Raw genomic sequence first — 72,089 nt, 5'->3', positions numbered from 1 at the left:
TCTGGGTTTGGTGTCTGCAAATAGGATGAATTCCTAGGTGGGGCTGTCTCTGGGTGGCCTTTTCTTTAGTCTCTGCTTCACCCTGTCCCTGTATTTCTTTTGACAGGAACAATTCTGTATTAATATTTTTGAGATGGGTGGGTGGCTCCAACCCTCAACTGGGGGCTGTGCTTATCTACTGGATATGGTCTCTATAGTTTCTATCTCTTCTTTGTTGGATATTTCAACTAATGTCATCCGTGTTGGGTCCTGGGATCCTCTTGGGTCCATGGCATCTGGGACATTCTAGTGGTTACCCCAGTGCTCCCTTCCCACAGCTACACACCTGAGTTCAAATTCCAGACCCTCTGTACTTCTCCCCATCTCCTTATGTATCTGATCCTTCCCCCTTTTCCCTCCCCCTCCTCTTTACCTCCCAGATTCCTCTCTCTATCTATCTACTGAGATTATTTTCTTCCCCCTTCTGAGTAAGAATGAAGCATCCAAATTTTGGTCTTCTTTCTTGGGTTTCATATTGTCTTTGAGTTGCATCATGGGTATTTAAAGCTCAATTTTTTTGGCTAATATCCATTTATCAGTGAGTACATACTATATGTGTTCTTTTGTGTCTGGGTTACCTCACTCAGGATATTTTCTAGTTCTATCCAGTTGCCAGTGAATTTCAAGAAGTTATTGTTTTTAATAGCTGAGTAGTACTCCATTCTGCAAATGTGCCACCTTTTTGTATCCATTCCTCTGTTGAGGGACACCTGGGAGGTTTCCAGCTTCTGGCTATTATAAATAAGGCTGCTATGAACATACTGGAGCATGTGTCCTTACTATATGTTAGAGCATCTTTTGGGTATATGTCCAGGAGTGGTATAGCTGGGTCCTCAGGTATAACTATTTTCAATTTTCTGAGGAACTACTAGACTGATTTCCAGAGTGGTTGTACCATGCTGCAGTCCCACCACCTATAGAGGAGCGTCCCTTGTTCTCTACATCCTTGCCAACACCTGCTGTCATTTGAGTTTTTGATCTTAGCTACCCTGACTGGTGGGAGGGGAAATCTCAGGGTCCTTTTGATTTGCATTTCCCTGATGACTAAGAATGTTGAACATTTCTTTAAGTGCTTCTCAGCCATTTGAGATTCTTCAGTTGAGAATTCTTTGTTTAGCTCTGTACTCCATTTTAAAATAAAATTATTTGGTTATGTGGAGTCTAACTTTTTGAGTTCTTTGTATATTGTGGCTTTTAACCTTCTGGTGGCTGTAGGGTTGGCAAAGATTGTTTCTCAATCTGTAGGTTGCTGTTTTGTCCTATTAACAGTTCTCTTTGCCTTACAGAACCTTTTAAATTTTATAAGTTCCCATTTGTCAATTGTTAATCTTAAAGCATGAGACACTGGTGTTCTGTTCAGGAAAATTTCCCATGCCAATGTGTTTCCAAGTTCTTTCCCACTTTCACTTTTATTAGATTTGCCATATCTGGTTTTATGTAGAACTCCTTGATCCACAGGGACTTGAGCTTTGTGTAAGGAGATAAGAATGGATCAATTTGAATTCTTCTACCAGTTGAAACAGCACCATATGTTGAAAATGCTGTCTTTTTTTCCACTGGATTATTTTTGGCTTTTTTGTCAAAGATTAGGTGACCATAGGTGAGTAGGTTCATTTTTCAGTTTTCAATTCTATTCCATTGATCTATCTGCTTGTCTCTGTACCAATACCATGCAGTTTTTTTTATCACTATTTTTCATTTATTTATTTTTTTACACTCCAGATTTTATTCCCCTCCTGGTCCACTCTCCGACTGTTCCACATCCCATATCACCTCCTTGCTCCCCTGTCTTTGTGAGGATGTCCCCACCACCCAGTCTCCACACCACCTCTAAATTCCCAGGGATCTCTAGTCTCTTGAGGGTTAGGTGTATCTTCTCTGACTAAACCCAGACCTGGCAGTCCTCTGCTGTATATGTGTTGGGGGCCTCATATCAGCTGGTGTATGCTGCCTGTTTGATGGTCCAGGGTTTGAGAGATCTCTGGGGTCCAGGTCAATTGAGACTGCTGGTCCTCCTACTGGGTAGGCCTCCTCCTCAGCTTCTTCCAGCGTTCCCCTAATTCAACCACAGGGGTCAACAGCTTCTGTCTATTGGTTGGGTGCAAATATCTGCATCTGACTCTTTCAGCAGCTTGTTGGATCTTTTGGAGGGCAGTCATGATAGGTCCCTTTTTGTGAGTGCTTCATAGCCTCAGTAATAGTGTCAGGCCTTGGGACCTCCCCTTTTGCTGGATCCCACTTTGAGCCTGTTGGGTATTGGGTGGGGAAAAAGGACTGAAGCCCTGAGGGCCAGAAAGAATGGAAAAGTCGACTCTGGGAGGTAGGAGGTTGGGGGGAACCCTCCAGAATGCACCAGAGACCTGGGAGGTAAGAGACTCTCAGGACTCAAAGGGAGGGAACTTAGATGAAATGTCCTACATTGGGAAGAGGGAATTTGTAGAGCCCACCTCCAGCAGAAAGATAGGGCATCAGGTGAGGGATAGGGTTGCCATCCCACAGTCAAAACTGTAACCCATAATTGTTTTTGTCTGAAGAACTGTAGGGATGGAAATGGAGAAGAGACTGAGGAAAAGAAGGTTTTTATCACTATTGCTCTGTAGTACAGCTTGAGGTCACGGATGGTGATTCCCCCAGAAGTTCTTTCATTTTTGAGAATGTTTTTGCTATCCTGTGTTTTTTGTTATTCCAGTTGAATTTGAGAATTACTCTATCTCTGTTAAGAATTGAGTTGGGATTTTGATGGGGATTACATTGAATCTGTAGATTGCTTCTGGTAAGATGGCAATTTTTACTATGTTAATCCTGCCAACCCATGAACATGAGAGATTTTTCATCTTCTGATTTCTTCTTTGACTTCTTTCTTCAGACACTTGAAGATCTTGTCAAACAGATTTTTCACTTGCTTGGTTAGGGTCACATCAAGATATTTTATATTATTTGTGACTATTGTGAAGGGCGTCATTTCCCTAATTTCTTTCTCAGCCCCTTTATCCTTTGAGTAGGAGAAAGCTACTGATTTGAGATAATTTTATATCCAGCCACTTTGCCAAAGTTGTTTATCAGATGAAGGCGTTCTCTTGTGGATTTTTTTTTGGGGGGGAGTTGCTTGTGTATACTATCATATCATCTGCAAATAGTGATATCTTGACTTTCCTCTGTGGAGCGGTGGGCTGTGAAAGGTATCCTGGTTCCCAGTTAAGCTGAGGCTAGAAACCCTGGCGACCCTGCAGGGATGGTAGGCATTTTGCGTGTTCCTGGGCACCAAGGCTCCTGTCACGTAGATACAGCCCACAACAGCCTCCCCCCCCACCCCGCAAAGAGGTTTGTGGCCATTAGTCACATAGGAGCAGCACCCCAAGCCCTCCCACATCTAGATAAGGTATCCCCAAGCTCTCAGACCAAGCCATAGGAAATACATACTCTCAGACCCTGACCCACCCCAAAACTGTATATAAGAATCCTATCCAGAAGGAATAAAGGTGTGTGAGAATTACTCTGTCGTCTGAGAGCTTCTGTCATAAGAGCTGTAACATTGCTGCTTGGGAAAGAGATCTGTTCTCCCCAAAACAATGCCAGAAGCTCCTATACACCCCTCGCTGGCTAGTCAGCCTCCCACTTGCTTATCCTGGTCACTCAGCACAGAGTGACCCGGTGCAGCTTTTTGGAGCAACTGAAGTGACAGTGGTGCAGACAGAGGTGGAGGCAGCTGCAACAGCTGAGGCAGCAGAGACAATTCCTCTGCCCTGCTCGAGTTCTCTCCCCTTCACCTGAACCCTCGCAGCTGGCTGGGCCAGAGATCTCAGTGGAAAGTCTCCAGCACACAGGCCCACATTCCTCCTTTCCAATTTGTATCCCTTTTATCTCCTTTTGTTGACTAGTTGCTCTGGCTTGAACTTCGAGTACTATATTGAGTAGATAGGGGGAGAGTGGGCAGCCTCATCTTGTTCCTGATTTTAGATTGCTTCAAGTTTCTCTCCATTTAGTTTGATGTTGGCTATTGGTTTGCTGTATACTGCTTTTATTATGTTTAGGTATGGCCCTTGAATCCTTGAACTCTCTAATACTTTTAGCATGAAGGGATGTTGTATGTTGTAAACCCCTTTTCACCATCTAATAACATCATCATGTGGGTTTCTTTTTGAGTTTGTTTATATAGTGGATCTTATGGGTTGCAGGGATGGATTTGAGTATATTGAACCATCCCTGCATCCTTGGGATGGACCTTCTTGATCATGATGAATGATCATTTTGACGTGTTCTTAGATTTGGTTTGTGAAAACTTGATTGAGTATTTTTGCATCAATATGCATGAGGGAAAAATAGTCTGAAGTTCTCTTTCTTTATTGAGTCTTGGTGTGGTTTACATATCAATGTAACTGCAGCTTCATAAAATGTATCGGGTAGTGTTCCTTCTGTTTCTATTTTGTGCAATAGTTTGAGATGTATTGGCATTAGGTCTTCTTTGAACATTTGATAGAATTGCACACTAAATCTACCTGGCCTTGGGCTTTTGTTGTTGTTGTTGTTGTTAAAAGAGTTTTAATGACTACTTCAATTTCCTTAGAGGCTATGGGACTGTTTAGATAATTTATCTGATCCTGATTTAACTTTGGTACCTGGTATCTGTCAAGAAAATTGTCCATTTCATTAAGATTTTCCAGTTTTGTTGAGTATAGGCTTTTGTAGTAAGATCTGATAATTTTTTGAATTTCTTCAGTTGTTATGTCTCCATTTTCTTTTTTTATCACAAATTTTATTTAATTTTATTTTTACTTTCCATGTAAATGTTCAATTTTATCAGAAATTTTTCTATATACATTTTTAATTTTTTCATATTTTTTATACTTGTCTTCAATTTTATCAGTAATTTTTCTATAAATGTCTTCAATATTTTCATAAATTTTTCTATATTTGTCTTCATTTTCATCAGTAATTTTTTCATAAATGTCTTTAATTTTATCAGAAATTATTCCATGTTACTTTTCAACTTTACCAGAAATTTTTCTACATACATTTTCAATTTTTTTATAATTTTTTTTCTGTATTTGTCATTTTTTATCAGTTTTTCCATGTCTTCAAATTTATCAGAGATTTTTCTATATTTGTCATCATTTTATCAGTAATTTTCCCATACATGGCTTCACACTTATCAGAAATTTTTTCCACATACATCTATAATTTTATCAGAAATTTTTCTGAAATTATCTTCAATTGTTTAAGTAATTTCTCCATGTCAATTTTCAATTTTATCAGAAATTGTTTTACATTTTCAATTTATTCATAATTTTTTTCTGAATTTGTCTTCTATCAGTAATTTTTCCATATATGTGTTCAAATTCATCAGTAATTTTTCCATGCAAACGTTAAATTTATCAGAAATTTTTCTACATACATTTTCAATAGTTTTCATAAATTGTATCCATAACTGTCTTCAAAGTTATCAGTAATTTTTGATGTATTTCTTCAAATTTTTCAATAATTCTTTTTAAACAAATTTTTTCTGTGATAAATTATAATTTTATCAGAAAATTTTTTACAGACATTTCCGTTTTTTCATAACGTTTTTATGTTTGTCTCCATTTATATTAATAATTTTTCCAGCAATGTCTTCCATTTTCATACTTTCTATATTTGTACTCAATTACATCAGTAATTTTTTGATGTATGTCTCCAATTTTATCAGAATTTTTTTTCCAGGTAAATCTTCAATTTTATAAGAAAATTTTCTACAGACATTTTCGATTTTTTCATGAATTTTACTTTATTTCTCTTCATATCAGTTATTTTTCCATAAATGTTTTCAATATTTTCATACGTTTTTCTGGTTTTATTAATATCAGTAATTTTTCCATTAATGTTTTTAAATTTGTTGGAAATTTTTTCTATATCTGTCTTCATTTGTATCAGTATTTTTCAATATACGTCTTTAAATGTATCAGAAATTTTTGAGATGTAAATGTTCAATTTTATCAAAAAATTTTCTACAGACATTTTCAATATATTCATGAATTTTTTCTATATTTGTCTTTATTACTTACTATCACTAATTTTTCCACAAATGTCTTCAATTTTTTCATTTTTTTCTATATTTGTCTTCATTTTATCAGTAATTTTTCCTTGTCTTCAAATTTATCAGAATTTTTTTTGATGTAAATATTCAATTTTATCAGAAAGTTTTCACAATAGTCTTCAAATTTTTGAGAAAAATTTTCCATGTCAATCTTCAGTTTTATCAGAAATCATTCTACAGACATTTACAGTTTTTTCATAAATTATTTCTACATTTGTCTTTACTCAGTATTTTTTCCATAAATATCTTCAGATATTTTATCATTTTTTTCTGTCTTTATTTTTGTTGGTAATTTTTTAATGTATGTCTTCAACTTTATCAGAAAATTTTCTAAAATCATATTTTTAAAAGATATTGTTAATTTTCAATATTATCAAAAAATTTTCTACATTTTCAATTTTTCATGAAGTTTTTCTGATTGCCTTCATTTATATTAATTTTTCCAGCAATGTCTTCAATTTTTATATTTTCTATATTTGTTTTCAATTTTTTAACACTTTTCTATATTTCTCTATATTTTTCTATATTATTTCTATATTTTTATATATTTTTCTATACTTTCTATATTTGTTTTCAATTTTATCAGTAATTTTTTTGATGTATGTCCTTAATTTTATCAGAATTTTTTTCTTGGCCAAATCTTCAATTTTATCAGAAATATTCCTACATTTTCAATTTTTTCACAAATTTTTTCTATATTTGTTTTCATTTTCATCAGTTATTTTTCCATAAGTGTTTTCAATTTTTTCACTGATTTTTTTCTACATTTGTCTTTATTTTATCAATAACTTTTTGATATATTTTTATCAGTAAATTTTCCATGTCTTCAAATTTATCAGAAATTTTTTAATGTAAATATTCGATTTTTTCAGAATTTGTTCTATAACACTCTTCAAAGTTTTAAGAATTTTTTCCATGTCAATCTTCATTTTTTCAGAAATTATTCTATAGACATTTTAAGTGTTTTCATATATTATTTCTATATCTGTCTTCAGTTTTATCAGTAAATTTCCATGTCTTCAGTTTTTCATTAATTTTTCTATATGTCTTCATTTTTATCAGTAATTTTTTGATGTAATCAAATGTATCAGAATTTTTTCAAGTAAACCTTTAATTCTATCAGAAAATTTTCTACATTTTCAATTTTTTCATAAATTTTCTATAGTCTTCATTTTAATTAGTAAATTGTAAATGTCTTCAAACTTATCAGAACTTTTTTCTGTTTTCATTTTTATCAGTAATTTTTCTATATATATCTTCAAATTTATCAGAAATTTTTTGTAAATGTTCAATTCTATCAGAAATTTTTCTCCATTTAAAATTTTTCATTAATTTTTTTCTACGTCATTTTTATCAGTAATTATTTCATTAATTTTTCTATATCTTCATTTTATCAGTAATTTTTTGATGTATTTCTATTAGTAATTTTTCCATGTCTTCAAATTTATCAGAATTTTTTTTGATGTAAATGTTTATCAGAAATTGTTCTATAGACATTTTCAATGTTTTCATAAATTATTTCTATATTTGTCTTCTCTTTTATCAGCAATATTCCTTGAATGACTTCAGTTTTTCATTATTTTTTTTCTAGCATCAGTAATTTTTTGATGTATGTCTTCAATTTTATAAGAATTTTTTTTCAGGTAAATTGTTAATTTTATCAGAAATTTTTCTACAGACATTTTCAATTTTTTCATACTTTTTTTCTATATTTGTCTTCATTTTATCAGTAATTTTTATGTATTTGTATCAATAATTTTTTCATGTCTTTAAATTTATCAGTTTTCTCCATGTAAACATTCAAGTTTATCAGAAATATTTCTACAATCATCTTTTAATTTTTTCTACATAAATCTTATGTTTATCAGAAATCTTTCTATATATATTTTCAAATTTTTCATAAATTGTATCTATATTTTTCTTCAATTTTATCAGTATTTTTTGATGTCTTCAGTTTTATCAGAAAATTTTCTAAAATCATCTTTACCAAAATGTTTTCCGTTTTAATTTTCAATTTTATCAGAAAATTTTCTACATTTTCTATTTTTTCACTCATTTGTGTTTGTCTTAATTTATGTTAATTTTTCCAGGATTGTCTTCAATTTTTATAAATGTGTTCTATATATGTCTTCAATTTTGCAAAAGATTTTTAGGTAAATCTTCAATTTTATCAGAAAATTTCCTACAGACATTTTCAATTTTTTCATAATGTTTTTCTTCATTTGTCATTGATTTGCATCAGTTATTTTTCTGTATATGTCTTCAATAGTTTCATACATTTTTCTTCTATATTTGTCTTCATTTACTATCGGTAACTTTTTCATGAACGTTTTCTAATTTATCAGAAATTTTCTGTTTTTGTCTTCATTTTTATCAGTAATTTTTCCATACATGTCTTCAAATTTATCAGAAAAATTTTCAAGGTAAATATTCAATTTTATCAGAAAATTTTCTACAATAGTCTTAATATTTTTAAAAAATTTTTGCATGCAAATCTTCAATTTTATCAGAAAATTTTCTGCAGACATTTTCAATTTTTTCATAATTTTTTGTATATATGTCTTCAGTTTTTCACTTTTTCTATATTTGTCTTCAGTTTTATCAGTAATTTTTTGATGTATGTCTTCAATTTTATTAGAAAAGTTCCCAAAATCATGTTTAATTTTTTAAGAAATTTATTCTGTGTCACTCTTTAATCAGAAATTTTTATACAGACATTTTCAGTTATTTATAAAATTTTTTATATTTGTGTATTTTTATCAGTATTTTTCCATAAATATCTTCAATAATTGCATAAATTTTATTTATATTTGTCTTCATATTGTTTTTTATCAATGTCTTTTATTTTTATTCATTTGTTCTAGATTTGTCTTCATTTTTCTCAGTAATTATTCCATAAATGTCTTCCATTTTTTCATTAAATTTTCTATACATGTCTTCATTTTTCTCAGTAACTTTTTGATGTATGTATTCAATTTTATCATAATTTTTTGTCAGGTAGATCTTCAATTTTATCAGAAAACTTCCTCAGACATTTTTAATTTTTCATAAAGTTTTTATGTATTTGTCTACATTTTTATCAGTAATCTTTCCATAATGTCTTCAATATTTTCATACATTTTTTCTATATTTGTCTTCAATTTTTTCACAAGTTATTTCTATATTTGTTTTCTCTTTTATCAGTAATTTTCCAAGAATGTCTTCAGTTTTTTCATTAATTTTTCAATATTTGTCTTCATTTTTATCAGTATTTTTTGATATATGTCTTCAATTTTTCAGAAAATTTTCTAAAATCATCATATTTTAATGAATTTTTTTCTGTGTTTTCATTTTTTTTTTGTTTTGTTGTTTTTTTGTTTGTTTTGTTTTTTGAGACAGGGTTTCTCTGTGTAGCCCTGGCTGTCCTGGAACTCACTCTGTAGACCAGGCTGGCCTCGAACTCAGAAATCTGCCTGCCTCTGTCTTCCAAGTGCTGGGATTAAAGGTGTGCGCCACCACTGGCCGGCTCTGTGTTTTCAATTTTATCAGATAATTTTCTGCATTTTCACTTTTCCATGAATTTTTTGTCTTCATTTAGATTAATAATTTTTCCAGCAATGTCTTCAATTTTTATATTTTCTATATTTATCTTCAATTTTATCAGTAATTCTTCCATGTATATGTTTATCAGAAATTTTTCTACATTTTCAATTTTTTAATAATTTTTTTCTATATTTATCTTTATCAGTAAATTTTCCAGTCTTCAATATTTTCATTTTTTCTATATTTGCCTTCATTTTATCAGTAATATTTTATGTATTTTTATCACCAATTTTGCCACGTCTTCAATTTTATCAGATCATTTTTTATGTAAATATTCAATTTTATCTGTAATTTTTTTTACAATAATCTTTAAATTTAAGAATTTTTTTCATGTCAATCTTCAATTTTATAAAATTTTCTACAGACATACTCTATTTTTTCATAATTTCTGTATTTGTCTTCAGTTTTACCAGTAATGTTTCCATAAATGTCTTCCATTTCTTCATTAATTTTTCTGTGTTTGTCTTCATTTTTATCAATAATTATTTGATGTATGTCTTCAATTTTATCAGAAAATTTTCTAAGATCATGTTCAATTTTTTAAGGTTTTCTGTGTCAATATTTAATCAGAAATTGTTGTACATACATTTTTAATTGTTTCATTCTTTTTAAATATTTGTGTATATTCTTTTCATTATTTTTTTCATAAATATGTACAATATTTTCATAATTTTATCTATATTTCTCTTAATTTTTATGTGTAATTTTTTATAAATGTCTTCAATTTTTATTAATTTGTTCTATATTTATCTTTATTTTCTCAATAATTCTTCCATGAATGTATTGTTTTTCTAATTAATTTTTTTATATCTGTCTTCATTTTTTACAGTAATTTTTTAATGTATTTATGCAACTTTATCAGAATTTTTTTCAGGTAAATCTTCATTTATTTCAGAAAATTTTCTACAGACATTTTTGAATTTTCTTATGAATTTTTTTATATTTGTCTATATCTTTATCAGTCTTTTTGCCAATAAATGTCTTCAATATTTTCATAACTTTTATATTTCTCTTCATTTTTATCTGTAATTTTTCATTAATGTCATTTTTAAAATTTGTTCTATATTTGTCAATTTTAACTGTAATTCTTTCATGTCTCCAAATCATCAGAAATGTTTTTCATGTCATTCTTCAATTTTGTTAGAAATGTTTCTACAGACATTTTGAATTTTTCACAATTTTATATTTGTCTTCAATTTTATCAGTAAGTTTTTGATAGATGTCTTCAATTTTATCAAATTTTTCTAAAAATATCTTCAATTTACTTTTTTAAAATTTTCTCCATGTAAACCTATAATTTTATCAAAATTATTTTACAGACATTTTCAATTTCTTAAATTTTTTTCTATATTTGTCTATATCCTTTATCTGTATTTTTCCATGTCTTCAAGATTTTCATAATTTTTTTCTAAACTTGTCTTCATTTTTATCTGTAATTTTTCCATAATTGTCTTCAATATTTTCATAATTTTTTTATATTTGTCCTCATTTATATCAGCAAATTTTCATGCCTTAAATTTTATCAGAAATTATTCCATGTCACTTTTCAATTTTATCAGAAATTTTTCTTCAGAAAGTTTCAATTTTTTCATAACTTTTTTCTATATTTGACATCATTTTCTATAAACAATTTCTCCAAATTTATCAGGACCTTTTTCTATATTGGCCTTCATTATTATCAATAATTTTTCGATATATGGCTTCACATTTATAGGAAATCTTTCCACCTAAATATTAAATTTATCAGAACTTTGTCTACATAAGTTTTCTATTTTTTTCATAAACTGTATCTATATTTGTCTTTAATCTTATCAGTAATTTTTTGATGTATGTCTTCAATTTGATCATAAAATTTTCAAGACATTTTCAATTTTTCATGAAATTTTTCTATGTTCATCCTCATTTACATTAAATTTTTTCTAGCATGTTTTCATTTTTTATAAATATTTTCTGTATGTCTTCATTTGTTAGTAATTTTTCCATGAATATCTTCAAATTTATCGAATTTTTTCTACATCCTTATTATTATCAGTAACTTTCCATGTTTTTAAATTTATCAGAAATTTTTTGATGTAAAATTTCAATTTTATCAGAAACATTTTCCCAAATATTTTCAAAATTTTCTATATTTGACTTCATTTTTATCAGTAATTTTTATATAAATAACTTCAATTTTTCATGATTTTTTCTATATTTCTCTTCATTTTATCAGTAATTTTTGATGCATTTTTATCAGTAACTTCTTTCCATGTCTTCAAAATATTCAGAATTTTTTTTGATGTAAATATTCAATTTTATTAGAAATTGTTATACATCCAGTTTTTAAATAAATTATTTCTATATTTTTCTTCAGTTTTATCAGTAATGTTTCCATAATTGTCTTTCATTTGTTCATTAATTTTTCTATGCTTGTCTTCATTTTTATCAAAATTTTTTGATGTCTTTAAATATACAATACATTTTCTAAAATCTTTAGGGATTTTTTTTTCCAAGTTAATTTTCAATTTTGTCAGAAAATTTTCTAGACATTTTCAACTTTTTTCATGAGATTTTTCTGTTTGTCTTCATTTATATGGGTATTTTTTCAGCAATGTCTTACATTTTTTTTTTCAAAGATTTATTTATTTATTATATATGAATACACTGTAGCTGTCTTCAGACACACCAGAAGAGGGCATCCGATCTCATTACAGATGGTTGTGAGCCACCATGTGGTTGCTGGGATTTGAACTCAGGACCTCTGGAAGTGCAGTCAGTGCTCTTAACCACTGAGCCATCTCTCCAGCCCAATGTCTTACATTTTAAAAAACATTTTGTATCTTTGTCTTCAATTTTTTCAGTGAAATTTTGATGTCTTAAACGTTATCAGAATTTTTTTTCAGGTAAATCATCAATTCTATCAAAAATTTTTCTACAGACATTTTCAATTATTTCATAATTTTTTCTGTATTTGTCTTTATTTTTATCAGCAATTTTTCCATATATGTCTTCAAATTTATCAGAAATTTTTGATGTAATTATTCAATCATATCAGAAATTTTTCTACAATAGTCTTCAAAGTTTTAAGAAACTTTTTCCATGTCAATCTTCAATTTTATCAGAAATCGTTCTAATGACAGTTTCAATTTTGTCGTAAATTATTTCTATATTTGTCTTCAGTTTCATCAGAAATTTTTCTGTATTTTCAATTTTTTTCATACATTTTTCCACATTTGTCTTCATTTTAATCACTGATTTTGGCATATATATCTTCTAATAGATCAGAAGTTTTTTTGATGTAAATGTTTAATTTTATCTGAAAACTTTCCACAATAGTCTTCAAATTTTTAAGAAATTTTTTTCTATGTCAATCTTAAATTTGATCAGAAACTGTTCTAGACATTTTCAATGTTTTCATATTTCTATATTGATCTTCAGTTTTATCAGTAATTTTTCCATAAATGTCTTCAGTTTTTTTATTAATATTTTTTACATTTGTCTTCATTTTTACCAGTAATTTTTTGATGCATTTTTATCTGTAATTTTTCTATGTATGTCATATTTACCAGAAATTTTTTCAATGTGAATATTCAAAATCAGAAATTTTTCTGCAATAGTCTTCAAAATTTAAAAAATTTTTTTTCTATCTTAATCTTTATCAGAAATTGTTCTACATTTTCATAAATTGTCTTCAGTTTTCTCAGTATTTTTTCCGTGTCTTCTTTTTTTTCATTAATTTTTCTATATTTGTCTTTATTTTTATCAGTAATCTTTTAATGTATGTCTTCAATTTTATCAGGAAATTTTCTAAAATCATGTTCATTTTTTTAAGAAATTTTTTTCCGTGCCACACTCTGATTTAATCAGAAAGTTTTGTACAGACATTTTCAATTTTTTCCTAAAAATTTTAACATTTGTGTATACTTTTAATCAGTACTTTTCTGTAAATATCTTCAATATTTTCATAAATTAACATTTGTCAATTTTAATTTTTATTAAAATTCAATTTTTATTAATTTGTTCTGTATTAATCTTCATTTTTCTCAGTAATTTTTCCATAAATGTCTTCCATTTTTTATTAATTTTTCTATATTTGTCTTCATTTTTATCAGTAATTTTTTGATATATGTCTTCAATTTTTCAAAAAATTTTCTAGAATCACCCTCTTTTAACAAAATTTTTTCCATGTTAATTTTCAATTTTATCGTAAAATTTTCTACAGAAATTTTCAGTTTTTCATGAATTTTTACTGTTTGTATTCATTTATTTTAATAATTTTTCTAGCAATGTCAATTTTTATAAATATTTTGTCTTCAATTTTATCAGTAACTTTTTGATGTATGTCTTCAATTTTTTCAGAATTTTTTGTCTTCACTTTTATCAGTTATTTTTCCATAAATGTCTTCAATATTTTCATACATTTTTCTATATTTGTTTTCATTTATTATCAGTAATTTTTCCATGAATACCTACAGATTTATCAGAAAAATTTTTGATGTAAATATTCAATTTTATCAGAAAATTTTCTATAATAATCTTCAAATTTTTAGGAAATTTTTTCCATGTCAATCTTCAATTTTATCAGAAATCATTCTACAGACATTTTGAATGTTTTCCAAAATTATTTCTATATTTGTCTTCAGCGTTATCAGTAATTTTTCCATAAACATCAGTTTTTTTCATTAATTTTTCTATATTTGTCCTCATTTTCATCAGTAATATTTTGATGTATATCTTCAATTTTATCATATTATTTTCTAAAATCATCTTCAATTTATTTTTTTAATTTTCTCAGTGCCAATCTTTAATTTTACCAAAAATATTTTACATTTTTCAATTTTTTCAAACTGAAGTTTTACATTTGTCTATATTTTTATCAATTTTTTTCACAAATGTCTCAATATTTTCATAAATTTTATTTATATTTGTCTTCAATTTTTATGTGTAATGTTTTTCATAAATGTTTTCAAATTTTATAAATTTGTTCTATATTTGTCTTCAATTTTATCAGTAATTATTTGATGAATGTCTTCAATTTTATCACAAATTTTTCTAAAATCATCAATTTATTTTTTAATTTTCTCAATGTCAACCTTTATCAAAAATATTTTACATTTTCAATTTCTTCATAAATTTTTTCTATATTTTTATCAGTATTTTTCCATAATTTTCTTCAATATTTTCATAATTTTTTCTATATTATCTTCATTTTTATAAGTGATGTTTTTCATGAATGTCTTCAATTTTATCAGAAATTATTCCATGTCACTTTTCAATTTTATCAGAAATTTTTCTACAGACATTTCCAATTTTTTAAATAAATTTTTTGTATTTGTCTATATTTTTATCAGTATTTTTCCATAAATTTCTTCAATACTTTCATAAATTTTATTTATATTTGTCTTCATGTTTTATCAGTAATGTTTTCAGAAATGTCTTCAATTTTTATTAATTCACTTATAAATACGTGACAGCTGTAAAGGTTCACCCATGGTACACTGGCTAGGACAGAAACAACTGCAGTGAGCCAAACCCAAGAGCAGATTAGGACACATCCTGACAGAACAAGTAATTTGAGGAAGTTTATCAGCCACTTGGTGTAGAGAACATTAGTATAGCAAGTTCAGGTTTCCTACATCTGGTCACCTCTCCTGAAGAAAGACAGACAGCTCTTCCTGATTGCATATCAGAGTGCTCTCAGGGGCCTCAAAGACGGTCTCAGTAGACTCCACGTGTGCTCAAGGGTTTGCATTTAAGAAGTTCTAAGCACTAATCTTTTTTGTTCAAAATTTTCCTTCTAAACCCTTCAATTGCTGGCTGTTCCCTCCTCACCCACTGGTTCAATGTTCATGAGGCAAGTTTTGCTGAGGAAATTCCATTCCTTAAGAGACTGTCGTGGACAGACCTTTTAGGTGTTAGTTCCTGCAGATAATTTCCACAAATACCCCAAAACACACCTTTATATATATTTTTTCTTTTTAAAAATATTGATTTTTTTTTTTTTTAGGTGGCTACTGTCCATTTATATGACAGTGGCTGTTGAGCTACATGAAGGGTTTTGGTTCATGGAGGTTGCTGTGCGGAACGTGTAGCAGACATCATCCAGCTCTGGGATCAGTGTGGAGAAAATCCAGTTGCCAGGCTGCAGCCCACCACAGGAGTCATATCCCATATCTACAAGGAAGGCATATGGAGAAGGAACACTTACCATGGGGTCTAATATCAATAGTCAGTACTGAGAGCTTTGTCTTTTTTGGCTAGAAAACTTCCTTAGGACTCATATGCAAATAAAGCAATGTAAGCAATGTAGTTTACTAACTACATTAAAAACAAAACACCCCCCAAACAACACCAACAAAAGATTTCTAGGTAGCATTTTGAATCCTGAAAACAATGTTTTACTGTAATGTATAAGAATATAAACTATTTGTTTCACAACTCAACTAAGTATAAACATTTACTTTCAACTTCTGATTGTGATCTAGGGAATTAATTTAAAAATGTGATTATTCCTTACAAATAGGACAGGATGCAAAGGAACATTTATATTATCCAAGAAGAAAGGAAAGGCTATAGAAAAAGAGTAACAAAGACTCAAGACAGATGGGAGGAGAAACTCTCAGGCCAGCTCAAAATCCACAGGTTCCAAGAGACACCCTGCCCTCACTATCATGGGGTCCACAGTGAGTCCCCATCGGGGTTAGAAAATCACAAATATCTGCATTGTCATTCAGGGCTTTGAACAGGCAATTAATAGATTATAAAAAGCAAAGGCAAATGACAATGGTATTAGAAATGCCTTGAAGCCCATTCATAGTATGAGGCTAGCTTTATCTCAGCTCAGATGCTAACAGGCCAGCTTACCTTTACAACACGATCTGTCCCACAGGTCACCATCAGTCCCCTCGCAATGTCCATGGACATATGGGAAATGTTATGTTTTCCTTCATGAAAAGTTGCTAGAGAAGTCCGGCTAACAAAGAGAAAGACAGTTGAAATGTACTGACTGTACCCAGGCCAAAAAGAGGCAATCCTTTAGCAATAGGTGGCTTACACACAATAATGGTGTTAACATTATCTTTTAAAAATATAGCAATTGTTTTCTAATTAAAGGGGTACAGAAAGCAAGATAATAAGAAGGCTGTACAAAAGGTTTCAATGGTAGAAGCTTTGGTCCCAAAGCCAAGACTTCAAAAAGATTAAGACACTCAGCATAAAAAATAACGTATTATTTCCACTGGAAAGACTGGTGCGCAAACATAAAAACATGAACCTGTAGCATGAAGAAAGAACAGCACAGGAAGAGATTGTGAGCACTGATGTAGAAAATGATGCCAACGAACGTCAGCCACTGTCAGAGCCATGGTGCAGCCCTCCCTTCCTTAGTGCACCACCCATCGGGGGTGGGGACGCAGGTCTCTGCCACTGCAGCCATGGCTCAGGAGAAAGGAAAAATAACAGTGATTTTCTCCTACAGGATCTGCCCACATCAGGAAATGTCTGATGAAGTGATATGAGACCATCTGAAGAAAGAGCACAGGTCTTTCCAGTCTTCCCCATAACTAAGTTGGCATGAGTGGACAAAAGTCAGCCAGCTCAGTTGCTGCTGTCCACTTACACAGGGCTATGTCTCTGCGGAGCCCTGTGCGATGGGCCTGTCAGCTGCAGGACTACTCCTAGCGACCCTCACGGGTACTCAGAAAAAAAATCTGTCCCAGACAGTCAAGCACAAAGTGGCATAAAGCTAGGACAGAAATTTCTCTTAAAATGGTTCATGTGGATTGATGAGGTGGCTCAGTGAGGTAAGGTACTTTCCCACCAGTCTGATCCTTAAGAACCATAGGGTAAAAGGAGAGATTCCTCAAGTTGTCTTTGAACCTCCACACATGCCCAACCCATCCATGAATAAATGTAATTAAAAACAAACAAACGAACATTTCAAGAGACATTCCAAAGAGATAAGCATATGGGCAGAAACCTCTCTAGAACCTTCTCGGGCTGCCTGTATTTAGATGCCCATCAGACAGAGAGGGCAGGATGCAGTAAGACAAAGACCGGCAGGCACTCACTCCTCGTCTTTGATGGAGTCGTAACAGGAATCACAAACTCGAACCTGGAACTCAAAGCCCATGACGGGGTAACTGGACCGCTTGCTGCTGCACTTCCCACAGACGGCCTTCCCACACTTCCTGCAGTGATGCTTTCAGGGTGGAGGAGGGAGACAGGAGTTAGCTTTATGTTCATGTAAAAGCAGGGAGAATGTGCTTGATAAACCCCCAAATCCACTGCATCATCACTGACGCTTGTGACACATGATTTTCCCAATAGGCAAGGGTCTTCAAATAAAAATTCTTCCTTGTTTGCTAGACAACAGCTGTGTCTGTTGGTCCACACTGTCAGGCTCACAAAGAGCAGCAGTGTTCAAACCAAACCCAGGCCCTTTTAGGAAACTAACGGCTGAAGATTCTGGCAAGAAAAACCTATTCCTCCTTCAAAGAAAAAATTTAAAGTGAGTTTTCAATAGTCTTGATGGAGGAATAATGTTCTTTTGACTCTTTAAGCTCTGATTCAGGAAATAAGCTCCAAAACTTTCCAGGACACTCCAATTATTACTACTGAGTGTAACAGCCTTTAACCACTCTGTCTGTCTGTCTGTCTGTCTGTCTATCTATCTATCTATCTATCTATCTATCTATCTATCTATCTATCTGTTTCTTTCTCTCTCCTATTACTAATGCATAAGAGAAAATTCATTCTTTGGTGTGTTCTTTGGAAGGTCTACTTCACCAGCTATAATGTGCTGGTCACTGCTGCACAAGCATCACACAGACTCGGCTACTTCAGAGCATTTCAGGGTAATAAGAAATAAAAGAAGCCCACCACTGGCTGCCAGGCTGGACGGGGCCTTACTGGGGAGCAGTTCTTTGAGTGAAAGCAAAGAAAACTTAGTAACACACACGAATGCTAGGCTAATCCCTCACCAACGGTGAACAATCACCACACTCTCATACAGCGCCCCCAATTCATGCTCAGCCCGATGCATTTCACAGCAGGACTTAGGCATCGAATGAGTAGCCAGTGCTATCAGCGACTCAAACAGGCTACTGGGGGCAAGTTTCTCAGTTAAAAAAAAAGTAAGCTATTTGAGAAAGTCTTAATGAAAATGGTCCAGGTGTACTATACAGGCCCAACTCGAAAGGAGCTAATAGTCACAGGGGCAGAAAGCACCCTGGGAGGGCCGTCACTTGTTAGTAAAGGTTTAGGGCATATCACTACATTTCCTCATTTATTCTAATTTTAGTCTTGGCTACTATGAAACACTGACTTTACTAGGTACTAGTCTTAAATGCAAGCAAGTTCTGTAGTTTAACAACAGATTCTGTGGCTTCTCCAGGCACCCTGAGTTTTCCAATGCAGGACAAGCAGTGGAACAGTGAGGGAAGAGGCCTCCCGGGCCCCAGGACAGGCCACGCTCACAGTCAGTCACATGGCAGTGATATATAAAAAAAAGAGTAACCACATTTGTAAGAACAAAGTATGATTTTCTAAAAATTCAAGTTAATGATAAAAATGATGAGATACAAAATTCTTCCAGAAGGAGTTAACACTGGCTACTCACCTGCCTCAACCCCAACGTCTTCGTGTCCCACATCTGCTTTATATTCCAGAAGAAGGGCTGCTCACACTTCTGACAGGAATCACTTTCTAACCATTGAGGAGCCTGGGGGCAGCAGGGAGGCAAAGCCAACATCCATGTGTTAACACTTGCATTTCGGACAATAGTATAGAGTTCTACAACGTTCTGCAGTTGTTTCTTTTAAATTCCACAATGTATTTTAGCTGAGGTTCCCATGATCAATGTTTAGATTTTCTCTTGTTGTTTTGATATGGCTGGCGGCTTTTAGGAAACAGTCTCACTATATAGTCTGGCTGGCCTGAAATCTGTAGCAACCCTCCTGCCTCAGCCTCTCAAGAGCTACAATTACAGGTGTGCACTACCATCCCCAACTCATGCTTGTTTTTTGACTGTGACAATTTAAGCAGTGCTTATAGGGTCATACAATTTGTAACCTACACATAACAGAATAGTTAGAATCTTTAATATATATTACATATTTCTTTGTTTATGCTAAAGTTACCTGAAATCTATATCCACTTGGATCAACACCCATTTCTTGTTTTTGTTTTTAAATATTTATTTATTTTATGTATATGAGTATATTGTAGCTGTCTTCAGACACACCAGAAAAGGGCATCAGATCCCATTACAGATGGTTGTGAGCCACCATGTGGTTGCTGGGAATTGAACTCAGGACCTCTGGAAGAACAGTTAGTGCTCTTAACCACTGAGCCATCTCTCCACACACACACTTTCTTTTCTTGTTTAGCCTGAACTACCTCCTGGAAATGTTTGTAGGATCACTGTAAGACAGAGCAGCAAAACAAACTTCTCATTGCTGTTTGGTCATTGCATCAGACAGATTCACAGCTTCCTCCCGATTCTGCGCAGGCCTCGGGAGCAGGTCCACTCCCCCACCACTGAGCAGTGAGCTTTGCCATTCCCTTTCCTCACACTGACCAACGAGCATGCTGTCTATGTTCATAAACTGCCACCTGCCACACGGCTCTTCTCAATGCATTTTTGTTGAAACAAGACACTTATTAGGAATGTAGAAAGCGAGAGATAGAAAGTATACTTGCTTCTAAGACAGGTGTTTAGCACTTGGTGGTACAGGGATATAATAAAAATGGTAGCAATGACTATTTTCTATGAGTGAATCCAAAGGTCATGGGATAAAAAAATCATTTTCTTGATCCTACAGGGAATCAGTGTTCAACCTCCTTAGTGAAGGGCTGAGTATGGTAAGAGCTTTGATGGGAGACTTTCTCCTGTTCACAGGCTCCAGAAACCTGCTTCATTTCACAGACAGACACCCTGCTGAATTCTCATTATCCTTAGCGCTAACTGTGAACTTGGCTATTAATGATAAAAGTATATCTCTCTCCCTCCCTCGCTCTCTTTTCAAGACAGGGTTTCTCTGTGTAGCCCTGGTTGTCCTGTAACTCATTCTCTAGACCAGGCTAGCCTCAATCTTAAACAGTGGAATGCAGGCACAAGGGAGGTGTGCCCAGTTCGGACATTTCCCTCAAAATGCCATCCTTTAGGAGGGCTCAGCATTTGAAGAACTCTGCTTAGTTACCTGACATTCCTTTCACATGTTAGTCAAACAACCTGTCAACGGATTCCCAGACATCTGAGAATGCTTCCAAGTGACTCAATTTGAATTCTCCATTTCTTTCTCACAGTCAGAGTGGTTTCAATAGCTCAGCCTCAGGGTCAGATCCAAACGTGTCAACCCTAGCTTCCCACTTCATAGCTCTGTCCCGTTTCCTCATCTGGTATAGTCCTTGTAAGGCTGTATGACTAAGAGGATATGAATGTGTAAGTGTTTGCAACAGTGTCTGATGTACAAAGGAGCCATAAGTCCCAGCAATACACAGCACTTCATGTGCTTAAACACACTGAATCTATGCAGCAAGCCTGGGGATCTAGAACACCACTGCTGCCATTGTGCAGACAATGGAACCATGGCTTACAGCCTGGAGCAACTGTCCACAGTCAGACAGAAGTTGAAGACCACAGGAAATCTAGGAGGCTAGTCTATCTTTCCTGACAGGCCACCATGCTCCCCACAGCCTGTGAAAAAGGGCTCTATTCCATTTATGACACAGGGTCTCAAAACTTGGGACTGGGAAGTGATAGCTGAGCTCTGGCCTCAGAGAGCCATGGTTAAGAAGACAGCATATTATGTTGTTGAACTAAAGGGCAGAAGACCACAAGAGAAGGAAAAAAATACGCTTTTAATATATTGAGATATCAAACAATAATCAGTGCATAAATAAGCATGTATTTTGGAAAAATTTTGAAATAAAAAAGTCATCATTTTATTTTGTTCATACTCAGAAGTGGTATTAAGCCCTAAGTTAGTACGAGCCATTTGGCTCCGAGAGTGCTTTCTATGGAGAACAGGGGTTGTTTGCACTGAGAAGAGCAAAGCCGAGCAGAGGACAAAGCTCAGCTGCTGACTGCTTGCCCAGGATGGAGGAAGCCCTGGGTTGGTTTGATCCCTAGCACTGCAGAAGTCGGGTGTGGTGGTGCATGCCTATATACCATTCCATCGCTCAGGCAGTGAAGCCAAGGAAGACCAGGAGGCCAAGGCAACGCTCAGGCCACATACAGAGTCGCAGGCTGGTGTGGGTTACATTTCTGTCTTCAGAAAGAGGTACAATGAGGGGATGGTGGACCAGGGCCTAGCCGCCCACACTAGGCAGATGCTCTACCACTCCGCAGCATTCTCAGCCCAGAGAAGAGGGGATTATCTAAGCACTGACTTCTATCTCTTTCCTACATCCTGTTCCTTCTGTCTAATATGAACAGAGAAAAAACATTAATAATCCCACTTCATTACTGCCACTGACTGCTAACTCATCTGCACTGTATGATAGAAAGTACAGCATTCTACATTCTGAAGTCTGCTTGCTTAAACATTCTCCGTAACTATAATTATTTGTTCACTCATACGTCTTACTTCCCAAAAGGACCAGCCCTAATTATACTCTGTCAGGGAAGCAAATATGGTCTATTGTGGGAGGGGGCTCATTAGTCATGGGGGCCTAGAAACAGCCCAGAGACACTCCAGGTGAGCAGTGTGGAGCTGGAGAACTGTGCTTTATCCCCTGGCTGCTGGCTAAGGAAGACCTGGACACTGGACGGATCCCTGACAGGGCCAGACCTCACAGGTGGCAGGCTGCTCACCTTTGCATGACATTTCCCTAGCTAAGAAAAATCAGTATCTACTAAAAATAATGCCTCTTTTATTATAATTTGCTCCCTGCTTCCTTAGATGACTAACAGGAAGTCATTTCTGCCACACAGGAAGCACCTTGATAGACAGGACTATATTTTTCTTTTCCTACATGCACAATTATAGTTCACCGTTACATAATCTGAAGGAAGGGTACTGTTCCCACTTTCTGACTGCACTTTCTGAAAGACTGTACAAAGGGATAAAAAAGGTGGGGTGAAAGCAGAGTAGTTAAACCCCTGAGAGAATCCCGACAGCTGTGCCCGGCTATGCAGGAAGTGCATCCTCCCTGATGAGAATGATAGACCCAGGACCCAGGACCCGGGACCCAGGAAGCAGGAAACAGATTGGCACACCAGCTATTCCTGGTGCGTATAGCTAGAGGCTGAGAAACATAGAACACAGTCCTAGCAGACCTCTTGCAAGGAAAGCCCTATCATGCAGCAATACAGAGCTGGGACTAAGGATGTGGTGCAACACACCACTCCAAGCCCTACCAAAAGATTTTTAGAACACATAAAACCAGAAGTTAATCAGCAGCCATGTATCTAGAGTTTCCTGTTTGGCTTGCCACACAAAGCTGCCAGGAAACCTGGCAGTTAGAATACCTCTTAATTAGGCAGCACATTTTATCAGTTATGGAGCTGGCTGTCTATTTTCTTTACGGGATGGCAAGTTTCTTGTGGTAAGAAGCCAAACTGTTTCCTATAGACTGAACCCCCTGATTAGTACTTATGGGACATAATAAATACTAAAGTTTCTTCAGTGAGAATCGTAGATATTATGAAGCAACACAAAGCAGGGGCTTACAGGGTGGACTCGGGATTAACGCAACACCCACTGTGATGGCACAAATGGTGCACTAAACCACACAACTACTATAGGACAGTACAGGGAATATGTTTGACATCTTATAACACATACTATAACAATGCAGAATCAAAAAAGATAGAAAAGAAAAAGAAAACAAAACTCATTCACCAGAAGCGTGTAGGAGCCTTGTTATACAAGCATGAAGAGCCGAGTTCAGATCCACAGCTTTCTCATAACAGCCAGACATAGTCACACACCTAGAACTCCAGTGAGGGGTGATCACGAGAGAGGCAGGATTGCTTGGACTTGCTGTCCAGCCAGCCTAGCCAAAACCTGTGAATTCTAGGTTCAGTGAGAGACCATCCTTTTTTCTTTTTTTTTCTTTCTTTCTTTCTTTTTTTTTTTTTTTGTTTTGTTTTGTTTTGTTTTTCGAGACAGGGTTTCTCTGTGTAGCCCGGGCTGTCCTGGAACTCACGCTGTAGATCAGGCTGGCCTTGAACTCAGAAATCCACCTGCCTCTGCCTCCCAAGTGCTGGGGATTAAAGGCATGCGCCACCACCGCCAGGCTGAGAGACCATTCTTAAGGGATAGAGCAGAGAGGATATATCAGGGCTCTTGATGTCATCCTTTGGCCTCTACACATGCATCTGTATGGGCACATGTGTGCATGTGCGTGTGCATGTGCATGCACATTTAACACCAAACCATTTAGCATGTGCTTTCCTCTAAGCTGTCATACAGTATGGCCACCCTGTAAGTGCCCAGTAATGTTTCTGAAGTGGATCTGTCTTTAGATCCACTTCTGCTTCCACCATTACAAGCCATAGATGTCACTGAGCAAAGACAGACCTCACAGGTGCCAGCAGAGATGAGCAGGAGATCCTGCCTGGAAACCGTCTGATAACAGCTATAAAAAGCCTATGGATGTACACATCCCTCTACCAGATTTATTTTCAGAAATTTGCATGGCATGCATAATTGAAGAGCCTCATGATGGCAGGTCAAGCGGAGTCACTGCGGTGCCACTCAAGTGAGCAGACGATTAGACTCTACAGAAATGGAAGCACCTTACACATCCTCTCAAGCAATGATTTCATGTTATAGGAAAGGAAATAGATAGCCAGAGACTAAAACACTTATCTAGACTTATCCACACTAGTTAGTGGCTCGAAGAAATTTAAAACTCAGATTGCCTTTAAAGAAAAATGTATCAGTTTGAACTCAGTAGAAGACAGCACAATGTAAAATAGAAACAGAGAACAGAGGTGCATTTTCCCCATGATGACAACTGCCTGGCTATGTATGCCCTGTGACATCCTTCTCAGGTCTTCCAAGCTGCAAAGCTCTGGAGCTACATGAACACTTCGGAAGGCCTCCAGGAATTCAAATCCATGGATGAGCTAGAATGCTACTGGTTACAAAGAGTCCTCCAAGCTGATATTCAACCTAAATGCTTCCCATCTGCTTAGACTGTTTATCAATGCCAGAAACTCTCACCTAGGACAGAATATTGTACAGTAGAGATGGCTGGAGAGATGGTTGAGTCAGCAAAGTGCTTCCTATGAGCTCATATCTCAGGCGCTCACCCAAACAGTCAGACATGGTGCTATACGCCTGTGATCCCAGTACTGGAGAGCTGGAGACAGGTAAATCCATGGAGTTCTTGGCCAACCAATCTAGTCAAATCAGTGAGCACCAGACTTGGTGTCTCACATACCAAGATGGAGAGAAGAAGACACCCAGTTTTGACCTCTGCCCTGCACATGCACATGAAACCTGCATCCATGCATATATACACGAACACAACACACACACATCGTATTTACATATATATGTACACACATGCACACATACAAGTAAAAGAACTTAATTTGAAAAAGGTTTAAAAGACAGGCTAAACTTTGTTAGGCAATAATCCGTAGGCAGAGCAGTGGGAAAGCCGGGGTCTGTTCACACCTCAGCCACCTTCCTGCCTGCAAGGTGAAAATCTGAAAAGCCAGAGTGAAAAGGAGAGCTGAAAAGCTCTCCTCTGACCTGCCCACCCTCCTGCCCACCTACTAAGATCTTGCTTCTTACCTCTTCTCTGCTAACATCCATGTTCCACACTGCGATGCCACCGTCCACCGAGCAGGAGACGAGTTGCCTTGTAAGCTGCAGGTAGCACAGTGACTGCACCCTGTCACTGCAAATGACACAAGCCACATGTCAACAGAGAAAAACCAGAAGCTTGTCCCTGGAGCTCAGCTCTTTGCCTTCCTTCTATTACTGGCTGTGGCTCTATCACTATTTATTTGGTGAGGTAACGAGGACTGTATCATGAACCTCACCCAGCATTCATTAATACATTATCCATGTAATTACCATGAGTAGAGACAAATAAATAATGCCACTCCTTTTGGATCTGGCACTTAAACAAGTTGGAATGGGTGAAAAAACTGCAGATATGTTTGTCCGTCACCACAATCTATTTACTTATTCAAAACCAAAACGGAATGTCACGCCTACTGAAACTCAGCTCATATGAAGAAGTTGTGAGATCATGAGGACTATGAACAGCCATCTGCACACACAGCCACAGGAGACACACGTGCACAAACGGGTAGGAGAACTCTGCCCTCTTCCTGAAGGCTCTCAGACCCAGGTGCCAGGCAAGTAATCTCCTGACCTATTAACTTTGGCATCTAGTTTTTTCCTGGCTAAATTTCAACTTGATTCTAATTACAGTAAACAGCTATGGTCTGACCAGCAACAAGGAAGAAAGAAAAATGGGGTGAGGGGGTAAAGGAGGTGCTGCTTTTCAAAGGCTAGAAGATACACCCTAAGTATTACAATGTCAGAGCTTAAGTGGCTATGGCTGCCGATATACACATTACTTTTTGATGCAATACATCTTAGGTTTTAATAAAATGCTCATGTCTCCAGTGCCTCTTTTTTTTCCTTCCTTTTTTTTAAAGATTTATTTATTTACTTTTTATGTATATGAGTATAGTGTAGCTGTCTTCAGACATATCAGAAGAGGGCATCAGATCTCATTACAGATGGTTGTGAGCCACCATCTGGTTGCTAGGAATTGAACTCTGGACCTTTGGAAGAGCAGTCAGTGCTCTTAACCGCTGAGCCATCTCTCCAGCCCCTCATATCTCCAGTGAAGGAGCAGCCCAGTACTTTAGTACACACAACCTGCCATGATCAAAGTTTTCAAGTCCAGTCTCAAATCCATGTAGCTACTCACTGGGAGAGAAGAGTGGTGACCTCTTTGGACTAAGAAGGAAGAACACCTTACATGCCATTTTCTTTTTACTAAGGATTGGCAGAAGCAGTTAAAGTGAATTCAGTCCGATCAGGCTGCTGCTATCTTGCACGACAGGACAGAGTACCAGTGCCCTCCCCTTGTGCCTCTGATTTCCCTTCCAAATGGTGACATACTGGTGGCCCTGGAGGAGGAGTGTCCGGCCTTTCCGTCCCCCGATGTCCCACATGATGACACTGTTATCGGATGCTCCTGAGAAGAGTAACCGTTGGATAGGGTCCCACCAAAGGCAGGCGATACTACCTAGGGATGTAAAGAGGGGTCAAACAGAACTCAGCATCAGGACACACAGGCTTGACTGTGGGAAACCCAACCATCAGCTGAGCCTTTGAGTAAAACATCTATCTTGGCATACAAAGGGTCATTCAAACCACAATCGCATGAGTCATGGAGAAAACACTGTAAATCCATTATCCAAACTTGGAAGTTGAAGATTTCTGAGCCACACAGCTCTGAATACAAAGGCCTTTTAAGTTTTTCCTTGTTCTGTACCAATAATTTATAAAGTAGCTAGATAAAAAACATCAATTCACAAAACTTCTGAAGAGGAAAAAAAATCCCAATATGTCATGAATAAACACGCACAGTTTGTGGTGCACATTTTATGCAAGATACAAATCTAGGTCACTCCTGACCCACGAGACTTTATAGACATTTACCCTAAGATGTTTTGAAAATTATTGCCTCAAGAAAAAAAGTAAGTTTACCAAGTAAATATGCCAAAGAAGTTTAAAAAGAAAGAGAAAGAAGGAAAGAAAGAAAAAAGAAAAGAAAGAAAGAAAGAAAGAAAGAAAGAAAGAAAGAAAGAAAGAGAAAGAGAGAAGGAAGGAAGGAAAGAAGGAAAGGAAGGAAGGAAGGAAGGAAGGAAGGAAGGAAGGAAGGAAGGAAGGAAGGAAGGAAGGAGGAAAGAAAGACTCAGTCTTTATACTCCACACACTGCTAACTTATCAAATTGGATTCCCTTGGGAAAATTTTTTTGTTTCTAGAGATTTCTCTTGCAGAGGTGTCTTCAGTTGTTACTACTGATCTAGGCACTAGCTGCTAACAAACAGTAATAGTGAGCCAGTGATGTGCCAATAATCCTCCTGGAGGTATTCAGAAGTGAAGAGGTCACATGCACAAGCAAGTAAGAAAAGCCAGCTTCTCACGTAAACTTTCTCAAAACAGAATAAAAGTGAAGGACAAAGCAAAAAGTAGTTGGCAAAATAAGCTTAGTGGCCCTATTTTTTTTTTCCCCATGAATTGTGTTGAATCCTATGGCCCTCATGTGTCAGTCAGCAGCCTAAATCATAGATAAACACACTGATGATGCTGAAAACCACCAAGTAGTTTTAGCACCCATTCTGCTGTCAGAAGCTCAGAGACCCTGAAGGACCAGAGGTCATGAGAGACTCTGCCATGCTTGGGAGGGGCTGCGATGGGAGCCTTGCTTCTCTGCAACAGAGTTTCTAAGTTTTTTTCAAAGCATCGCTCATTTTCCTTTCTCCTTTCCCCCAGAGTCCTGATCGTGGTGGACAGTCTAGGTCATCTAAAGAGTTTAGCGAAAGTGTGTGATACACCCAGCGTGCTGCAGTGTGTGATACACCCAGCGTGCTGCAGTGTGTGATACACCCAGTGTGCTGCAGTGTGTGATACACCCAGCGTGCTGCATTGGAAAGCCGAAGTACATGGTACTAGCTAAGTACAAGTACCATCCTAAACAGATCCACATCAATCCTTTCAACAAGTCTTCAGTCTAAACTACAGGACCCCAAAGTTCCAATCTGTGACTCAACAGAAATGGGATCCAGCAATCTCTATAAAAACCATGCTACATTTCAGCTCAGTGGTCAATGAGCTAACTCATCATTCACATGTACCTAAAAGGTTTAGCCAACTCAGCCAATGGGAATTCTACGCTCTTCTATAGAAACCCACCACCATACAATGAGCGAATCTACTCCTGACCGAGAGTACAGTGACCAAGTGTAAGGCTGACAAGCCCATGTAGTTTCTCTAATGGCACCACTCTAGAAACTACCAAAATCAGAACAGCAATAACGAGAATTGTTCCAAAGGTCTGTTTAAAAAAAATGGTCTGGGGATGGAGGCATAGGTTAGTGGTAGAGTTCTCACTTGGCATGAACCAGGCCCTGGGATCAAAAACTGTGCCCACCCTTCCAAACCTTCCAAAAAAGTTCTTATGGAAACAATAATTTTAAAGGTTATTGGGTATGGTAGCTCACAACTGTAACCCCAGCACTTAGGAGACTGGTGGAGGAGGATTATTATGAACTGAGGCTAGCCTGAGCTGCACATTAAGTTTTGGGTCAGCCTGCGCTAGCATCAGATCTGCCTTAAAAAAATCAATCAATCAAATACAAAGCATCCATATGAACAATTTAGACAGGATTTCTGATGTATGAAACTGACCTGACCCTAAGTTTTTTTTTCAATTCCAGGACACCGAACTCAAACTGAAATATGGCAGCTCACAAGGAGTGGACCACTCCCAAACCCACAGAGCTGATGACTGAATTTGGATGCCTGACCTAGGTGACAAACTCGTGAGTGGAGCCTACCTTCATGTCCCTTGAGGGTCGTGATAATCGAACAGGTGTTCTGCTCCAGCTTCAGCAGGGTGATCTGTCCCGAGTAATCACCGACAAAGGCATGCTGAGTATCCAGATCATACCTGAGGAGAAGCAGTCAAGGAAAGGTAACAGGACCCATTTCAATACACTCGCATACACCAAGCAAAGCCAGCCATTGACCGCAAACCTGGGATCACAATGTGACAGGCAATGAGCAAATGACAGTTAGGTGATAGGTATACACTGAAAGAAAAAGTAAGCAAGCACCAGATTCATAAGGAAAGCTAGCATCCATCCAACGGTTACATCGAGGACAGTATCATAGGAACCAGCCATAAAAATCATGAGAGCCGGTAGAGACGGCACACAGGCAATTACAGTCAAGTTCTAAGAAACCATTAAAACACACACACAATGGAACCGGATGTTGTTTTATGAAATATCCATAAAAATGATGTCATACTGACAGCAAGTACAGGACATGGACTTATCTTTCTTTTTGCCTAGATAACCCAACTTTAAATGACGACGACAGCTTACTTTACTTTCCGGGTGAGGAGTTCCGTAGTGCGGACTCAGCTATGTTGTGACAGCCATCTCGAAGCATATTAAGTACCAGTAGCAATTCATTCCTCTCTCACTCTGTAACCATGGACACTTGTAGGACACTAGTGCTGGATAGAAAACAACAGAGTGACAGCTATACAGCCGAGGTCGGGAGAACTACAAGCCAGCTGTGGCTGTGATCTTGTGCTGTGTTCTGCAAAGCCATTATGAGAGAGAGGTCTTATATGAGACAGAAAGACTCACTTAGAATATAACAGATGAGCACCTCTCCCTCGAGCCCAAACTGTATGGTGCTACTTTATATTTTTATCTTAACTATCTCATGTTGTGTATTCATTTGTAACAAAAATTAAGAAAGAAATTCTACAATTGTTTGTGGGAGAGGTGTGCCATGGCACTATCCATGATGCATGTGCAGAGGTCGGAGGACTATATTCGCAAGTTAGTTCTCTTCCATGTTGGACCCAGTGACCAAACTTGGGTTGTCAGACTTGGTGGTAAACACCTGCTCCGCTGAGCCATCTTCTTGGCTCATAACAAATGTTTTAAATGAAAATTTCTGATGGCGGAGCAGGGGGGAGGGGAGGGAAGGAGTTTCACTCTTCTATTCAACTATAAGAGAGAACTACACAGGGAGCTGTCTGCTGTCTGCTGCTCATCACCCTCATCCTGTCAGTGTATCTCCTGTCAGCATCGGTGCACACAGCAATCACAGGTCACCTGGAGCAGAGGTGCACTATGGGTAAAGCTGGAACGTTAAAGCAGGGATTATCATCATCTGGGAAATTCGAGGCACCTGTGAGAGTACGGTAAGAATTAAAGCCCCCTTTCAGATAAAAAAAAAAAAAAAGGCATAGAAGGCAGTTTTGTATGCTGCTCCTGGCCGCCCACTTGTAAAGCAGAGAGTGAGGCACAGTCTTCCATTTTGTAATAAAGGAATGAAGGGCAGGGCCTGCATTAGCCAGGTCCTACAACTTTGTATGTAAAAAAAAAAATTGACAGCACCCACAGAAAACACATTTATGTCATTATTTTTCACAGACAAGCTCTATAACCAAAGAAAAGGAGACCTGGAGGTTCTTGGATTTTAGGATAAATCCACAGGGGTCACTCTGTCTTCAGAACAGCTAACAATTCAATTCCAAATTAAGCAGCAGCAAGGAGGTGAGGTGGGGAGGCGAGGAGGGGTCAGGCACTCTGAAGGATACTGTAAACAAGAAGCCCACGATGAAAAGAAGTGCCGGCCAAGCATGTTCCCGCTGCGTGTGCACATCCAGCTCACACACTTGTCGTGGCCAGTGCTGATCACCCACTCGGCAGCCAGGCTGAAGATGATAGCAGACACTCGGTTCTGATGGGCTGCAGGGAGACAAAGGGAGGGTCAGTGCCCTTCAGGAAGGAATAGCTCTCCACAGGGAGAGAGCTGGGGCTCAGCCTCCACAGCATGAAAGTGACTATGCAGGCATGATCCCAGGAAGATCCCAGATAATCTGCCTCTTCCCAAAGCCCTGGACCACCCCAAATGGAAGACTATCAGAAGCCAGGAGCCATTGAGGAAACCATCTGTGCTCAAGAAAGATTCCAGAATCGAAAAAAGAGATTTTTTTTTTTTAATTATCTGCCCACCTATGTTCGAAGGAACATTTTAATTTTTGTTCTGACAACTTTAATATCCTGTCTATATGACAATTATGGGGTTTTCTCAACAGAGCAAAGGTGGGTTGTAGTTGGTGATTACTACAACGCATGACTGTTCCTGCCATGAAGGATGGATGTGCCCTCAAACTTTAAGATAACACAAACCCTCTTTTCTCTCTTAATTTGTCTTTTGTTAGGTCTTTGGTCACTGCAATCAGAAGAGTAAATTATATACCTGGCTAATATCTTTTGTACTTGTCTAACATAAGATATACCCATTTTAAAACAAATAATTATCAATAAGTTTTTTAAATTTTTTATGTATAGTTTTTTATTATTATTTGTAAAGACAGACCATCTGTAAAGTTCTTTGACGTAGTAGCTGAGAAAGGAAGAAGCTTTCCTATAACTCAGCCTCTGAAATATTTCCAGCTGATTCCAAGCCTCCCCCGGGCAGTAGCATGACTCTGCTTCATCTGGCATACAACTCTGCACACAGTTGGTATCTAATAAATGCTCTAGCTAATGAAGTTAGAGGCGAGAAACAGAAAAGGCGACCTTTGCCTCAGCTCTGTGAGCTGCTCCAGAAGAACTGAGAACATAGAGAGCCAATGTAATTGTCATGCACACAAACCACATGCTCCTGAAGACCCCGGAACTTCAAGGGTGCTTGCTGCAGCTCTCGGCTCTAGGTTCAAGCAAACAGACCCTGGTGGGTGACTGGGTGGCTAAGTGGCTTTTGTTTCACTTTTTTCTGATTTAATGGTATTTCTAATTTCCACAAACACAGGGTATTTATTAATTTCAGATACAAACGCTGAGAGATGTGGCTTTTATTCATAGAATAAATCTTTTAAGTAAAAGATGACTTTGATCTGACTGACCCCACTTTTTCCCACTAAATTCATGGCTGTCAAACTGGGGAAAGACAAGGTGTATCTCGGCTCATGGTCAAGACCTCAGGCTGACTCTCAGGAAGAGCTGTCCTGTTTACAGGCTTAGATTCTTTCTGTTGTTGAAGTTTTTCAATGTTTTCTTGAGGCCAGGATGGTGAATGCTTACCCTGCTTCACCCACAGTTTCTAAATTCTCCCTTGGGGTAAAATTAAAAATGTGGCAACCCTATTCAGGCTTCCACATGGTTTTTAAGATGTCATAAATCACCAATGAAATGCAAACATGAAAACCACCACAAAACATATAGCACACAGAGAACTCTGCCACCTTAAATACAGATTTTACAAAACGTTTGTCACATTTGTTCCAAAGGACACCCTCTAACTCAGCTACAGCACACTCCAACTGCATGGGAACAGAAGCACACATCTCGAATGGACATTCATGGAAAACAAATGACCAACACTAAGTAAAGCTCAGGCCATTTTAAAACTGTGAACTTTTCTATCAATCTGGTATCAAATAATAAGGCAGCAGTGTTGGGAAGATCCAGCAAGAGGGCTCCCCATGGAGCAGCACTTCTGCTTGGGAAGAATTAGCAAACACATTTCCATAGCATTAAAATAACTTTGTAGTGTCTGACCTGGCTCTTCTGCTTGCAGGAGTTGGTCTTAAGTAGAAGTCATCAAGATTAAACATCTAGAGTCATTGTCACAGTCGAGAGCACACACATTTATACATGTATTACACTATTAATTACACTCACAGACATGTGCATGTACACACAAACACATACATGTATACTGTGCTGTATGTTAATCAAAACCTGGAAACAGTGCATATCTTCTTCCAATAACAGAAAGAATGGTGAAATTAACTCTTGCACCATAACCCAATATACAAAACTGTAAATGCCAGGATGCAGGAAAGGATGATAAATGACTTATCTCTCACGTAACTAGTGCAATACAATGGAAATGTTAGCCTGGAAACCTACCTTATGTCATAGGAGAGGACATTCTAGCTTTATGTCTATGTATCTAAATGTGTACGTGTGCCAGAGTGTGTGTCATTACCTGGATAGGTCTTGATAAAATTCATTTTATTAAAATCTTCAGACACGTGAAATTCCTAAAAGCAAGCATACGCAATAAAAAGACAAGTTACAGTTCTTAAAACGACAGGAGCTCAACTTGAAAAATGAAGCAAGGTCCAAAGAGACACAGCGCTCAGGATGAGCTACAGAGGGGTGGGAACTGCTCCTCCCTGCAAACCTGTCCTAGGTCCCCTTTCCTTCAAGGAGAATTTCAACAGCTGGCATCCTACAAACAAACTGTGCCAGTTCAGACTTTAGTGCAGTGCTTCCTCCAGAGACCAGCTACGACCTAACTGCAAATGTTTGTTCATTTTTCTGCTTCAGCTCTACAAAAATAATTAATAAACCCCTCAAAATAATGGTTAAAGAACACAACATTAAAGACTTGTTATCAACAAAGTTGATGACTTACAGAATAGACATGGAAATGGCTCAGCAATTTAATGAGTAAAATATGCATGTTGTGTGTACAAATATATCCTCTAAAACACGAGTTTTAGAGATTGTGGAGGGTCTTTTGATATTTTTATTCTCCAAATAACTAGGAGGGGAGAAAAAAGCAAACACTTTTGTAACGCAGAGAATAAATGGAAGTCAAAAGAGAATGCATTAACTAGGACTCCTACTGGTCAATGTTAAATTGTTAAGGTGCTATGAAACACACAGATTATTAACTGTAGACTGACTGAGAGTGAGAAAAGCACACAGAAAGAAGGACAGACTTCCTGTCCTCAGTCTGGCTTTGGTGGATACCGAAGTTCATGAGTACTGTAAATGAGAATCTAGACAAAGTGGTAGGCCCACCTGGGGATCAACTGCTGACTGCAGCAGGATTAGCTCTGCACGGTCCCTTTGTGCTGGAGTCATAGCTTCCCATGTGCAGTAACAGCAGCCTGCCCTTCAACCAAAAACAGGACTTGAAGAATCCCTCAGAAGATGTGCAGAGACTACACACCGGCACCTGGAGAAGGTGCCTGCAGCTTACACTGAGGGTTTCTTATCTCAAGGGAGCATGTGTACCATCATGACATCCCTAGGAAGTCTTTGGACAGAGATAGGCAGAGCTTTGCCACTGACTGCTACTCTGTGTAGAGCAGTCCTTGCCCCCGGCCAATGCTGTATGAATCCCAGGGCAGCAGCCTATACCCTTCCTTTCGACTTTCTTCTTAGTCCTTAGACATAATCAAGGCATCTTTACATTAAAAGACAAATCAACAAAACAACAATGAAGCTCTTTGGCCTACACAAGATCCTTTGTGGTTTCTCAGTGGAACCCTTTTCTTATGGTCAGCTACACTAACCACTGACAGGCTTTCCACCATGATCCCTCTCCTACACCACGGTCCCTCTCCTATCACTCTGCTCCAAGCTTCTGTCTGTAACGAGAGGTGCTTCTTCCTACCCTGCTGGCTGCCTTATATATTTACTTATCTTCTTTTTAATTAACACGTAAAATACTAGATAAGCTTTAGGACACTTTCCAACACACTGTTTTGATGGTTCTCCCTGATCCACCATTTTGCCACCCCTCTGTCACCTCAGACCCTTTTCTTCTCTCATGACCTTTGTGTCTTTGTACCCAGGCTCTACCCTTCCCCTTTGCCAATCTTGATCTCCTTTCTAGCTTTATTAAGATTACTCACTCTTACGTCTGTTTATATATAAACACAGGCAGCTAATTACAGCTTGATCTCAACCTTCTCTGCTGCCTCTCTCCCGTCACCAGTTACTGTCCTGGGCCTTCCCTTCCTCTGTAAAAGGCATCACAGACCACTTAGTTCAAGCACCAAATCTGCGGTCACCTGACGTCTTCCTTCATGCCCTCAGAAATGCCAGGGGCCATGTTAAGTACTCCACTCTGTCTATTTCTGATGCCACTGCCCCTGACAGCCCAGACTCCTGGTTGCCATAGAAACTTGACTTCCCTTTTTTTTTTTTTTTTGACTATCCAATCCAATCTCCATAGAGCATAGAGTCAGTCCTTAAAGAATACAGCCAGACACAACAATCCCATCTATAACCCCATCACTCTAGAGGGTGAAGTGGAAGATTATAGCTTTGAGGCCAATGGGGGCTACACAGTAGATTCTAGGATCAGCCTAAGCAATGTAGCAAAATCTTATCCAAAAGAGGTGTGTGTGGGGGCGGGGGGGCAATGTGAAATACACTATAGCATTTGCCTGTCTAAAACTTCTTGATAGCCTCTCACTAAATTTATAATAAGATGTAAAACTTTATCTGCAGGCCTTGCATGACCAGGCTGCTATCCACGTCTTAGGTTTGCCTGGGTCCTTCCTCTATCATTCAGTACCACCCATCTAAGACGCCCTCTTCCATCAGACCTGGGCCCTCAAGGGAAAACTCTTAGAAGAAAAGATAAGCATGAAGTATCTGTGTGATAGGATCAGGCACACTCAGAGTAATATGGCCACAGGTTAATATATTCCTATGAAAACTAGAAAATGACCTTGAATCTGGTAATTAATAGCTTCATTGATATTGTAGCCAAAGTACAAGCAAGGAGAGAGAGAGAGAGAGAGAGAGAGACAGAGAGAGAGAGAGAGAGAGAGGAGAAGAAGAAGGAAGAGGAGGAGGAGGAGGAAGAAGAGGAGAAGGAGGAGGCGGCAAATTGAACTTTACAAAACTTAAAAATGAGTGAAAAGACAATCCTTAGGATAGGAGAGAATTTTGCAAATTGTATGTCTGACTGGAGTCTAGTATTCAGTACTAAGCAAGAACTTAGAAACTAAACCCAGCACACAGGATAGTGGCACTTGCTTCCAAGATCAGCACTTTGGAGGTAAAGGCATGGGCTATAAAGCATGGTATTCTCTATCTCAAAAATAAAAATAAAGTGGATAAAGGATTTCCTGAAATACTAAATATTCACCTCATGACACAGAAATTCCATTCCTACGAAGTCAACAAACTGAAAAATGCAGATTCACAGAGACATCCACAATGCTACAGTAGCCATGTCTGAGACAGTCCCACAAGGAGATAATCCCAATGCCAACCAACTTAGCAGTGGGCAAAGTGAGGTCGCTCTACTTAGGAGAATACTGGTCCACCACTAAAAGGGGTGAAGTAACTAATCCAAAATGCAACAGAGAAGACTCCTCAAGATACACATAAGAAGCTACATATACATGATTCTATTCACATAAAATGTGTAGGACAAACATTCTGAGAAAGTAGATTAGAGGCAGGCAGCAGGGAGATGCTCTGTGGAGTAACTGCTGATGGATGCAAGCATTCTGTGGGGGATGTGCAGATGGTCTGCAATTCCAAAGTGGTGGTGCTGACTTGATCTAATGACTATACAACACTACAGACCACGAAAATGTACATGTAGAATGATGGTCATCGTGATACAGAGTTATATTTTGTTTAAGGACAAAAATAGATATATACACACAAACTCAAAAAACACCAGTCAATAACAGACTGAAAATTTAAATATCCCATTCTTCACCAAAGGTGGTTCGAGGTATACTGCTTTCCCCAGAATCACAGAAGTTCCTGGATGAATAGCTGAGCCTTCTTCTCAGCTCTGTCTTACACAGACACACGTACACAGAGGTACGTGTTAAAGGTGGCAGCAGCTACAGGCCTCTAGTCCACTGTAAAAAGGCTGTGCTCTGTGGGTGACCCAAGCACTGAGACTCTAACCATGAGAGCATTTTGAGACCCATGGAAATTGATTTATAAACACTAATTAAATTGAACCCATCTTCAGTCTATCATCCATAATGAATTAGACACTGCTCATGACAAACAACCTGCTCAGCATAAGCAAGCATGGGGTAGTCTTACGCAGGACATACTGAATACATGGACCCTACTTACCATTACAGCCCCGTTATCCTGGCCCACAAATATCCGCCTGCTGTCGTGATGGTAAGCCATAGCAGAGCAAGGAGCTGTGGAAAAGATCAAGACTACATCATGAGAAAAGCTAAGCACTGGAAGCCATTGTTTAAAGTACACTGCTATTAAGAAGAGTTATGTGGGTTAGGTTAAAAAACTAGACATAAATGCTTTATGAAAAATAAATTTTCCACACTGAAAATATAACTGAGGTTCCCCATGATTTAAATTCTAAACTGGAACGCTTGAGTCTTCTCACAGTTACTTCTAGAGTTCTGGTGATGTGAGGCGGCATGAAGTCTCGTCTGGGTGGAACTCCCCCCCCCCCCCCCCCCCCCCCCCCTAGCATGGATGGCTCCGGGAACCAGTGCTTCTGCGCATCACGCTGCCCTGCCGCCCTTCCCCAGAAAAGACCAATGATTAAGTGGACTCTAAATATGAAGGGTACTGGCATTTGAATTCCAATCCTGTGGCATGTGTGAGCAAGCCAGGAAAGCCACCACAGGATTACATTTTCCCAGTAGAAAAAAAAAGAATTACTCCCCTTTGCAACAGCACACAGCCGCTGTAGTGAGCAGAGCTATGACTGATATTACCAGTATCGGCCTCTTTCACAAACACACCCATTGTGGCCAGCCCAGCTCTCTTCCAGGAATCATGGGCAACAAACTATGTTTCTCAAACAAGAGAAACTCCAAATTGTCCTCTGAAAATTGGAAGGAACAAGATTCCTAAAACTGAATATTTGGAGACAGAACTGTTTGGGTTCACTCAGCATAAAGAATTGAAACTAACAACAAAAGCAGCACACAGGAAAACACAGGGGGAAATGAGCCAGATGTGTGTGGCTTGAATTAAAATAAAGGGAAGACGGGCTGGGAGGTACAAGCTGGTAACTGAGCAGTGGGAAGGCAGAGGGAGGAAGATCACAAATTCAAGGCCAACTTGCAAGTCGCATGCTGCTGGGCTGCATGCAGAGCATTGTTTCAAAGCCCAAAAGGAAAAGCCAAAAAGAAAAAAAAAACTTCAAAGGAAGTTTCCTCATTCCAATAGGCTTATGCTTTTTTTAATCTGTGTGTCTGTCTGTCTGTCTGTCTGTCTGTCTGTCTGCCTGCCTACCTACCTACCTACCTACCTACCTATCTATCCAATATGGTGGCCAGGGTGGGCAGCAGTACATACCTCTTAATATACATGTATGTGTGCATGTGCCAGAGGTAGCCATTAGGTATCTTTCTTTGATCGCTATCTTTACGATTCTAAACAGCATCTCTCACTGGGCCCGTAGCTGACCAATTCAGCCAGGCTAACCAGCCAATGAGCTTCTGGGACCTGCCTGTTTCCACCAACTTTTCTATCCCGTGCCCTACAATGCTGATGATACAGGCAAGCAGCACTATTATGCCCAGCCTGTGGGTTCTGGGGATCTGGACTCAGGTCCTCTTACTTGTGTGGCAGACACTTTACAGGCTGAGCAATCTCTCCAGTTCTTGGGCTCATATTCTGCCCATGAAAATATAAAATATAACACAAAACTGTACCCAGAGACAACTGTACAACTACACATAGGACTACTTCAGTTGCATTCGAGAGTGCTGTATGTGAAGGTAGATACTGACATTATACAAAAACATAAAAATAAAAAAAATAAAGAAAAAAATTGGTGATATATCACCAGTAGTCTCCACCAGGCACAGAGGCACAGGACGATAATCCCAGTACCCGGGAAGTAGAGGTAAGAGAATTTCTGAGAGTTTGAGGCCAGCTACATGTATTAAGTTAGGCTGTCTGAATTAAAAGATAATTATAAACACAAACACACTGCTATACACACAGACACACATGACATCTCACAATTAAAAAAGCAGTTGCTATGATGATTTAAGACTCACTGTTACCAGCTTTGCTTTCTTATCAACTGATGATAAATTTTGGTATTGACTTCAAGGCTCAGTTCTTCTGATGCCTGACACTGTCATAAAACCACATAAATATGTAAAATTCCTCACTTTGTAAAAGTGTCACTGCTGAGTAACTGTATGATGCTAGAGACTTGCTACATTTGCTGCTGTTGTTGTTACTGTCTTGTGTGAGTAAGTCAGGGCACACGTGTGAGGCAGTGAACATGTGGAGATCAGAAGACAACTTTCAGGAGTTTTCTCTCTCCACTGAGGGCTCCAGAGACCAAACACAGGTGGTCAGGCTCATACGACATATACTTATCCACTCAGCCATCCCGTAGACCTACAGTTTTTGAGTTAAAAAGCTTCTCTAGTTTGGTTTGGATATAGTAATACCATTCCCTCCCTCCCTCCTTCCTTCCTTCCTTCCTTCCTTCCTTCCCTGGATTTGAGGTTTCTACTGGGGTAAGCAATGTACAGTTTAGAAACAAGGGTGGATGGGTCAACTACTCACACAGCTTTGCAAGGAGGAGAAACACAAGACCATCTTTCAAACTAATGGCAATCTATACATAAAAGGCACCTGCGAGTCTGAGATCACACATGTAAAACTCAGAGCAGACAGCCAGATGCACCCACTGAGGTTCTAGGCACAGTCTGTGGTGCTGGAGCCCAGGAGAGCTTCTCCCTGTTCACTATTGCTTTCATACTATAACGGAGAGCTGAGTGAGTGGCCAGAGACCGTCTGGTCCATGAAATCTCGATATTGCCATCAACACTGTACATATGTCATCTGTGGATCCATCTCATCCTTTTGGTGGGCAGCACGGTTCTCCAGTCATAAGCAGTGGTGCATCAGAATTACAGCCACAAGCAATTGACTCAAATCTCTTCAGCCTCAATTTCCTTATCCATAAAATGGCTGTTATAATGACATCATCAAATTATATTTGCCAAGGAAAAAAAGGCCCGGTGCATAAAGGAAGACAGAAACTGAGTCTTCATCTTTTCTCAGCCACAGCAGAGTCTGAAAGTGACTCTTGCTAAGGGAAGTAAGGTTATAGAGCAAGACTGGCCATGCGGGGCAAGATATTGTTACCTTGGTCACAGGAAAGTTGAACTTGGTAGATGGCCACTAAACATCTCAGATCCAGTAATCTGCAGATAGTTTGTAGAAACGACATTTTTTTCTTGTATTTTAAACTTATTTATCCAAGAAATGTCATTTGAAATAACAGTTGCTTTTCATAAATCATGCGCTGTGTCTTTAGTGCCGTGCTACTGCAGCACAGGCGCCAAAGAGTGACTGAGTTGTGCATGGAAGCTCATGACTGGGACCCCAGCAATGGGGAGGAAAAAACAGAAGAACTGCCTTGAGTGCAAGGCCAGGTTACAGAGTGTCATCTTGTCTCACTTAACAACTGCAACAACAGAATGCATCAGCAGCAGCTGGAAACAAGCTGACCATGGACAGAAGCACACTTGGCATGCAGGTGTGAGCCAGCATGAGACCAGAGACTATTCTTTCCAGCCCTTCCTTCTGTAACTGGGAACTACCTCAGGAAAGCCAGTGACACCCAGTAAGATGGATGGGGACAAAGAGAACCATGGTCACATGCTCAAGATCTAACAGCCATGCTTGGGTGTTGGTGCCCTAATGGGAGGAAAAAAACCATCAATCAGAAGAACAGGGGCCAGCAAGAGGGCTCAGTGGTTAAAGGCATTTGCTGTCTCATGGTAGAAGAACAGATTTCCACATGCTGTCTTCTAGACTTCCACACAAAATAAATAGATGAAATGTATTACTTTTAATTCACAATAAAGTTGTAAAAAATATTTGGAGGTTGGAGGGCTAGGAACATAGTTTCCCAACACTGCAGGTAGAGTCGGGGGTGGGTGGGTGGGAGGGATACAACTTACAGAAAGTAATAACCAATGAGGGGCATAACTATCTCAGTCTATGGTTCTAAGGAACATGGGCCTCAGTGTCCAGGACCCAAGAGGTTGTTATGACCAAAATATGTACTACAGAGAAAAGCAGGGGGTCAGGGGGTGGGAAGAATAACACCAACAGTGCCTGAGAGGTGTCCCGCCATGATGACAAAACATTGCTGGTACTGGGATGAGTTCTCAGACCATTGCTTCCTTCCAGCTATCAGATTTGTGGCTGGGCCACTGGAAATAAGAAGATCTCTGTCCAGTAGAAGAAACCTATTGGGTGGCTGTTGTAGCTAAGGAGGCCCAGAGGATAGCACCTCCTGTGGCTCTGTTGCTCAAACAGGCTCCTTAAGTACTTTAAGACATCGGGTGCTTCCTATTTCAAGGGGAGAATTTGGTGTAAGAAACCAAGGTTACACAACCACAATACATGCAGACATAGGTGAAGAGAAGGTTCTACTATCTGGCGTACTGTGAGCAGCCTTTCAGGGAGTCTTCCGATATGCTCAGTGTTCCATTGCAAACTTAGCTTTAAGCAGGATTTCATTTTTACTTAGTGATATTATAAACATAACAAAGTTGACCAGCTGTCCAAAGCTCTTGGACCGTCTAACACTGATAAACCACTGACTTTTGGCAGAGATTATTACAGGATCCAACACTGCACACACAATGAATACATGAGTGAATGCTGAGAGAGGAGAGGTGTTCGGAAGGATGATTCCCACTGTCCGTGCTGTGCTGAGTGACTGGCAATCCGTACTGACACAGATTTTACAGTTTTGGAATGCTCAGAAAAGCTGTGACCAGTGTCACCAGGACTAGGACAACTGTCACAAGCCCTCTTACGTAGGAACTTCACAATGACCTTCAGTAACAAACCATTAAGCTCAAAACAAATCCTCTTCTGTTCCTAGGGGGTCATCTGATAGTGGAAGCCCTTAGTTCAAGGAAACCCCTCATTAAGGAACAGCGCCTGAAGCAGCCCCACAGCTGTGGCTGTTCACTCAGGAGCTACAAAAAGGCTTATGTGCTCCACATACTCCTTTGGTTTTTTTTTTTTTTTAAAAATCCTTTTTTTTTTTTTTCCAGTTTTGGGCCTGTTTCAGTTAGGCTGGTAGACCAACTGCCTCTGTAAAAGGAGCTTTCCTGTGGCTTATTATAGCCTGTCAGAAGTCTTGGACAACAAAGGCACTCATTCTGAAATCCAGTGGCAATTTTTAGCCAGGTCTTCTAAAATTTAAATCACCCAAGGGGTCAGAAACAAGGTCCGTATGTGGAAAAGTCTATGACTTACAGGCCATTGTGTGGTAGATGCTGGGCCAGTACTGGCCGCTGTCTCTCTTCAGCCATACTCGGATGGTTCTGTGGAGACAAAAGGGTGTGGGGTGCTTAGTCATTTTATCTCTATTTAAACCCTCCTGAAGGGCATGCAATAGTGAGCTGGACAGAATTGATCATTCTAATACTAAAAATCAGCACACACAACGGACGAGAGCTGAGGCCTGTGCCCAGTACTCACAGACACATGTGTCGTCTTTAAACATCTCCCAGTGGCCTCGGACTCCCCACACACATCAACTTTTACCTCACACACACAGCATTCACATCTCTACAGAGTCAGTAGTGCGAAGCACGGTAACCTCAGTAGAGAAAGTTTGTCACAATGCTTTTGAAAAGGCTTATTCTCCAAAATGTGCATAAAAGATGTCTAAGTCATGAGAACGGTCACCCTCAGTGGATTCCTCGGCATATAATTGGGCTGTCTTTGTTTGTGTTTCAGGACAATTCTGTTTTTAATTAAAAAATTTAACATCCTCTGATTGATCTTACAAAGTTATTCAAAGAGAAATATATACATATACAGACAAAAGTTAATATATTATGTATGGTATACATGTATAATTACATTATAAATTATACACAGTATGACTATTTTAATTTATATAATATCCAGAAGTCAAGATGTCAAATAATTTTAATAATGTAGAAATGTTCATTGTATAATGGCATACAAAGAAAACAGAACTCTCAACTACTTTTCTGGGTAAAACAAATTGTGTCAACATAGTCACCTGTCAGTCTCACTAGGAGACATTGGGGAAAGCATCATGGACACAAAGAAGAAAAGCTGGGTACAGGGACACATGCCCAACACCCCTGTAGTGGAAGACTAGAGCATGAGAATGGTCACCATGGCTTAGAGGCCAGCCTAGGACACTATAGCAAAACCCTATCCCACAGAAGCAAAACCAGAAAAGAGGGCTATGCTTATAGAAATGGAGTGGGGATGGGGAAGGAGCAGGGGTGTAAGTGCCTCAGTCAGTGAGAGGCTTGGCTTATCCACAATTCCCAGCCTCCTACCCTGGAGGAAACTGTCCTGCACTCTCTGGCTTCTCTCTCATCAGAACACTCACGGACTCTGAGGATATCCTGTGTGTGTGCAGCAGTGACAAAGGAGAGCAGAGTCAAAGGGCAGCATGCACATGGACTGCAAAGGCGAGCACTGGGGCCAGCCTGGGGGTTCTTCTTCCCTAGTTCCCTCTGGGTCCTACATTCTAGTGGTGTCTGCTTTACCACAGGCTTCTCATCACCCACTGTTGTTCTCAGACTGTCATGTTTCTATTCCTAATAACAGGCTGGCAAGTGATTCACTGGATAAAGATGCTTGCCACAAAGAATGAAGTCCTCAATCCTTGATACCCAGTAGAAGGAGAAAACTGACTTCATGGGTTCTCCTCTGACCTCCATCCCTGTGTCACACCCACACGGACATACACATAAACACAGAAACAAATAAACGTCTATTTCTAACAGCAACATAACGGTTTGAAAATGTTTAGACCAGATTTCCATCTGTTTACCTAGTTATTTCTTTCTGAAGTTCTAGACAAGTAAAATTGTTCCGTAGAGACAAAACTCAGGAATGGCTGATGGCTTCTGCGGAAGCGAGGCAGACTGCAGAGATGTGAGGGAGCTGTCACCAGAGAAAACGAGGAGGCTCTGGGGATGGTCACTAGAGCTGTGTCCACACAGTAGAGCATGTCCTACTACTCTCAACATCTGTAGAGACTACTGTGCGTGGTTAAAGGGATCTTCACTTCCTAGATGACACAGTATATCACCCTACTTTATTTTATGTACATGTTAAGCCCAACAGAATCCGACCAGGTTGCTAGATCCAGCTACTACTTTCAGCACACAGAGAGGACAGAAAGACAGAAGAACCTGCTAAACACCACAACAAAGGTAGTTCAGCAAAATCAAGACTGGGAAAGTCTACATACAAAAGATACAATTCCTTCTACAATAATTTGAAAGGGAAAAGAACCAAGACAGACAGAGTGAGTTCCAGGACAGCCAGGACTACACAGAGAAACCTTGTCTCAAAAAAACCAAAAAAACAACAACAACAACAACAACAAAAACCAAGACAGAAGGGCAAGCTTAAGAAATACACCAAATATACAACGTGGGAATCTTAGTTTAATTCTGATTTTAAAAACAAAACTAAAAATAAACCATAAAGTAATCAGAAATGTGAACAACAGTAGATATTTCCTGATGTTAAAAATAATTAATAAATAATTATATCTTTCTTTAAATATAACAATTGTAATTATGTCACTGTTTAGGTTTTTGTTTGGGAGGTTGTTGGTTTGTTTTGTTTTGTTTTATTTTGACATGGTGTTGTTACTACTATGTTACTCAGATTGGCTCAGTCAGGATCCTCCTGTCTCAGCCTCTGTAGTATGGGATTACAAGTGTGTACACCATGCCTGGCTAATGTTTTGTCAAGAAACAAAGAACATCATGTTGTTGTTTCTCTCCTGTCTTCAGCTTGGCCACCTCTGTCAGGGCCTGTCACTCACACCCTAGTCTTCTCTCATGTTGCCTTTTGGTTTCTTTCCCAGCCCAGAGCTCACCTCTGGTATACCCAATGCCAACTACACATCCCAAAAGGCCACACTTTACCCCACTATTATTGTACTCAACATCCAGTACTGGTGATCTCAAACCCAGGATCCAAGTGACAAACTTAGATCCTGTGACTCTCCAGCTCAGGCCCTGAAACTCTCCAGTTGCCATATTTCAAGTCTCCATGTGGTCCTCTCAGGTTATGCCCCACAACCTTTTCCCTCACCACTCTACCATGAACTTCTCTCTACAGACTGGTCTGGTCCTTCTAGGTAGATGATAGGGTGGATACTATTTCAACACAAATCCTTCTCTTAAAACCTCAATGGAGCATACAAGGATTAGCCTGAGATTTGATTCACCAAAGGGGCCTTACCTGTGCTGACTATACTCCATGTTGCTTAAATCAGAAATGTTATGGCTACATGTCAGCACAATAAATGACACCAAAGCAGTGTAATAAATAAAAGGCCAACTCCAAGTCGTGCATAAAGTCCACTCAACAATCCTTGCTCCTGCCTGATTCCCAGGTACAAAGGCCACATGTGAAGATCAAGGGAAGCTCCATGCAGCTCTCCTTTAAGTTCCCTGGCTTAATTTGCAACAGGGCCACCACAGAGTTGAATCTGGCCGCTATCACGTCAACATTTCTAAGCCTAAGGAAGAAGATGATTTCGGTAATTCACTAAAACTGTTGCCACGAAGGTCATGGATTTAGCGGAATACACTTTCCCCTTTGTGCTCAGAAAGGGCAACGTTCAGACATTAGGAAACCCAGTGTTGAGGGAATGATGTTAAAAGCCCATCTCTGCCACACATCACTGGACCTGATATCCAAGATCGACCTTCAGAATGATATTTAACCTAGCCCAAGGTCAAACTCAGATCCCACTTACCTAGACTCCAGCATTTGGAAGATGGAATCATTTTTCTTTGTAGAACAAACAGCATACAACTTGGTTGGCACAAATCTGAACCTGGGTAGGACTCAAACAGCAAGCTAGGAAACTGAAACGTTTACCTTCAAAACCATTTACCATATAAGGACAGAAAAGGACAACCTCGCTGGGTACTAGAATCCAGGTTTATGACCTTTACCCAGACTTCTTGCTTTCAAACCATACCTTTCACCTCCTGTGCTGCTAAAATCTTCCATATCTATGGGTCAGTCAAACTAGCATTAAATCTTACCCTGGGATTCTCAAGAATCTACATGTTAAACCAAGTTTTCCGATGTTACAAGTTACCTTGGAATTTGTTTCCATATTATGATCAGTGCTTCTCCTTGGCTTAATGGGAATATAAAAAATAGGTTTCTTTTTCTTCTTCTTCTTCTTTTTTTTTTTTTTTTTTTGGTTTTTCGAGACAGGGTTTCTCTATGTAGCCCTGGCTGTCCTGGAACTCACTCTGTAGACCAGGCTGGCCTCGAACTCAGAAACCACCTGCCTCTGCCTCCCAAGTGCTGGGATTAAAGGCGTGCGCCACCACTGCCCGGCCTAAAAAATAGGTTTCAACTGTGCAAGTTACTAAGTTTAAGAAATCCCAGGCTTAAAACAACAACAATAACAACAACAACAAAGTGAACACTTAGCAAATTAGAAACAAAGCCTGCTATTCCGTAAGTTACAGGCAACACTAACAGTTGTGTGATATTTTACTACATGTGAATTACTCAAAATCTTACAAGTACATAAGCAGGCTGCACTAAGTACTGAGATCTGATGGTTCTGTGGCCTGTAAGCCCAGTGCTTTCTGAAAGACCTATGTTGAAGTTGTTTCCTCACCTGTGATGAACTAATCCAACAGAATATTTCTTTACTACTTGACAACTCTCTACTCCCACACCTAAAGTCAGGTCCTGTTTTCCTTGACACCTTTTCTATTATTCATCTAATGGCTGAATCATCTCTGATCCTCCAAGACCCTATGAGCCTAAAAGAGAAACTTCCTCAAAGAAACATCTCAGAATCATTAGTTTTTCCCAATGCCTGTTTTCAAACAATAGTCTGTTTTTCCAAAGATACTTGGGACGGAAGTGCATCTTTCTAAGCCTATATAAACAGCTTACAGGTTGACACACAGCCCTAGCCCTGTGGAGGGCTTTACCACCAATCTAGAAGAGGACGGAACAGCGCAGAGCTGAGATTGCTTCCATTGCTGTGAGAGACTGCGTTGCTGTACTGTAAATCTCCCACACTAGGTGTCTGTGTCCTCCACAGCTGTGGAGAACAAAGCAGGAACAACTCAAACAGTACTGACTGCCCACTGCAGGCTCTGAGATTGTGTCAGCATTTTAAATTAGAATCTTTTAGCAAGAGTTTGGCTGCACGTACCTTGGCCCGATCACAAAAGGTGAGAAAAAAATAATGGCAGGATCAACAATATGGATCATTGGATGGAGGACTTGCCTCTGAGCGGGATGTCCGGAGTTCGGTCCTCAGAACTCACAGTGGTAGAAGAGAACCAACCAGTACAAATGAGTGTTTACTACGTTTCAAAGATGACAAACTGTTGGATTCAGGGATTTTAAGCCTGATAACTGGTTCTGAAGAGAATCAAATAGAGAAAAAAACAGAATCAAGATTTGTAAAAAAAAAAAAAATGTAAATAATGAAATATATTGGCAAATGGCATAGTAATTTAATAGTTTAGTCACTAAAAATAATTATGAAGACTAAAAGGGATGGGAAAATGTGAATAAAATGTGGTTTTCTCTTTTAATACTTTTATTTGAAGTGTGTGTGTGTGTGTGTGTGTGTGTGTGTGTGTGTGTTGAAGTCACCACTTTAGTCCATACGCATGTACACATCACAGAGATGGAAGTCAGAAGAAGACAACTTATGGGAGTCAGGTCACTCCTTCTACCATGTGGATTCTGGAGACCCAAAGTGGTTTCTCAGGCTTGGTGCCAAGTATTTTTATTTATTGACCCATCTTTTAGACCAAAATTACTCAGTTTACCTTAAAAGAGCTGAGTTAAAGTTAGATAGCTAAGTTGTATAAAGCACACTCTAGCTCTGCAGCTATAAGGTTGACTAATCAGAAATAGACAGTGAGGGGAGGGGACACGAGTGTAGTAGCAAGCACTGACTCTAGATCCTTGTTAGGATATGAGGGCAGCAACACAGAGCCCATGGGGACCTTCTGGCAAACTCACAAGTACCCACTTTGGAATGAGCGCCAGGATTGGATTTTGCTTAGTGTTCAAGTGTGGCTATCTAAAATAGCAAACACAAAAATACTCCATGCCTTAAGAATGTGTCTGTCAACATCACCGTTAAAAGCAAACACGGCTGAGGAGTACAAACTGAGAGAAGGATTAAGCTGTTTGCAGCCTCAGGCACAAGAATCAGAGGCAACTTAAAGTAAATGATGGATACTTTCCCTTCTTAACAAGACTACTCTAGAGACTTCTATGTGTCAGACTAAGAACTCAGTGGTCTGTTGTCCATCAAGGTGAACTTGTGCCTAGGACAGGCTTGGGAGTCAGGGACATCCTCGAGTGTATCAGGGGGTCACATTTCCTGCGGGCCACTACAGATCAGGGAAGGGACTCTGGCCTCCACAAGGAGACATACATGGAAGGAACAGCTAGAGGTTTGTGAATGGATTAGACCCAGATAGGATCACTCCCAAAGGAGCAGAACACGGTGCCTGCAGACAAAACCTAAGAAACCAGATGCAAGAAGGCTGGGCAATAGATTCTCCCAAAAGGCTGAAAGATGTAAGACAATAAGCTTCTACCCTCTAAGTTTGTCTCTGCTGAGCTCCTGTAAGTTCAAAGCACTGAACTATATGTAGATACAGACTTCTTGCTTTCTAAAGCTACACAGGTATTCCGAAAAAGCTCATGATCTGCAAAGAGCAAGCTACTCTGTGGCAAAGATGATGGACATTTTTACCTCCAGTTTATGCTTTAGGGGACAGAAATAAGCAGAAAGCCATCTCTTACAAATACAAGCCAGTATGTCTGACTATCCAGCTGCCTTGTCCAGTTTTATCCAGCTCTTACTAGGTGATAAAAATCTCACAATGTAAAACTTTCTTTGTACAAAATCTTTCATAAAAGATACAACTCAATTTTAAAAAGCAGCTTTGCATGATTTTTAAAAAGTAAACAAGCCTTTCTATATATTTCCATATATGTTCCCTTAAAGCAGCAACTCCCAAACAAAGGAAAACGAAGCACTGCTGAAGACCAGCTTTGACACCAAAGAATGTCGATTACAGTCCGAATTAGTGCTGACGGCAGCTGACGGGTGTCGGTGCCGATAACACCCAAAGAGGGCTGCAGCTGATGGCAGCCAGTGATTAGAGAAGAAAAGGAAGAAAATTCAAGCATGCGCACATATACACGGAGAATGGTTGAAGCAAAGACAAGCTCCAGCAACTTCACATATACAAATACACAGATATACACACACACACACACACACACACATACAGAGGGCATATACATATTCATACACTGGGTGGCTGGAGCAAAGTTCCAACAAGCATGCTCCAAGCATTTCACATATACATATATACACATATATACACATACTTGGTGGGTGGATAGAACAAAGTTCCAACAAGCGGACTCCAAGCATTTCATGCATATATATACATACATACCTATACACACACACACACACACAGTTGCTGAATGGAGCAAACTCCAACACAAAAACACACAAACAAGTAAAACAAACTTTACATATACACAGATTTGATGGATGGAACAGAGTTCCAACACATTCTCCACAAACCATACACATACACATACATACACATATACATACCTTACACATATACATACATAGTTGATGGGGGTAGAAGAAACAATGTTCCAACAACTGTATTCTTTCTCCTATGGCTTATATGTCCCAGCAAAATCTTTCAAGCAGTAAAAATTACAATGTGATCACGCTCTAGTTCTCTTCTAGTGAATGACTATAAAAAATAATATGCTCCCCAATACCTTTACAAGAAATAACATTATATAGTATGGGTAAAGAAAACTAATTATTCCCAAGAACCCATGTACACTCATAACTAAGCAACTTGTTATAGATTAACAAAGTGTAAGGAAGCAAGGTAGTTTTCTTAACCAATTTCTCTTACTGGCAGGCAGCAATCTGCAGCTACAAAGAAAGGATTAATTATTTTATTATTTATCTTTAAAAGTAATCTTTTAGAATCTTAAAAGAATCACAAGTCTAAACTTTTATATAAAAATCAGCCATACCTGCTTTAAATCCTCAGAGTGCATATCTACTCATCAGCAATTGATACTATCAGAAAGCTAAGGGCAAAACTGGACTGAGGAACCAATCACCAACTGTCCAGCCTCAGTGAGAGTCAGGTGCTGTCACTGTTCTTGTTCTCTGACCACAATGGGCCCCTAACTCAACTAATAAGAGTGTGCCTTTTGGAGCTTCAGATTGTTCCCTAAGATTTTCTACATTACAGTAGCAAAAACATCTTAACCTGGCTTCACTATCATTTTATTTTCCCAAATTTTTTCTAAGGCGGTCATTGCTGACAATCTACACCTGTAAGTTCTTTCTTAGGGTGGTGACAGAATCATTAATCTGCTCCAGCAACAATGCCTGAAAGAGATCAAGCATTATTATTGTGAGTATCAGAGATACTGTCCAGTGAGGGGCTGGACGCCCCCTTACAGTTTCCATACAGTTCTTAGATTAAGAGGGATGTGAGGTCAGCAAGCAGAGCAGAACTCCGTAACAGCATGAAGTCTTCCGGACATGTGGTCTTCAGGGTCGCACCCATTGTGGCTGTGCTAACTAGTAGGACGAATTCCATGAGGTCTAAAGACATTTGTCTTCCTCCTGGATGACCCTAAGCAAAGCATTAAATAGTGTGTGTGTTGTGTGTGTGGGTCTCCTTTAAAAGAGATTCAGGGCACAGAAAGATCTAGGTTGAACTAGACTTGAGCTCCAAATCTTAAAGAAAATTTGGCTTTTGTGATAAACAGGAATGGTGATACTAATAAAATCCCTCACTACCTCAAGGTGTGGATTGAGCTGGACCTAGCATGAAATATGACGTTTGTGACAGGTAACTGTGTTTGAAGTGTGTTCGACTCTTTACCCCTTTCTGCTCCATGCCCTTTACTATCTGATAGCACAGCCTTTCCCATGGGGGCAGAAGCCTTCTCTCTGACTCCTCTTGGTAGGCTGCCTGGTGTCTGTAATGGCCGATGGGTTATCTGAAGTGATGGTGGAGCTCTTCTGAGAAAGGCCTTTCCTGCTAGGGTGGGGGTTGGTATAGCCTGCCTCGGAGTAACTATGACAGGTAACAAAAAGTGCGTGTTGGGGGTGGAGGTTGGTATCCTGCTGAATTACCCCTGACAAGCCTGGAACAAGCTTCAGTGGCTGAGGCACAAGGCTGTTCACAAACATGAGTGAGCCTAACTGAGTCAGAGAAACCATGCCACTGCCCTACATCTCATGAGAGTGAAACACCTGCTGCTTTAAGCAGCTGTTTTGAGGAGGTCTGTGGATACCAAAGGCTACCTAATACAGATGGAAAGAATACATTTCAAAATACTTTGGAATCACGCTTAAATAGTCAAAAAAGATTGAAACATACTTTGTGTGCCAGCATCTCAAGCTAATTCTTCACTGGAATACAGAATCCCCACTTGGCATCCACCCAAACTAAATTCTCTAACATCTGAAGAGGGCACAGGAAAGCACTTCATAATACTTGTTAGCCAAGGGAAGGCTTAGGTGCGTTTTGTTACTATCCTGTGAACTGCAGACTCAACGCCACAGCCCTGAGTCAGAACTAAACACTCATACCATGGAGGTCAATGTACGATCTACAGAAAGGCACACCTGAGGATCAGAGAGGAAGGCTCACTTTTCTTTCCTTCAAATGCTCTCAAAGACTTAATCCAACCAAGGTTAAAATCTACAGTAGGGAATGACGAAGCTCTCCTCCATGAGCTCTCCTCCTTGTAAGCCACACTGGAGTGAGAGTAAGGAAGCTCTCCTCCATGAGCTCTTCTCATTGTAAGGCACACTGGAACTGGAGTGAGAGTAAAGATGGAAGCAAAGCGTGGTCCTCTTCTTCAAGGCACTGACTCTCACTCCAGGAAGCACCTAGTAGAACTATTTAGTCCGATTCTTCATTTGGCAACACCCGTGAGGACATACATTTGGGTGTGTTACATATTTTCCAGAACACATTATGATACCTGAATGGTAACCTTGAAGAGCACATGCCCATCTGTGGTCTCCAATGGCACTTAGGTATTTCTGAAGAATCCGAAGTCAAGCACACCCCACTTCCAATTAGTGTCTTTCACCAATTTTCCTCCCAAGACAAAAAGGATAAAGCAATTTAATCATTCTAATTTCTAATTTTATGCTGATAACTAGGTAGTGTTCAACCAATTAATTAAAAAGCAATTTTTAGTATATACAATCTGCTACAAAGTTAGTCCAAGGTACCAATTTGTATTAAACACCAGATAAACAGTAACTACGTAGAAAGCTGATTTTTGTGACCTCTTGTAGAGACACTGGTACTCTGAGACTTAGGACTCTCTAAACACTTCTGCCATTATGACAAAGGGTATCATGTCCTAGTCTGACTGTACTTCCGGAGGATACGAATAAAAATGTTTAATTCTGGCACCTAAGATGGTTTCTAGAACACTAAGATGTTAGCCTGAAAGGAAGAGGGAATGATAGCACCATCACTTCAGTCTGCCTTTATCAAATAAATAGCCATTTCCTTCGAACCAAGTCTCTAGAACTCTGACCTCTTCATTTCCGCTAGAGAATAAAGTGTCTCCCTTGGTAACAGAGAGGCAAAACAGTGAACAGTTGTTGAGTGTATCTCGAAACCAAAAGTCTAGAAACTGGTCTCATTTTCAAAGGGCTTAGCCTGGCTGAGAGAAGAATACACTTACTGGCCTGTATTACAGGAAGGAATAAGGAAGAGCTCAAGGGGACACAGTCTCACAGCCTACTGATTCCATCCAGAGAAGACGGCTCTCAGTGGTCCCTTCACCACCTGAATGAGTAGCATCCCCCGCCCCCAGGAATCCATGGACACTTGGCTGAAATGCGTCCTATGGGTTCTCTGTGTGACTGGAGAAACCAGTACAGATGCAGTCTTTAAAATGATTTTTCGTGACTCCAGTGCTAAGGAAAATGTCAAACTTCAGAAAGCAGGGATAATCTAGACAGGCTGGAGTTAGCATGGGGTCCATGGAACACTCTTTCTTAAGGTTAAAAACAAACAAACAAACAAACAAACAAAATCAAAAACAACTAAACATACAAACAACAAAAACCTTCAGCTCTCTCATAGCCTAGCAGAGCTGTCTGGAAACCTAAGACTAATAAACTAACCTGAGTAAGCACAGTCAGTGTTAAATTCTGCTCTCTGGTCCTTTATTGGTTTGTTTAATGAGTCAATCGAACCAACACTGCACACACTGGTGTAAGCTTTACAATGTTTTAAACACTGGAAGAACTTAAGAGGGCAGCACTCGATGAGTAAAGACAAGGGTGTTAACTGGGAAGAATGTCATGAGGCTAGATCTGTGAGGATGGTGAAAGGTGGGCCGACATCCAGAAACTCAGGATGTGGGAGCAGGATGGATGGGACAAAACCATACCCACAGACCTTCAAACACCATTCCCGGCGAGTATGAGGAAATCAGTTAAGCACACAAGGAAGGAAATGCTGGAGGAATATAGTAAGGAGGCCCTTTGAGGGTACCCAGGTACCCCAGGAAAGCCTGGCCAAGTGGTATTTTCTACAAACCAACCATAACCTAGTACGCCCATCAACAATGACTTCAAGCACCCCCAATTTCCCCAGACAACTTTTCAGGTGCTCCTGCCTGAAGGCAAACAAGGAAACTGAGGTAATGAGAGGAAGCTGCCCTGACGGGTGACCTTTCACCCAAAGTCTGTACAAGAACATCAGCTGCAAGTTCACTCTGATCTTAAAGAGAACTGTCCTGAACTGTCCTGTGTGTGGTCTATGAAGAAAAGGAGTAATCAGACAGACGGTTTTGAGATCAGTTGGTAGGATTCTTGCCTGGCATGCAGCCAACCCTGAGTTCCAGCTGAAGCACCACCATGTGTGGTGGCTCACACATGGAATCCCAACACCAAAGTGGTCAAACCAAGAAAACTAAAAGGTCAAGACCATCCTTGGGGTAAATAGTGAGTCTGAGGCCAGCCTAGTCTATGTGAGAGAATTCCTGTCTCAAAAAATAAAGAGAATATTTCATCATGAATTATTTAAAAAAAAAAACACTCCATAAAGTGAGTAAGTACACATTCATGCTCTCTTGACTTAGGAAATAATTTGCTAAGTGCATTTTACAGAGGGAAGGAAAGATAAACAGCTGGGTTCTAGAAACCACTATCATTCGTTACAATTCCACTTTGTTCCTCTGGAAGAGCTTGCAGGTGTTTAAAGTCAACCAGAGGGAGGAAGGCCTACTAAACAGGGATGTGAGTCTCTGTCGACAACCCAAGGATGCTAGTTAGTCGCTAGCTGTATGACCCGACCTTTGGAGGTCCTGGCCATGTGGGAGGATCAGATGAATGAATCCAATCAACAGCAGCTAGCACCTGCTAGTGGGCGGGGGGGGGGGGGGGGGGGAGAAAGGCTGAGATGGTAGACGGAAGAGTTACCTCATAACTGAAAGAGAAGCAGAAGCAGCCCTAGAAGGCTAGGATGCGGGAGGCAGGGAGGGAAAGCGTCTAGGTGGGGAAAGGGGTACAAGAGCCAACAGCTGGGAGCTCACTCCCGTTTAATTTCCTTTATGTCATCAAAAGCTAAAAACATTCCTGCTGTGTGTGTGTGTGTGTGTGTGTGTGTGTGTGTGTGTGTGTGTGTGTTCCTGTGTGTATGAATAAAGTGAAAATTTTTTCTTGCCCTAAATAAGGTACTAGCCTTTGGAAGTCAATTACACATGTAAACTTTTATAACTGACTTTGAGTCATTCCTTGTGCTTATTTCTTTATTTGGTCAGGTACAAGCCCTTACAGTCATATTCACATCTCTCTTCTGCTGTGTCAGAGAAACCCAAGATCAAGACTCACACCATCCCCAAAGCCATGGCACGTTGTTGTCCCAGGACACATTGGACATGTAACACATGCAGGGAAGATAAGAAGACACCAGACCAAGCTTCTGAGAGTCCTCTGTGGAGGAACACAAGATATCTAAATGCCTCCACTGCTGAATTATGTGACCCCTTGTGTTCAATCCTGTTTATTAGGAGTTCAGCAGAGACAGTATGCCACGTATGCCAAGGGCTAGTTACATGCACTTCCTCTCCGTGTCATGTACCAAAATTCTGGAGTCTTGAAAATAAAAACAAGTGTCAGGCATAAACTATTTATTTTGTACAAACACTAAACGGCATAAGTACTCTTCTGAAAAAGGGAATGTTGGGAACCTTCTAGAAATTCAAGATCAGAGACACCAGCTGAGGCCATCCTTGAAGGCAGGACAACTGTCTCAGGCCTGATTCTGCCTGTCCATTTTCACCCCTGGGCTTGTCCTCATCTCTTAACCACTGTTAAACTTTGGTCACTACAGCAGCCTCCACAAGGAATTCTTGAGCCCTGGGATTCCCTACTTGAATCTGTCTTGCCGAACTGGTGTCCTCAAAATGGCTTTTTACAATATCATTTCCCTGCGTATGACCTTTCATTAATACTGTGAGGCATCATGTCTGTAATAGGATGTGGGGAACTTTACAACTATTCTGTACCCAGCTTTCTTCCCACACCTATTTCAACCTTCTCAGTGGTTCTTGCCAGTGTGTTCTCTGTCCCGTGCCAGGCTCAGGTCTAAGCATTTTTCCTCATGTTATCAACCTGCCCAGCTCTTCATAAGACCCAATGGGTACACACTAGATCTGCACTTTGCAGCTACGGAGACCATGATGCAAAGGGGCTAAAGTAACTTGTCCAAGGTCACATGACTTGGATTTCAACTCTGGTACTCTATCTCTGGAGCCTCCATTCTTAATTCTACTATAAAAAGAAAATGACTACCAGTGAGGGTCGCTCCAACACATAAGAGAGAGTCCCTGTACTTCCGGCCGCCTCACTCTTCAATGTATCAAATAACACAGACTAAGGAATCTACTTTTCAGTCTTGAATGACAACCGCTCTGGATAAGGAACAGCTTCCGTCTACAACAGATTCCCCTTCTAAGCATTTTACCTAAAAACTGGGTTTAGAATCGGTCCCCATAAATAATGAGGAAATACAGAAATTTTCCTACCAACTATCTTAATATGTTTATAAGTGTTCAAAAAACAGTTTGGAGACATAGCTCAGTTGGTAGAGTACTTGTGAGACATGCGCAAAAGCCTGGGTTTGATCCCCAGCACTGCAGAAACCTGCCTTGCCGGCACATGCCTGTAATCCACGAACTCTGGTGGACGCCAGAGGATCAGTACTTCCTCAGCTACATAAGGAGCTAAGCGCCAGCCTGGGTTTGTTTTGGGTCTCCAAAACAAACAAACAAACAAACAACCAGGTTAAAGTGTTTGAGACACAACAAATTCACTAAGAGAGCTAGTAAGCTGAAAAAGAAAAATGCTACAATATCTAAACGTTGGTATGGGTTTTTTTTGGGAGGAGGGGGTTGGAAGGGTGGAGGGGATAGGTTTTGGGTTTTTGTTTTGTTTACTTTTTTTTTTTTTCACCTGAAAACACAGATCTGTAATTGCTTGACTTAGGCCAAAGAAACCCAAGTTCCCTGCAGAAATCAACGCTGGCCTTGCAGGCTCCTGTGGCAGTAGTAAACAAGAAGGCTCATCTCTAACCTTGTCAAAATGAAGACAGCAGGTCTCCAGCCTTCACTTAGCTAGAAAGCTTTACAGCAAGCGTATGCATCTTTGAAAACTTGTATCATTTCACCAGCTGACTGCCTGAGTTTTTGTGCAGCCCTGGCAGAGTCCAAAAACAGCCATGTGTCTGGGGAATCAGCCCATTCTGCCTCAGACAACTCAGTTCTGCCCTACAGGGAATCTCTTCTGTCACCCTACCCTACCCCCAGCCCTGCCTGGCCAGACAGTAACTGCTGTGACTACAATTCTTAAATTTACCACTGAACTTCCTTTGATGGTGGTCTTCCTTTCATTTCTTCAGTAGGAAGACAGTACTATTTTACTGACTCACGGCTGAAATAGTTCTTAGTTTAAAAGTTTAGGACCCCAATTAAGTAAGCCTTATTATCCGCATTGACTTAATACTCTTCAGAGGGTATATCATATTCAACTGCTAGGTGTGGTCCAATTTTATGGGAAAGCAGGTTGGGTGTCATGCTCTGTGTGTGTGTGTGTGTGTGTGTGTTGTGCAAGACCCACCTGTCTGTGTCCCCCAACCAGGAATTACAGGCACACACCATCATATACAGCCTTTTATGTCCAGCTGGAGATTTGAACCCAGACCCTCAGGTTTACAGAGCAAGTATTCTTACCCGCTAAGACATCTCTCCAGCCCCACAGTTTATAACTTAAATGTCCCCCAAAAGGTACTTTTCTAAAAGATTTAGTCCTTAACTGGCAACGCTACTAGGAGGTTCTGGAGACCTTAGGATGCAGCTGGAGGAAGCCATTGGAGGTGGGGGTGTACCCCTGAAGAGCACAGTGAGAACTATCCCTGTGTCTTCTTTACCTTCCTCTCTGCACTGGAGTTCTCGGTTTCCTGTGTCATGCTCTCCCTGCAGTGGCACACTGCCCTGCCAAAGGTCCAAAGGCAAGAAGGCTGAGTGACCACAACTTGAAACCATGAGCCAAAATAACCTTTTCATCTTTCAAGTTGCCTACCTTAGGTATTCTGTCACAGTGACAGGCAGAGTTCTTGTTAGGGTGTGGGTATCTGTAAAATAGCTCTAGAGGAATATACCCAAAATGCTGAGAAAGGGGGGGCCGAGGGGGAGACGGGACTGGAGTTCGGCACACGTAGATCCAACAACATCTTCTGAACTCCAAGCGCACCTGCATTCATGGTCCACACGCAACTTAAGAATAAGTCTATTTTAAAGGGGAGGTATAAAGAGCATTCTCCTCCAGTGACTGATGTACAACCCCACTTTCTTGTCCAATGGTGCTTAAAGTATGGTCCTTGGATCAGAAGCCCCCCTCAGAACTTGACAGCTCTGTCAGGGCCCCAAACTGAACTTGTACTTAAGTGACCCCAAAACCTCCACCAGAGAACTCCTAAACCTGATAAACAACTTCAGCAAAGTGGCTGGTTATAAAATCAACTCAAACAAATTAGTAGCCTTCCTCTACTCAAAGGATAAACAGGCTGAGAAAGAAATTAGGGAAATGACACCCTTCACAATACTCACAAATAACATAAAATACCTTGGTCTGAATCTAACCAAGCAAGTGAAAGATCTGTATGACAAGAACTTCAAGTCTCTGAAGAAAGAAACTGAAGAAGATCTCAGAAGATAGATCTCCCATGCTCATGGATTGGCAGGATTAATATAGTAAAAATGGCCATCTTGCCAAAAGCAATCTACAGATTCAATGCAATCCCCATCAAAATTCAAATCAATTCCTCATAGAGATAGAAAGAGCAATTTGCAAATTCATTTGGAAAAACAAAAAACCCAGGATAGCAAGAACTATTCTCAACAATAAAAGAACTTCTGGGCGAATCACCATCCCTGACTTCAAGCTGTACTATAAAGCAATAGTGATAAAAACTGCATGGTATTGGAACAAAGACAGGCAGGAAGATCAATGGAATAGAATTGAAGACCCGGAAATGAACCCACACACCTATGGTCACTTGATCTTTGACAAAGAAGCTAAAACTGTCCAGTGGAAAAAGGACAGCATTTTCAACAAATGGTGCTGGTTCAACTGGAGGACAACATGTAGAAGAATGAAAATTGATCCATTCTTATCCCCTTGTACAAAGCTCAAGTCTAAGTGGATAAAGGACCTCCACATAAAACTAGATACACTGAAACTAATAGAAGAGAAGGTGGGGAAGAGCCTCAAATACTTGGGCACAGGGGAAAAAGTTTTTGAAGAGAACACCAATGGCTTATGCTCTAAGATCAAGAACTGACAAATGGGACCTCATAGAATTGCAAAGCTCCTGTAAGGCAAAGGACACCGTCAATTGGACAAAATGGCAACCAACAGATTGGGAAAAGCTCTTTACCAATCCCATATCTGACAGAAGGCTAATATTCAATACATACAAAGAACTCAAGAAATTAGACTCCAGACAACCAAATAACACTATTAAAAATGGGGTACAGAGCTAAACAAAGAATTCTCAACTGAGGAAACTCAAATGGCCAAGAAGCATCTAAAGAAATGTTCGACCTCCTTAGTCATCAGGGAAATGCAAATCAAAACAACCCTGAGATTCCACCTCATATCAGTGAGAATGGCTAAGATCAAAAATTCAGGTGACAGCAGATACTGGCGAGGGTGTAGAGAAAGAGGAACACTCCTCCATTGTTGGTGGGATTGCAAGCTGGTACAACCACTCTTGAAATCAATCTGGAGGTTCCTCAGAAAATTGGAGTGGAGCCCGATAGCTACTGTTTCACAAGAGCTCCAGGTAACTCTGATAAACACTCAAGTTTCAGAACCACTTTCTAAAGAGCAGAAAGACTAGAGACTGGGGTCTGTGTACCACAGGATGCTGAGCAGTCTCCGTGGCATTGAAGGATGCTGAGCTGTGGGCCTTGAGTGGGCCCATATGCCAACAGTTATCTTTTGCCTTGCCAAAGTGACTGCGCATGGGCGGTGGTGGCGCACGCCTTTAATCCCAGCACTTGGGAGGCAGAGGCAGGCGGATTTCTGAGTTTGAGAGTTTGAGGCCAACCTGGTCTACCAAGTGAGTTCCAGGACAGCCAGGGCTACATAGAGAAACCCTGTCTCAAAAAAAAAAAAAAAAAAAAAAGTGACTGCGCATAATTTCAAACGTTGCCCAGGGACTACTACTGACAGTAGAACCGCTGGCAGCGACTTTGGAAAAGTGGGCCTCGACTTCAGGAAACCCCTTGATTCTTTAGCTTTTCCTTTCAGGACATCCTCGTTCCCTTGGCTCTTCTGTAATAAAATAACTTTAGCTGGATCCTGCTATAAATATTCAAAGTCACTTTTCCTAAGCAGATTTGTGGTAGTACACAACTACTACCTAAGCACTCAGGAGGCTGAGGCAGAATGACCATCAGTTCTGGCTTAGCCTCGGCTACATTGTGAGCCCTTGTTTCAAAACCAAAGAAAAATTAAAAAAAAAAATGTGGCAACACATGCCCAGAGTCCTAGCCTTAGGGGGTAGAGGCAGGGGAACTGGGAGTTTAAAATCTCCCGTAGCTGCACAGTATATTCAAGGCCAGACTGGGCTACAGGAAATGCTGAGTAAAAAGCAAACTGAAGAAAGAGCTGTTGAGGAAGCTCAGCCTGCCTGCCCCAGGCACACCGTCACATGCAGGCATCCACACTCATACACTTGACTATTTGCACACACGAGCAAAAGTATGCAAAAGGTAGTTTTGTAAGTATTGAAACACAAGTTTTCAAGTTTCATTAAAAAGGGACAAGCCATTTATTTAATCCTGAAAATTAATAAGAAGGAAGGTTCATTGATGGAGGTGAAAAGGGAGTCCTGTCATTTTATATTTGCTGCTGGCAGTTACCTGCTGACTGATAAGCCTTGACCGGTTTCTTCTAACGCACAGAGCTGTATGACTAAAAGAACTTGGGTCTCAAGTGGCAGAACTGAGTTCAACCCGCAGTCCTACCACTTAATAGCTCTGTGGTCTTGGTAATTACTTCAGTGTAGTTTGTGCCTCAGGTTTCCGACCTGTCCAATGGCCACCAGAATATGTTAATTTTATGCTCCATAATGTTCTTGGCAAGACCTGATAGGGCATCTTCAACTACTGCTACCCTGTAAAACAGACAAATGGCCACAGTGCACGGGATAAATAAAGATTACGAACAGCTCATCTACTGAGATCAAGTTTTAGCACCAAGAGAACTTTGAGAAAACGTCCATACCCAGGCACTTCTTATTTGAAAATGTACTGAGTTTTGGAACTGCTGATCAGGGAAATGGATTGCACTGTTCTCATTTCTCATTGGGGGGTGGGGGGATATGACCTTGGATGTAGTAACACACACACACACACACATACACACACACCAATTTTGCACTGGTAGGGAAGGGTTTTCTAAGGGTTAACCACTGCCATTTCTAAAACATAAATTCTGCTCATATCATTTGCCTGTGTTTTAAATTCTGCTCATATCATTTGCCTGTGTTTTAAATTTTGCTCATATCATTTGCCTGTGTTTTAAGAATGGTCTCCCTGACTCCAAAACAAAATCCAGTTCCTAAGTAATAGCACACCAGAATTCTTTTCCAAACCAGACACTGCTGCCCTTTTCAGGCTCAGCGCTTTACTGCATGGCCTCCCAGACACCTTCACTTGTTTCTTTAACACATATAGAGTTCTTGACCATTTCACGTCCCCTTCTGTCCTTTCTTCTGCCTGGAAGCAACACATGCACCTCCCCTTCTAGAATCCACCCCTTCACGCATGAGGACCTCCTCTAGAGATGGTTCTTGAATCCAGCCCAGGGAGTTTCTTCTTTCTGTGTCTTCCCAGAATCTGGGGAGCTGAACACACAGGGCCATGTCCTTGGTAAACTGCTGAGCGCTTGCAAAGAGCTATTTTAATGTCAGCTGCCTTTATAGTTTATGGTGGAGACGAATGAATGGGCATGTCTGACATCCTCTTGGCTGAATGAGGTAGAACAGTGTTCTAAGTCCTTGGATATATATACAGGCTTCCTTAGGTCAAGGGCCACAGGAGCAATAAATCAGAAGTTATATGAGCATAGACACTGTGGCTTTTGATCCCTCTTTTATCCTCAGGACCTCACACCCAATAGACACAGTGTTCCTGAATGAATGAATGAATGAATGAATGAATGACAAGTATGAATTTATCCTATTTAAGGACAGTTTAAAGAAAAAGATCAACAAGAACAAAACTCACAGCTCATACTCGCATTAAATCCCATGAATTGTGCTACCTACAAAAAAAGCTTAAAATACGTATCAGAAGCCTTCAGTAGCAACTCCTTGGTGGTCCAGTCATTTGCCAGGATCCTGCGGGACAGTTGAGCGGGAGTAAAAATGGGCTGATTGGAGATTCTCCTGAACATCTGTGTTGAAAAGCAGCTTAGTAATCACCATCCATAAAATCTTTATTAGCACTGTTCCTACCTAGTAAATCGCAGATATTAGGCAATTTACCCAACATGCATGAGTCACAGATAAAATATTTTACCAAATAAAGCTGGCTGACTAATAAGCTGTTGTCTAAATTCCCGTTTCTATCACGAAAACACCATTATTCTGCCGTTTGCCTTGTTTACATTCCCTTCTCTGTAATCTCAGGTTCCCACTCTCCCCAGACCACTTCTGTTTCACATAGCCAGACAAGGATCCTGGCAGTTCCGCATCACCTTCAGGTCAGTTACTGTAAACTGAAGAGAAAAATAAGTTCACTACCTGGGAAAAAAGCCCTAACTAAGCTCATTCAAAAGCCAAACACAAAGGTCCAGCTCCTGAGAACTGGGGGCTTCAAGTTTCCATTTCCCATTCAGGGCAGGCCCTCAATTTCACTCACTTCAAAAGGTATGAAGACAAAAGGCTGGCCTCTACCTCCAGCTTAGAGAGAAAAGTAGAATATGCGCTCCAAAACCCTTCCAGTTTGGGCCTATCACTGCTTAAGACAAGGAAACTGTTTCCCTCAACTGTGTTTTAAACCTTTAAGGTTTCAAACTTGCTACAATTTAAAAACAAGAGCTATTTCTCCAGTGACTTTACACTGCCTTGAAAATCAGAGGGCTGATGACAAGTCCTGGGTTTTATTCAAGTCTTCCTCATTGTCTCCTTGATTCAGAGAAACTAGTAACACCTTTGTGGCTTTGGTTCCCTCTTGGGTAAAATGAAATCACTGGACCAAATGAATCTTTTCCAAATTGTGGCAAGTGGCCAGCAGAACGTAGGGACACTGATAACAGCTTGTTTTAGTCTTGTGGTAAATGACATTCTGTTTCTTACTTGTGGAGATAAATTACTTGTAAATAAAATTACTTACTTGTAAATAAATTGTCCTTTCAGAATAAGTGCACCTGGTCTTTTAAAGAACGAATTACTTTTATATTAAAAAAAATTGAAAACTATTTGGTCAGTAAGAGTTCAGATAGTTCTAGCAACTGTGGGAGAAAGAAAAAAGAAAACTTCTGATCCTGAGGCCAGGAGGAGAAGCACTGAAAAAATATACACTCTAACCTCAACCCCCAAACCAATTAGAAAGAAGATGTGAATGCCCCTGGGGTTCCTTGTATGGAATAAACAGCGGCACTAGGTAATCAGCTTCTAGTCCTCTGGGACTTGAGACAGACCCAGGAGAACTCAGAAACTCTGGAGAACTCCAACCAGGAAGACACAGGAGGCAAAGGTCTGAGGCTGGAGCAGCACCATGGGACAGGTTTCGGGCGGCAACGGGGCATGAGGCTAGCTAGAAACGCAGGACGACTAAAGTACCGAGTTGAAGGGGTGTGCACTGAGAACTCTGGACTGCAGGCCAGAGGTGGGAACAGGGGTTTTGTCTGGATGGGGTAGGGAGGGACTAGGTCCCAGGTTAGAAGGGTGTGGCGAGGGTCCTGAATTAAAGACGTTTGGAGGAAGACCTGGGACTGGAAGGAGTCCTGTGAGATCCATGATCCCAGGATGGGTGGGTGCTTGAGCTGGATGAGCCTGTGGGTCAGGGTCCCAGGCTGGAGGTGAATTGTGGAACGGGGTTCCGAGACTGGAGGGGACCTGAGGGGAGGGGGAGGTGGTCAGTGTTTTATGGCGCTGTAGGACAGGGTCCAGGGACGGAAGAATCTGTGATTCGGGGTCCCGTGATAGAGAGGGCGCTGGAGAACCAGATTCCGAACTAAAAGGGCGTAGTGGGACGGTCCAGGGTTGTTGGGGTTCCCAGGACTAAAGGCGCGCGGAGGGGGATAGGTCTCAGACTACAGGAGTAAGACAGATCAGCCCGACGGCACTAGGATCTCGGTGGACTACGGGGACGTGGGAGAGAGGGTGGCCGCTCGACCCGGGATGACAACAAGAACGGAGGCAGAGCGGCGGACCCCACCATCCTCATGCCTCGTGGTCCTCACCACCTCACGCCCTGGCCCCCGCGTGCTCCCCGACTCTACCTGTCCTCGCTAGCGGTGATCACGCCGTCCTCCTTGGGGATGAGCAGCGCGGCGGTGACGGCGTCCTGGTGGCCCTCTATCTTGCTCAGCAGCACCGGGCGGCTGCTCTGCGGCCTGGAATGGATCTCGGCCGCCATGTTCGAGCCGCGGCCTCCCCCGCGGGCGGCCCATCAGCTGACCGCCGGGCGGGGACGCGCCGGTTGCTTATGGCAACCCGGCCGCGTGTGCGCCACGCCGCCGTAAGCTCGCGAGCACCACCGCAGCTTCCCGTATTCCTTGGTGAAGCCGCTCAGTTATAATCCTGTGACCCCGGAAGGAACCCCAAGAAAAACCCGAACCTTGGTGAAGGTTAAAAAGCCAAATCTTCCTCCCGGAAACGGATTGAGTTGAGCAGTAGCAGAACATTAGCACCTGCCCCTCAAACAATACCACACTGCATCCACCCTAAGAGGCCATTGTTTGAAAGACACGCCCCAATTCTAGGTCTGTTAAAAGGTGAAAAAAAAACACGAGCAGTTATAACTCCTGGGAGCAGAGACTGGTACCATCATCCAAACGCTCTAGCCTGTGCATAATTCTACTCTATGATCATTGTAGTACATTGTACAAACTACCGTGATGGAACACTCTCCTGTCCGAGAGATTGTGACTATCTCCCCAATCCCCATCCCCACCCCACTCCACCTTCACCCCATTACAGCTTTCTCCTCCATCTAGTGAGATGTTAGAATATACAATATTGTATTTACCTCCCCCACCATCACTTCCTGCCAACTTTCTGTCCAGAGAAAGGCTCTTTTTCCTTAAACCTTCTCCAAATCACTGAACACCAACCCATATTTTACAGTTGCCCTGTACCCAGATGCCAAATGGCTCCCTCCCCATGAGGCACCCTCTGCCAACACACAGCCAACCTCACTCATTCAACTGCAGATGGATTTCTAGTGGGTTTTGGCTGAACTACACTGATAGTATGTTTTAAGGGCCATAAACGAGAGACCCAGTCAGAATTTCAGACAGTTCCCTTTTCAGCCCTCCATCCCCCATACAATGTTACCACTATTACCCAATCTGCAGTACACACAAACCATTGGTTCATGACCCACAAACCATGAGCTAAAATAATCCCTTCCTTCCTTCAGTTGCCTTTAGTCTGGTAGTCTGAGTCACAACAATGAAAAAAAGTAACTAATCCAGTGGTAAAATTCTTACTTAGAAATTACAAGGTCCTGAGTGCTGGCTAGCAGTTTTCTCTGAGGTTAAAAATGTCCATCTGAGAAGGAAGCTCAGAGGGTAAGCACAGAGGGTGCTTACAGGGAGGTAGAACAGGGTGTCCTAAGGCTAATACATTGCTGATTTGAGGAAGTTCCTTGAGCTCAGGAAGTATACAACTCAAAATAGCTTGAGGAAGTTCCTGAAACCGACCAGATAATCTAGTCTCCTCCCTAAGTGTATAGAAGCAGTAAGAATGACTGAGAGACTGTCAGATAAGCCAAGCTGCCTGGGAGGAGCCCAGACCAACCTAGCTGCCTGGAAGAAATAGAGATCAGGCAAGATGGTGCCTAGAAGAAGCAGAGACTGTGTGTTGGAAGAGTACATAGCAACTAAACCGCCTAAGGATAACACACTGTCTCCTAAGGATGACAGCTGTCTGCAGGCTGTGCACTGAGCTCCAGGTTTCCAGTTTGCATGAGCTGTCACCCGTGCTCAAGTGAACTTCGGGGGTGATGTAACTGTCTTCTGAGTCATTTCTGCTCCTGAAAATAACTCCTTACCTATATGCTCTTGTAAGTAACCCTGATAAAACTCATTGGTTCACCAAACTGGATTCTAGTGACATCTCTAGTTTCATGTGTTGTTGGTTCCCTATCTGGGGTACTTAGACATTTGTTCATGTGTCATACAACACAGAGCTTTAGCTACAGTAATAACAGAGAGTCAGAGACAGAACAGAGCAAGAAAGGGCTGACATTCCACTGAAGGAAAGGAATAATATGTGAAATAAATTAGATCATACCCTACGTTAGATAATTTCAGGTGCAGTGAGGAAGACAAAGGAACGAGAGGTAGCACAGACTCTAAGAGTGTTAAAATTCAAGCTAGGGTGGTATGGAAAATGCATGCATGACCAGAGAGAGCCACCTTCAGGGAAGAAGTATGACCACAGTCTCTAGCTTCAGCTGCTGAGAGGCCCCAGGTGCCAGCCATGTCCTTCCCAGGGCACCTTGCTTTTTACAAACTAATTAAGACGGGAACATAAAGCTCTGACTGACCATCAGGCCACATCGCTAGGCAACACTGTCTCCAGAGCTTGGCCTGAGTAGGGATTGATCAGCCCTCTATTTCTGACAACTATCCCTATTTAATCTTGCTACCATGCTTCCCTTCACAGGTATAGGCTCGAATATCCTGAGTGGCAACCTCTAGCTCCGTTTCTGCTTGGAGAGAATACAATCTGAGACAGGTGACCAGGCCTCCTTGCAAAGACATTTATGTCAGTAAGAAGTAATGAAAGGTCCAAGAACCTTGAAAGCCTTGGAAATAAAAAATTTCAATTCCCCTGGAAGCATACTGTGCTCCTCGGAGGGAGCCACTGACAGTGGACCTTTAGTCAGTGATGACTCTGACTGAGGGAGGATAAGTGTGGACCTGTGTCAGTTCCTAGGACACCTAGTTGGGGGAGATAACAAGGCCAGAACTGAGCTGGTTTCCCAAATTCTTCAAGGTCTCACCAATTAAAATGAAACGAACTTAGCAACCAATAGAAAGTGTACCAATGTCACTGCTTTGCCTGTACAAATCATATTAGAGGTTAGCTAATCCTTCTGGGAAATTCCCCTAGCCTTACATAAAAGGATAAAAGGGGGTCTATGAGTGGCAACTCTACTGGTTGCCATTTTGATGAGTGGTTGACTCTGCATGCTGGTAATTTCTGCAGAATAAACACTCTTTGCCTGTGCATACTATTTGAGTCTGGTGTTTTCCTTCAAGCGATTCTTGGACCCTAACATTAAGCCCTTTGGAATGTGGGCAGAGTGCTCTCCTAGACAAGGAAATAGCACATGCTATGCCCCCGAGGTGAGCAGAGTTCTGTGGTGACAGGACAGCAACCTGTTATGTGTGAGGGAGAAAGATAAGACAGACAGAACAGACAATGCTCAGCAGGGAGATCTTGTAAAGATTTGGGTTTTGTTAATCTTGTTAAATAGCCAAGATGGTTTTGAACTCACAGTCCTCCTGCCTCAGATTCCCTAGTGCTGGAATTATAGGTGTGTGCCATCGTGTACAGCTACTTCTGATTTGAGTGATTGGTTGGTTGATTGAGTGATCGATGATTGGTTTTATGTTGTACTGAGGGACAACATGTGTATATGCGGAACATGTCAGTCATGCCCACTACCACTCAGACATATCCTCAACTACTTTAATTCCACTTTCTATTTGGAGACTGGTGCTCCATAAACTGCCCAGGTTGGCCTGGAACCAACTCCATCACTCAAGACTGTCTTCAACTTATTGATCCTCCAGACTCAATAGCTGGGATTATAGGCCTCTACTACCAAGCCTGGCTACTTCAAAAATCTAAAAGAAAGAATAGTAGCAAGGTTGCCCCCTACCCCCAGAAAGTTAATGAAATAGGTTAACTTGAAGATAATGGTATTCCAAAGATGGACGTCAGATGATAGATGTATCCAGAAGGTGAAGCCAGTGAGATCTCTTAGACCCTGTGATGGCTAACATGTTGTCAACCTGATGCAAGTCAGAGTCATCTGAGAAGAGGGAATATCAATCGAGAAATTGCCTCTATCAGACTGGTCTGTAGACAACCCTTGTTTTGGGGTGTGTGTGTGTGTGTGTGTGTGTGTGTCTGTGTCTGTGTGTGTGTGTGAATAATGATTGATGAGGAGGGCCCAACCCACTGTGGATGGTGCCACCCCTTGGCCATAGTCCTGTGTGGTACAAGAAATATAGGCGGGTGAGCCAGGTGGGATAATCCAGTAAGCAGTACATGGCCTCGGCTTCACTTTGTGCCTCTGGGTTTCTTCCTTCAGCTCCTGCTTTGATGATTTCCCTCAGTGAGAGACTGTGATGTGGAAGTGAAAGATAAATCCTTTCTTCTCCAAGTTGTTTTGCTCATGCTATGTATCACAGCAGTAGATAACAAATTAGGACAGACATGGACTCTGAAAGAAAGATTAAAAATGAGAGCCTCATAACTAGAAGACTGGCTAACGTTACCACCTTCCAAGATGGAAAGATGAGGGAGAAACTGGTGTGGGCTTCAGTTCACAACAGGAAAATGAATGACGATGTCGTTTGGATCTCCAGGCGAAGGCGAGAAGTGGACGGATACAGGCTGTTCACACGGTATGGAAGAGTGACACTATTTCCTGACCCACAGATGCCACCTCAGAGGGTCAAGGCATACAGATGGAGTGTGTCTTGCAGACGCTGGCAGGGCCAGAGTTGCTCAGTGGTTGGCAGCAAGCAAGAGGAACCAAGTTTATTCCTGTTCTGAGGGCAGTGAGATGGCTTAAAATAAACAAGAAAGGCAGTCTTTAAGTCTGCTGTGTGAGTGGAGTTTAGGTAGCAGAGTTCTCGAGTAGTGAATGTGTATGAGGCCCAGGACCTCACAAAATGGCTATGATGGCACACACACTTGCAATTCCAGTTGTAGAGGAAAGGAGGGTTCAAAACCATCCTTAGCTACATAGTGAGTCTGAACCCTGCTGGGGCTACACAAGACCAATGTTTACTTGGGCCTGAAGACTCTTGGAGGACATGAAGCCAGGTAACCCTCTTCAAAGACCTTAACCCTTCTTGATTTGTAAACATGAACCTTAATTTGTCCCATTTCTTGTAGTACATGACTCATGCCTATAGTACAGGAAAACAAAACGTAAGCTCAACCAATCAGAAGCAGCCAGCAAGACCGTAATTATACAACTAGAATCTTCCCAGTGGGACAGATCAAACAAGGCCACTTAAGAGCTATGACTTACAATTTTTTATGATTCTTTGGCATTTTTGATTCTTTGTTTAGACTCAAACTATGTTGGGTTTAAAGCTTTCCAATTTATTATTTTTCATTTGCTCAGATATACTCTTTATGTGCACTTAAAGCATTTTAACTATTCCTTGAAAGCAATTTATATAAACAAATTAAGTTTTAATTTTAGCACCCCTTTATACCATATTACATAAAATCAGTGTTCAAACCCACATGAAATGTGAAGTATACATCTTGTTCCTATGGATATGAGACTATAATTAAGTCCAGAAAAAAATATATTTTATATATGTGTAAGTTAGTGGTTCTCAACCTGTGGGTCATGATCCCTTTGAGGGTCAAACAACCCTTTCACAGGGGTCACATATCAGATATCCTACATATGAGACATTTAGATTATAATTAATAACAGTAACAAAATTACAGTTGTGAAGTAGCAAAGAAATCATTTTTTGGTTGGGGTTCGCCACAATGTAAGAAAGTATATGAAAGGATTGTAACATTAGGAAGGCTGAGAACCATTGGTGTTACTGAAGAAGACAGTTGTATACAATATCATTTAGAGGTGATCAAGAGGTAGGGGTCCCAGAAAGAGAACAGAGGAGCATGCCCAATGAATCAGGAGAAAACTAGGCAAAGTGTGTGTTAGTTTGGAGCCCATGGAAGAAGATATTTAGTTTAAGGAGGTTGGAATGATTGGCTGTGGCAAATAATGGAGATTAGTCAAAAAAGTTGGTTGGGAGCCTCTGGAAATGTAGAGGCAAGACCTGAAGAAAATGGGTTCAAGTGGTGGCAGTAGACAATGACAGTCTCTTGAAACTGACAAACTCTGGATACACAAGAGGAATTGATTTCTGAGTTGCCTTGTTGAATTAGCATTGCCTGTTAATAATGTTCTATCACTGACGGCCAGCCATGAGCTCCTGGCTGTTGCTTTATCCCAGAGACAAAACGAACCCAATCTTTAGAATCAGATCTGCTGTTAAGTGTCACAGAGACATCTTTGGCAAGCAAGATCACTTTTCAAGGAATTGCATTTCTACAGTGAAAACTGTATTAGTTTGTACTGCAGATGTAGGAAGCAGAGATTATGTAACAAAAGCCGCGATGGTTAATCCAGGTTCCTGACCTTCGACCTCACCATGAGTTACCCATTTTATCATCACTTTTTCTAAGTTTAAATTTTTACGTCTTACACTAAATTCCTTGAGGGGATGTCTTGATAGTTTTATTATAATGGTAGGTAGAAATGGGTGTAATTATCAGAGATTGTTAGCTTTAAAAGGTTTCTACATTTTACATTTGGATGAATTAAAGGTGTGTTAGCTTAGTAGGTCAGCATGCTCCTTTGGTCTTGGCTTTCACCTTCACATCTTTGCTTCTTGAGTATAATTCCCTGAGGGTCATTCTCCAGTTTGCTCTCCACCCTTTCCCTGCTCAGTCTGTGCCGTAGAAGGCTTAGTTCTGCAAACAGTCTTCCTAGACTCTTGTGACTTTGCTGCCTGATATGTTTGTACAGTGGCAAGCAGCTGTAGAAGACTAGAAGATGGGGAAGAAGGGAAAACCAGAATATTTCACCTGCTTTCTCTGCTCATGGAGCAGTCTTTCCTTCCCACTGGATATAGCTCCCTCTTTTGTCCTAGCTCTTGGCAGGCAGTCTTTGCTAGGATGCCGGGCTTCCCAGAGTGCTGTGATGGCATCTCTCCCATCTCTTTCCAACCCTGCTGTAGTTAATCTCTAGCTTTCTGGTAATCTCCTACAGACCTTTTGGTTCTTCTAACATCTTTTGAACCCCAACCAAAAGTTCCTTTTATTAACTTCTTCCATGAAGCCATCTGATATGAGTCTTTTTTCATGATTAACCCCAATTGATACAATTACTTTGATAGTACAGGCGTGGTAGCTAACCCAGTACTACCAGCACTGGGAAGCTGAGGCAGAAGGAAAGCCATGATTTTGAGGCCAACTTGAGTGACAGTGTAAGACCCTGTCTCAAGAAACAACAACAACAAAACAAAGCACACACACACACACACACACACACACACACACGGGAGAGGCGAGGAGAGAACCAACGAAACCAACACTGTGATATTAATGAATTACCAATAGCATATGAGGACTATATATTAAAGCCACTGAACTATGACAGCATATATTTTCATTACAACACATTAAATATTAAAGTGTGTATAAACAATGCAATTCATATAAATGATGAGCATCTAAAGGAAAGCTCCTTTGCATAAAGCATTGGGGTTGTTTATAATTTTAGTGGCTATAATCTGGGTATTTAAGAGGAACTGTTTAGCATTATCAGCATCTCCCTGAATTTGTTTTGTTAAAGATTTATTTATTTTATGTATATGAGTACTCTCTCTTCAGACACACCAGAAGAGGGCATCAGATCCCATTACAGATGGTTGTGAGCCACCATGTGGTTCCTGGGAATTGAACTCAGGACCTCTGAAAGAACAGTCAGTGCTCTTAACCACTGAGCCATCTCTCCAGCCCCCTGAATTTTTATATATACCATGAACTTTTATCTGTTCGAAGCATGTTAAATCTGTGGCACAAACTGAAAACAGAATCTCAATGTCATCTTGTCCCTGGGCTAACTCGTCTTAGCCTTGCCCAAAGACCTAATATCATGGTCTGTCCCAGAGAGGAAAGGAGACTGATTTCGTCTGCCCATTTTGCCTGTTCATAAAATGTTCTCTGCCTAAAGCTCAAACCACATCAATATGTTTA

At 40.1% G+C, this 72,089-nt stretch overlaps 1 protein-coding gene across 3 annotated transcripts; it reads right to left on the bottom strand.

Moving 5' to 3' along the window:
• Positions 1 to 15,044: 15,044 nt before the first annotated feature.
• Positions 15,045 to 64,506, bottom strand: Wdfy1 (WD repeat and FYVE domain containing 1). 3 transcript variants are annotated; one of them, XM_028789443.1, is made up of 12 exons: positions 64,328 to 64,506; positions 42,436 to 42,503; positions 37,279 to 37,352; positions 33,410 to 33,464; positions 31,008 to 31,158; positions 29,221 to 29,333; positions 26,776 to 26,902; positions 25,426 to 25,531; positions 19,290 to 19,391; positions 17,740 to 17,870; positions 16,535 to 16,643; positions 15,045 to 15,844 (listed from the first exon to the last, which is right to left on the bottom strand). In XM_028789443.1, the coding sequence occupies exons 1-12, from the start codon at positions 64,462 to 64,464 to the stop codon at positions 15,785 to 15,787; spliced, it is 1,233 nt and encodes a 410-aa protein (XP_028645276.1). In that variant the 5' UTR covers positions 64,465 to 64,506; the 3' UTR covers positions 15,045 to 15,784. The 3 variants fall into 3 exon arrangements, with proteins under 3 accessions (XP_028645276.1, XP_028645277.1, XP_028645278.1); XM_028789444.1 differs by lacking the exon at positions 64,328 to 64,506 and adding an exon at positions 47,390 to 47,598; XM_028789445.1 differs by lacking the exon at positions 64,328 to 64,506 and adding an exon at positions 44,003 to 44,024.
• Positions 64,507 to 72,089: the final 7,583 nt, after the last annotated feature.

Source organism: Grammomys surdaster, unplaced genomic scaffold (genome assembly GCF_004785775.1).
Source record: "Grammomys surdaster isolate TR1022 unplaced genomic scaffold, NIH_TR_1.0 125833, whole genome shotgun sequence".
NCBI classification, from domain to species: domain Eukaryota; kingdom Metazoa; phylum Chordata; class Mammalia; order Rodentia; family Muridae; genus Grammomys; species Grammomys surdaster.
Note: the sequence above shows the minus strand (reverse complement) of the source record. Positions and strands in the feature narration are given on the sequence as shown.

Bases quoted from the DNA above. Each gene is read 5' to 3' on its own strand.
- Wdfy1 (XM_028789443.1), bottom strand. From the start codon at position 64,464: ATGGCGGCCGAGATCCATTCCAGGCCGCAGAGCAGCCGCCCGGTGCTG. The intron at 37,353-42,435 runs GTAAGTCATAGA...TCTTTTCCACAG, and splicing joins CATCTACCACACAATGGCCT to CTCCTTGCTCTGCTATGGCT. The intron at 17,871-19,289 runs GTGAGTAGCCAG...CCACCCTGAAAG, and splicing joins AGACGTTGGGGTTGAGGCAG to CATCACTGCAGGAAGTGTGG.